The following is a 72,089-nucleotide window of genomic DNA, read 5'->3' as shown; positions in this document are numbered from 1 at the left end:
TTTTATTGAACGAGACTTCAACACGGAACAGCTGCAAGAAACGATGGTCGACAATAATGAACACACGAACAATGTTAATAGAACAACACACAACCACATAACATCCCGAACCCATTAACCCCACTTAATCCTAACAACAAAACAAGTTAACAAAAGCCCCATTTGTCAACTGAGAACCCCAATTCCCAGAATCCCCCGCGGCTCCGGAACACGGCGTAGCTTATATTAATCTTTATTATCTGAATGGGAAATGCAATATTTTAGGACAGATACACCATTAAACGCGTTTCTAATGACCTTTCTAGCGAGAAATGTACATTTTCCTTACATAATCTTCAGTCAGTGAATGTGTATGATCTTTATTAATCTTTATTATCTGAATGGGAATTGCAATATTTTAGAACCGATTCACCGTTAAACGTGTTTCTAATAACATTTCTAGCAAGAAATATACTTTTTACTTGCATAATCTTCAGTCAGTGATTGTGTCTGATCTTTAGTTTTATAGTTATTAGGATTTGATCGGCTCGCTCGCATGTTTCAACGACGTCAGGTTGCTTTCGCTAAACTAGCAGCTCACGTGATTCCTGCGTTTGTGTTATTAAACTGTTACTTCATGTAACTTTTAATGATATCATCTTGTTAGAAACACGTATATCTGAGAGCCAACCCAGTCGCCAAAAGCATACCTACGTTGACAGTGTACGTTTCGTGAACACTGGATTACGTCGCATTTCAACATAAAATAGCGTGTTATACACTAGGGATGTGAAGAATGTGTCGACTCAACGGTCGATTCTCGACTCGTGCTCTAAACGACTCTAAAAATAGAAATCGATTAATCGTTTTTTTTTTTACTTTTTACCCATTTCTGCAAAATAACCAATTACAAATGATCAAAATACAATAAATCCTTCTCTTTTTTTTCAAATGGGAGACGTAGCTGTGTTGTTTTTCTAACGGTCACTTCTGTTCTGCTACACCGCTACGTCTCCCAAGAGCGATCTCTTCCTTTGTCCTTTCATGACAATGGCATCTTCACTTAAAGGTCCCATGACATGAAAATCTCACTTTGTGAGGTTTTCTAACATAAATATGAGTTCCCCTAGCCTGCCTATGGTCCCCCAGTGGCTAAAACTTGCGTTTGGTGTAAAACGAGCACTAGCTGTTCTGCTCGCCTTTGAAAAAACGGAGGCTCAAGCGCGCTGATTTGGAATGTCTGTGCTCATGACGTCATGAGGAATCTCTCCTCCCCTTACTTTCCTGGCCCGCCCAGAGACGTTGGCCCGCCAATGAGACTCGACCGTGCGAGCGCCACATGTGTGTGTGTGAATACACACACTGTAACGCAAGTGTTTCTTGTCGGTTCTTTGACGTGTCTTGTATTTCCACAACGAGACTGTCGTGGGGGTTATCTGAGCCATGTTTGAGAAGGAATTGGGGGAAAGGAACTTTGGTTTGACTCGCTGAAGTACATGAACTGCGACATGCCGCCGGTTGCCGCGAGGCACCATCGCCCGGCAGCGGGCAGCTGGCAGCAGGCAGCGTGCGGTTCAGTCGACTTCAGGTTGATGTGAAAGTGGAAGAACCAGAGACGTCGCAGAACCCGACAAAGTCGTTTGTGATTCATATCGTCTGGAGGCGCACACAATATATTATATGATATAGATATCTATGTATTATATGATATTATTTAGATATAGAGCTCCAGGACTGTAACGCAAGTGTTGTACACTTCCTTGTTATTTGGCGCTTAACGCGTCGGACTCTCGTCTCTGGTATTTCTACAACGAGACTCGTATTGGGGGTTATCTCAGCCAAGGTTGAGAATGAATTGGGGGGAAAGAACTTTGGCTTCGACTCCCTCAAGTCAAGAACATGAACCACGACAAGGAGGAGAAAGGGATCTTTGCCGGGCAGCGCTTAGGCACCTCCGCCTCCGGCGGTGGTCCCTCAGCGGGGCTCAAGCGGGAGACATTCGCCGCCAACAATCCCTTTCTCCCCCATGTCGTGGTTCATGTTCTTGAGGGAGTCAAAGTTCCTTCCCCCCAATTCATTCTCAACTTTGGCTGAGATAACCCCCAATACGAGTCTCGTTGTAGAAATACCAGAGACGAGAGTCCGACGCGTTATGCGCCATCACACCAACAGCAGAACGGTTATCCAAATAACAAGGAAGTGTACAACACTTGCGTTACAGTCCTGGAGCTCTATATCTAAATAATATCATATAATACATAGATATCTATATCATATAACATATTGTGTGCGCCTCCAGACGATATTATGAATCACAAACGACTTTGACGGGTTCTGCGACGTCTCTGGTTCTTCCACTTTCACATCAACCTGAAGTCGACTGAACTGCGCGCTGCCTGCTGCCGGCTGCCCGCTGCCGGGCGATGGTGCCTCGCGGCATGTCGCAGTTCATGTAGCCTACTTCAGCGAGTCAAACCAAAGTTCCTTTCCCCCAATTCCTTCTCAACCATGGCTCAGATAACCCCCACGACAGTCTCGTTGTGGAAATACAAGGACACGTCAAAGAACCGACAAGAAAACACTTGCGTTACAGTGTGTGTATTCACATTGATGTGGACGTTGAAGAACCAGGAACGTCGGAATATCGGCTCACACAGCTTTTGGCCGTGATAATATGTATTATATGATATAGATATCTGTGTAGGCTATATGATAATATTTAGATATAGAGCTCCAGGACTCCCGTGTGTTCTAGAATATTTACAGAACACGGCTAAAGGCTGTGTGCGCCTCGCCATTGCGATACATCCACTGTAAACAGAGCGCATGGTACCGTCCCTGGCTGCAAGCTGCTCAGGGCACACCCCCCCCCTCCTCCTTGACACGCCCACCGAAACAGCGCATTTGGGGGAAGCTCAATGTGCGACTGGCTCGGAGTGGCTGTAACTCTGCACCACGGCTGAATTTGAGGAACGTCTTTGGAATAATGGTGTTAGTTGCCCACTAATACCTATATTAAAGAATACATAAAATAGCATGTCATGGGACCTTTAAAAGTCCGGTGTGGGATAGTTTCATGAAGATTGATGACAGAACAGTTCAGTGTAAATTATGCCTCATTTTGCGTACCATTCGTCCACAACCGTGATGTTGAATCACCTGGCAAGGAGGCATCCCAAGCCTTCCAGCCAGCAAGGCAGCATCGCAAACTTTACGGTGAGATCCTGTGATAGCCGCCGGGCTGAAAGAATCAGCGGGTTGCTAGCTAAGATGATAGCCGGAGATATGCTGCCCATGAGCGTAGTAGAGGGGACTGGGTTACGCAATCTGATTTCATTTCTCGAGCCAACCTACACAGTGCCATGTCGCCAAACGATGACTGTGAGGCTGGAGAAAATGTACCGCGAAGCAGCCTCCCTCCGCGAGATCCTGTCCTCAGCTGCCAAAGTTGCTATTACCACTGGACAGCTTTGACGACTGAGTCGTACGTGAATTTTCGTTTACAAATATTTATTTAAAAACGAAAATATCTGTTTAGTGGGTGTAGCCTCTGTTAAATTAAATGGTTTTATGTCCGACTTAAACAATTTCGTTGCAAAGAGGAGGCGCGCATCATCAACTGCCGTTCCTAATTAAAACAACGCCGACACATTTTGCCTATTGGGTATTTACAGGTTCACAATCCTGCTCTTTGATATTTTGTTTATCATCATTTTTATATCAACTTAACTTCATAAAAAAAATGCATTATTGGTGTGCTCCTGATAGCAACCTTTGAAATAGGACGGGTGGGCCAACTGGGCCGCTGTCTTAAAGGAATGCGCAGATCCTTTGAGCTCTGCAACTGCTGCAGCCGCGGGCCGAAAAAAAGAGAATAAATCGATCGATTTTTCGATTTATGCCTCCTACACGTCGACTCACAGAAAACGAGTCGTTTAACATCCCTATTATACACACACACACACGCACAGACACACACACACAAGCACACACAAGCACACACATGCACGCACAGACACACACACACACACACACACACACACACACACACACACATACACGGTGCATTTCGCTGCTAAAACAACAACAAAAAAATATTCCCTCAAATATTATTACTTTCAAAACGTTGGCCAAAATGGCCAATAATATCATTTTTTATTTGGGATGCTTCTAGGACATTTTGGGTGAATTTTGAACGGTATGTGGGGGGCACGTTTTTTGCAGGACCTGGCAACCCTGCGCTGTTGCCCGAGATCTGGATCGGCGTGGTGCCGTCTCCTTTTGACCTTTTGACCCCAGACTTCTGGGGGAATAGCTGAATCAATTCATTAGTCAATCAGAAGCATGTAAATATCTTCCCGGTGGCGTAAGAGGACGAATAAGGTGTCTTTCAACATCTACGCTTCCAGGCGATTGCAACGGTGCCACACATGAGCATATTCGAACATGTTTAATGGTAGTAATTAGCTGTCGAAATTGGAGACCTTAATCAATACTGAGCAGCTATTGATTTGCTTCCCGATAAAGATTTGTCACAAATGACATGTTATTTAGCATCTACACGTTGAGCTGAGTCCAATGACACCAAGAACGACACTCTAGCTTATGGTAACATGTATTTTACATGGTACACCTAGGTCTAGGACATGATCTCGGTGTAGCAAGAGGCCGAGCTTGATCTCATTGGACTCAGCTTAACGTGTAGACGCTAATTAACATGTAATTTGTCAAAAATCTCCATCGGGAAGCAAATCTATAGCTGGTCATTATTGATAAAGGCCTCCAAAATCGACAGCTAATTACTACCCCGAAACATATTCAAATACGATCATGTGTGGCACTGTTGCAATCGTCTCGAAACGTAGATGTCAAAGGACACCTTGTTTGCTCTGTTGCACCACCGGGAAGATATTTTCATACTTCTAATGGATTGATTCATATTTTAAGGTCCTCGGAGTGAGACTTTAAGTGGCTGCAGCAGAAGTGTTGAGACGAAAGATGATATCAAGAGATTTATAGAATATTCCCATTCACAATATGATTCTTCGTCGTAACATCCGACCAAACATCCTTTACATTCACAGAGCGAAGATTATGAAAGTCCAGGCTCAGCAAGTGCTCCATCTCGTTGCACCTGCACCCAGCGGCTCGCTTGCAAGATTTTGGCCTAAAGTTCTTCCAGACCTATACCCCTAAACAGTCCAATATGCATATCTGAGAATCAGGCCTCTCTTCAATAATGACAAAATGTAATGAGAGAAATACAGATTCACTTTTTGTTATCTCATAAGCGGCGTGGTGCCGGCTCCTTTTGACCTTTTGACCCCAGACTTCAAAGACGTGGCCACAGGCCAGCGGTGTCTACACACATTAAGCCACAAATGTACACCTCCATCCCGCAAAAAATGGGGCCTAGAAACTAACCTCTGTCTTATGTACATTGACTGTACTGTTGGAGGTCACGCCCCTTTTCCAGCCTTTTCGAGATAGCTAAAATGTTGACACACATTTCCCGGGGCCCCGAGAACGACATATGCAAGATTTGTAGTTCTAGCCCATAGAGAAAAAAAGTTTTCCCAAATGGACTGTCATTTGGACAAAGCCCCTTCAGAAGTGTTGCCTGCGAGACCTAATGGTTCAGAATGTGGTGGAAAAAAAGATTGTTGAGATAGGAAGGTCCTACCGCCCTGAAATTTGAATACCATATTCTAGGGCCTAACTGGGACCCCCGCACCGAAACTTGGCCCGGTCGGACCCCGAGTGCAGGAAGGGGGGGCCTGGACTTTCATAATCTTCGCTCTGTGAATGTAAAGGATGTTTGGTCGGATGTTACGACGAAGAATCATAATGTGAATGGGAATATTCTATAAATCTCTTGATATCATCTTTCGTCTCAACACTTCTGCTGCAGCCACTTAAAGTCTCACTCCGAGAACCTTAAAATATGAATCAATCCATTAGAAGTATGAAAATATCTTCCCGGTGGTGCAACAGAGCAAACAAGGTGTCCTTTGACATCTACGTTTCGAGACGATTGCAACAGTGCCACACATGATCGTATTTGAATATGTTTCGGGGTAGTAATTAGCTGTCGATTTTGGAGGCCTTTATCAATAATGACCAGCTATAGTTTTGCTTCCCGATGGAGATTTTTGACAAATTACATGTTAATTAGCGTCTACACGTTAAGCTGAGTCCAATGAGATCAAGCTCGGCCTCTTGCTACACCGAGATCATGTCCTAGACCTAGGTGTACCATGTAAAATACATGTTACCATAAGCTAGAGTGTCGTTCTTGGTGTCATTGGACTCAGCTCAACGTGTAGATGCTAAATAACATGTCATTTGTGACAAATCTTTATCGGGAAGCAAATCAATAGCTGCTCAGTATTGATTAAGGCCTCCAATTTCGACAGCTAATTACTACCATTAAACATGTTCGAATATGCTCATGTGTGGCACCGTTGCAATCGCCTGGAAGCGTAGATGTTGAAGGACACCTTGTTCGTCCTCTTACGCCACCGGGGAGATATTTACATGCTTCTGATTGACTAATGAATTGATTCAGCTATTCCCCCAGAAGTCTGGGGTCAAAAGGTCAAAAGGAGACGGCACCACGCCGATCCAGATCTCGGGCAACAGCGCAGGGTTGCCAGGTCCTGCAAAAAACGTGCCCCCCACATACCGTTCAAAATCCACCCAAAATGTCCTAGAAGCATCCCAAATAAAAAATGATATTATTGGCCATTTTGGCCAACGTTTTGAAAGTAATAATATTTGAGGGAATATTTTTTTGTTGTTGTTTTAGCAGCGAAATGCACCGTGTATATGTGTGTGTGTGTGTGTGTGTGTGTGTGTGTCTGTGCGTGCATGTGTGTGCTTGTGTGTGCTTGTGTGTGTGTGTCTGTGCGTGTGTGTGTGTGTATAACACGCTATTTTATGTTGAAATGCGACGTAATCCAGTGTTCACGAAACGTACACTGTCAACGTAGGTATGCTTTTGGCGACTGGGTTGGCTCTCAGATATACGTGTTTCTAACAAGATGATATCATTAAAAGTTACATGAAGTAACAGTTTAATAACACAAACGCAGGAAGCACGTGAGCTGCTAGTTTAGCGAAAGCAACCTGACGTCGTTGAAACATGCGAGCGAGCCGATCAAATCCTAATAACTATAAAACTAAAGATCAGACACAATCACTGACTGAAGATTATGCAAGTAAAAAGTATATTTCTTGCTAGAAATGTTATTAGAAACACGTTTAAACGGTGAATCGGTTCTAAAATATTGCAATTCCCATTCAGATAATAAAGATTAATAAAGATCATACACATTCACTGACTGAAGATTATGTAAGGAAAATGTACATTTCTCGCTAGAAATTGTCATTAGAAACGCGTTTAATGGTGTATCTGTCCTAAAATATTGCATTTCCCATTCAGATAATAAAGATTAATATAAGCTACGCCGTGTTCCGGAGCCGCGGGGGATTCTGGGAATTGGGGTTCTCAGTTGACAAATGGGGCTTTTGTTAACTTGTTTTGTTGTTAGGAATTAAGTGGGGTTAATGGGTTCGGGATGTTATGTGGTTGTGTGTTGTTCTATTAACATTGTTCGTGTGTTCATTATTGTCGACCATCGTTTCTTGCAGCTGTTCCGTGTTGAAGTCTCGTTCAATAAAAACCAACTCTCGTTGTCGAGCGTTCAATAAAAACCAACTCTCGTTGTCGAGTGGCCCCCCCCCTACAAACGTGTCTCCCCCCCCCCTCAACAAACGTGTCTCCCCCCCCTACAATCGTGTGTCCCCCCCCCCCCTCAACAAACGTGTCTCCCCCCACCCCCCCCCCCCCTCCCCGGTCACAACAGTCTCCCCCCCCCCCCCTACAATCATGTGTCCCCCCCCCCCCCCCTCAACAAACCGTGTCTCCCCCCCCCCCCCTCCCCGGTCAACAACAGTCCCCCCCCCCCCCCCCCCCCTAAACAATCGTGTCCACAATTTGCCGCGAAAGCCGTGAAACCCAAACCCCGAAACCCGCCTCCACAGCGGCACACGTGGATACTGTAGGTATAACACGCTATTTTTTACGTTGAAATGCTACGTATCCAGTGTTCATGGAAACGTACACCGTATACGTTTTTTCTTGGCGACTGGGTTGCTTGATCACAGTACACATAATCATGTCTTTCCTTTATCTCTTACAACAGGCTTTTTACAATGTATAATGTACCTCACAACTAAATTGCCCAAACAAGTTCTAGCTTTTGTGAGGGAAAATAACCTTGAAATGACGGGTACATGAATTGATCCTGGCAAAAACATCAAATGGCACCCAAGCAAAATACACAAATAAGGTAAAACAAACATGAACCTTGACGTTTCAGTTTCTGGGGAGCCTCGAGCGCCAGGTTCAAGAGCAGTTGACTGCTCGAGCAATACACTGCTCCTGAACCAGGCGCACGAGCCTCCCCAGGGAAGATGCTCATCTTCCGTTGATGTAGTTGCAACTACGGTCATACTGACATTTACAGCAATAAGCTAATAATTATTTCATATTATATACAACTCTTGGTAAGTAGACTAACACGAATAGCGATCATGTTTGACTGTCGGTCTGTTAGCAACTTTAGTTAGACCATATTCGTTCATAGATGACTAACTAGATATACTACTAACGTTAGCTTTATCATCAATGACATTCAGCTAAAGTCTGTGCCAAATTGCTAATGGCTACTGCTATGCCAGGATAGTTATTGCGGTTATCACAGCTGTGTATATTTACTTCACATTAATTGTAGTCTATGTTATATGAGGCTACGTTCATATATGAGTAACATTAAGAAACATTGCTCATATGGCCAACTTAAAATGTCAAAATTGCCAAAGAATAGCAGCTAAATGTCCGTTATATCAGAGACATCTATTGCGCTCGAGACATCGTTTGATTTGATTATCAAAGTTCATGACAGGGTTCTAGAAGGACATTGATAAAATATTAACGATTTCTTGTTTACAAAATTGTTCGTTTGCTGTACTACAAGTAATGGAATTTTTATACCAATAATACTATGAATACATTATATTCGTTTTAGTCCCATTTCCCAAGAAATAACGTTGTCACGGTCACCGCAGCTGGGTCCCTGACAGAGGTGGAGAAGAGTACTAAAATATTTTACTCAAGTACAAGTACTGTTACTCTGTTGAAATTGTACTCAAGTACGAGTAATTTACCGGTCAAAAAATCTACTCAAGTAAAAGTAAAAAGTAAATAATTTAAAATGTAAAAGTAAAAGTAAAAAGTTACTTTTTTACAATCAGATGTTTTTCTGCCTCTACTGTGATGTGCAAAAGCCCACCTGGGAAATCGAAAGCCCACCTGGCAAATTCCTTCATTCCTCCCACCTTCATTTAACATTTAGCATTTAACTATTTATTATATGCAGACATGTTTTCTGAATCTGTACACACTATATATTTTGTGCATCTGAATGAACATTTTGGTCACAAAACCTGCAACATGTCTCGCACATCGCTAATCATCAGTGTGCTGTGTTTAACGGATGTCAAATGGCAGAGTGGAGTAGCAAACTAGCGCGGGATCACCTCTGTCATAGTATGCTTCAGCTCAAATCTGTTGCCGAATGTAATAGGGAAATGTCCCCTCCTCCAATACAGCCTTGAAATATGACCCAATACACAGATTACCATGCTTTCTACAGCGCCCTGACTTTACAAAGCATTATACAAGAAATATGAAAGTCAAATGTAGCGCCGAAATCTCGTAGCTTGCCTGATTGCCCCAACAGTTCATGAACACATGAAAATGCTAAGCCCAATGTCACTGCGAGAAAGACGGTTGGTTTCACCACCGAAATCGTAGTTGGCATTGGCAATGGCAGTTGACAGTTGACCGTTTACATATCTGCGGCTGTCAATTGAAACATTGGGCTTATTTGTTTTGTTTAATATGCTTTCTGGCCTGATGGATGCATTTGGTAGGACGGATAACGGCAGGTTAGCAAGCTAACGTGCTTATACTATTATTAGCCAACTGAATAAGCACATTAGTGGGCATAGTTCTAAGCTAACTGCCGTCACAGTGCCAACAGGTTGCCACTTCAATATTGTATTACAGTATTAGCAGTACCATACACAGTTTTCGGGATATGGATAGCTTGTTTCAGTTTAAAACCTGGAAAGGCACGAGAAACATGACTTACCTCAACGTGCTTTCGGAGATTCGATGTCGAATTCTTGTAAGCTGATATGTTGGACTTCTTCGGCACACATAGTTTACATTGCATGATATAGCTTTCTCCACGTTTCTCCACGAAGCTGAACATGTTTTCAAGATAGGGCCAGGGGTGCACTAGGTTAGAGGATGAACGGCTCGTGTTGGTCTCCTCTGAAGTAGCAGGTGAATCTCCATCGTCTGCCTCCATGTCAGCCATCATCGTTTGAGTGAGAGACAGGTCGTACGCGCCAACACTCTTTATAAAAGAACTAGGTTCTAGGCTAGAATTCTAGAGCTGCCGGCGCGCAGGGGCTCAACGTTCAGTTTATTACATCCCATAATTCATTACCAGTTTCAGTGAGATTTTTTTTTACTCAGTAACGCTTGTGCTGTAAAATGTACCGAAGTACATTACTCCAAAGAAAATGTACTTAAGTAAAAGTAAAATTACACATTTTAAAAAGTAGTTAAAAAAGTACAAGTACACAAAAAAAGCTACTCAATTACAGTAACGTGAGTAATAGTAATTCGTTACTTTCCACCTCTAGCAGCTAAATCCCGCGAAACCGTCGCGGGGAAATCCAAATCATTAAAATGATAAATTTACTACGGGAAATCGACCCGTGGACACGTCGGCCCATCTACATATTGTACCATAATACTAAATAAAACCAAATATTAATGACCCCCTTCACCCAAGCCTCCACAAGGGCAAGAAAAAAATCTAATATATGAAGTAACGCGCTCACACTAACTAGACTGTCTTTATATAACTTAACTGCGTGCTGAATCCAACGTATCGTAATATTATTTCCTGAAAGAAAGGACAGCACTGTTGCATTCACAACTTTTAATCGCCAACAACGGACGTTTCCCTTTTTCAGCGTGTAATGGCCGTGAAGAAGCCATTACACGCTGAAGGGCGCGCGGCCCGAAACGTCCGTTGTTGGCGATTCAAAGTTTCGAAAGCAACTGAGTGCTGTCCTTGCTTTCATGAAACCATAATACTACAACTCCATTTCTAAATTACGCTTAATTGGGAAACAATTCTGCTGCTTACCTTGCTATGCCACATGTAAATTCATTGGCTGTCGGGTGCAGCCTGCTGGCAACGACGACTAATGTGCACACAGCACAGAAGTGTGCCCCCTCATTACAAATGCATTGAACCGGAACTGAAATCACACGCAGCCTCTATTTTTTTAACCAATCTGATCGCAGTTGATTTAGTACGTCAGGTGTGGCCATAATAAGAATGCATGTGCTTTTTCAACTTGAAGGGACTTGGGCAATACCATTTCAAATTATTACATAACTAAAAACGAAATGTTATTAAATGTTAACATTCAAATACACATTCACACAGAATGCACGGTTTTAATCCTGTCAGATAAGCACACTGCAAGCCATCTCATAAATAGTATATCTTAGTTTTTTTACAGCTGCCTGTAGGACCTTCTACACTTCAAAGTGAATGTATTTGTATATTTATCCTGAAATAGGTCCTTAATAGGCTATACATTATTAGAAGGGGGATTCTTCACTTGCATGTGAAAGGGTTAAATGCAACTATTCATTGTTGTCACACTATGCCATCAAAACTAACTTTGTGTTTTTTTTCTTCTTCATTTGCATATTTATGGGACACTGAAGACCATTCAAAGCTCACGGCAGAAAAGGTATCAAACTTGCATTTCATAATTGTATCCGATACACACAGAGATGGCCTCTTATTGGAGTAAAAGGAGGCGAGTCGTGTCCAAAGCAAGGGAGACAGAGAACGAGATTTTGCAGCAATTACATTTAATCAGGCTGAAAATGCCCCCCCTAGCTTACCAGATCTAGCACTGTGTGGGACAACTTCAGAATTCGAGAACAGTCCTTGCCAAAACACTACAGACAGTGATGCCAGTGAAAGAGAGGATTTTAGTGGGTTATCCAGCTCTGATGAAAGTGAGCCTGAGGAAATGAGTTTACAAGCTAAAACTAATGCAATGGGCATCAACTTTTGGCATTACTCTTGTTGCAGTTACCGCTCTTCTGTCAATATTGAGAGTACACCACTCTGAGCTGCCTAAAGATGCCAGGACACTTCTTGGCACTCAAAAGAAAATAGCTGTGCATGCATTAGGTGGTGGTGAATATCACCATTTTGGATTGGCTAAGGGAATTTTATCAAAATTGAATTCAATCCATTTGCCTATAGCTGCCTTCAGACAATTCGGTTACAATTCAACATCGACGGTTTACCCATTTCTAAGAGTTCAAAAGTTCAGTTTTGGCCAATTCTGGCGATGCTTGATTGTGATTACACAAAAAAACGCTTTTATTATTGGTTTGTTTTGTGGAACTGGAAAACCATCTAGTGTGTATGACTACCTCAAAGAATTTGTCAATGACCTTACCCAGCTACTGAGGAATGGAGTGACCTTCAGAGGTAAACCTCTAAAGGTGATGGTGTGCTCCTTCATTTGTGATGCTCCAGCACGTGCTTTTGTCAAACAGATGAAGTCCCACAATGGCTACTCTGGGGTGTGACAAGTGCAATCAAGTTGGCGTGTGGCAAAATAAAATGACATATCCTGAAATAAATGCCAGGCTTAGATCAGACGAAGACTTTGCTTTAATGTCAGACACAGATCACCACCTGCGACCTAGTCCCCTTACTGGCATTGTTCAGATGGTAACCCAGTTTCCATCTGAAATGTTGCGAAAGCCTCAACTACCATTACAACATGTAGTCTAGAGACTGTCAGAGGTGCATCAAACTGTTACTCCACCTCCAAGTAAGCAACCCCTTTTGTACGACATACACCAGGATGGTCCTTTGCCTCTGCAATTCAGTACTGCCAAACAGTACAGAAAGGTAGCAACAACAGATTTTCAACAAAGGACTGGGAACAACTGCATAGCAGTAGGACAGGATATTGGACTGGTCCAAAACATTGTGCTATCCTCTGGTCAGTCTTCATCATCTACAGACGATTTGGGTACAAGGAATCCCATTTCACATATCCCTGCCCCTCCTCGAATAGGCTGTTTTCAGGTCCATACGTTGGTAGATGATCTTGAGGTTGAGCTCCTTGGGGATGTCAGCAGAAAATGTGTGCTTTTTCCAGACCAAGACCATTATGTTGCCATCCCTCTTCTTCACCAATCCTAATTCCTTGTCTTCTGCAATCCAAAAAAGAAAGAAAAAAAAGATTTTTTGTTATTGAACTTTTCTTTATATAAAATACACCAGTCCTAAAATCGAATTGATGAACGAATAGCCAAAAAAATATATATCTGAGTGGTGACAAACTGCTGTAAATCAGCTGTGAATGATCTGAGTAGTTAGAGTGCTTCAGCTGAGTAGCATTGTATACTCTGCTTTTTTTTTTCTTTCTATTTTTTTTGTCTTTGTGAAGCTAATTCTGGGGAGGGGGCATTTGCCTCGAGCCCGGCAAGCCTTTGAAGATAGTTAGGTTGTAGATAGTTAGGCTTAGATAGTAGTTAGAGACGACAGGTTTCAGAGTACGTCTTCACACAAGTTAAGCTGGTGTATGCAGTTCTCTCACCACTTATGATAGTGATTCAATTTTCAATTAAATTGTATTTGTATAGCCCTTAATCACCATTACAGTCTCAAAGGGCTTAACAGGCCAAATATTTCTGAGACTGATCAACTGTGATCACTGTTGATCTTGCAACATACACACTATGTTATATATAACAACAACGACTGATATATAGGCCAAATATATTTCTACAGCTTATTTTTCACACTCAAAACACAGCGATTTTTTATTTTCTTTCATTCACCTCATTGACAGATGGCACAGGTGTGGAAGGTCGTCGAATTCAAAGATAGGAGCACTACCATAGTGCCAAGCAGCTGGTTGGAGGAGGCAGGGGAGTCATGGAATTGTTTCTGGCCTCCTAGTTCTTATGATCATATCCGCCTCCAGAAGGCAGTCGCGCACCACCTTCCTCCAGGTGCAGCGTGGGACGTGCACGGTGACGTGAGGGTCTTGGTTAGCTGTGGTAAGGAAAAATGCTGCATATGAAAACGTTTCTATAAGATTCAACTTGCTCAATTTCACTAATGCATGCCATTCCCTTTCAGCAACATATGTTAAGGCAAAGGACTACCTGAAAAAGTCCTTACAGTGCTTAACATCAGACAAGACCCTATCAGAAGGAAAAGAAGGTAAAAAACAAAAAATGTTCTCCTCTCCAGAGGTGAATGGGGCCACACATTCCCGCTATCCATCAGACCCTCCCAACCCTCTAAGCCCCTTCCTTGGATAAACGACTCCCTTCCAGTGGCGTTTCTACATTAGGGGCAGGTGGGGCAGTGCCCCACCAGACCCACGAGATGGCGCTGTTGAGCAGAAGGCGCAATCCATTCTACTTCGTGGCAAACTATATATATATTTTTATATGCAAAGTAGCGTACATATTTGTGTGAATAAACTTGACTCACAAGCATTATAGCCTTGTTTTGGAGTAATTTGATTCGTGTGTTCTACTGCCTGTGTGCTTGCTTGAATGAACGTTGTCTATATTTACGTTTCCTGTTTCCGGAGGGGCAAAGACCCACGCTGCCCCACCGTTACCATAGAAACAGCAATGAGCGCGAACCACCACCGGCCAAAGTTAACATTGAGGCTAGGGGCAATTTCAAATTTGCCCCTAGACGTTAACTGCGTAATCTACGTATTCTACGTAATGTAGACTTGGATAATGCGAAACCCGCGAAAACTCTACCCTGAGACTAAGCAAAAAAGAAATACAGTGAGAGTGAGATCAGGAGTTACAGGAGATTTACAGAAGAGTTCGCTATCGGTAGTTTTTTAATGAATGAATAACAATGAATAACGTAGATTATTTGCTGAGGGTGCAATTCAGCACATTGCCGCCGGAAGAAAAATTAGAAATAAAACGTTTGGGACCACACAGACCAGACGACTTCATTCTGAACCAGCCTGGTGAGAAAACCAACCGAAATCTCAAGATGGAGTGGTTTGAAAGAAAGACATGGCTAACTGCGAGCACAACAAAAAGAGCACTGTTTTGCTTTCCATGCCTTCTTTTTGGAAATACCACAAGAACGGTAAAGCATGAAAGTAGCAAAGCTCATATCAATTGCGCCATGAAATTGGGACTATTGGGACGGGTCAACATCATGGCACAGCTGGACAGTGCTTATCAGCGGAGCATTTTAGAGCACAACAAGCAGGCGGAGGAAAACCGATATGTACTGGGGAGACTGATATCGTGCCTAAAGCTGTGTGGGAAGTGTGAACTGGGTCTGCGTGGTCACGATGAGTCGGCCGACTCTGTAAACCCAGGCATTTTTAGGTACATTTTTTAAACGATGTGCGAGGGCGACACCAGGCTGAGACGTCACTACGATTCGGAGCCTACGTTCAAGGGGACATCAAGCACCATTCAGAACGAACTCCTGGATTGCATGTTTGAGGTCTACAGGTGTGAGGTGGCCAAGCATTTGCGGGACACCCAGTTTGTAGCTGTCCAGGCGGATGAGACCACTGATGCCTCATGCAAATCGCAAATGGTCATAGTCCTGAGATACATGGTGGACAGCAGCGTCACAGAGCGGTTTCTTGAGTTCATTGAAGTGAAGGACAAAACTGCCATTGGCCTTTCTACTGCTATGAAACATGTCCTCGACCCACTGGGACTGAATGACAAGCTCATAGCCCAAACCTATGACGGGGCAGCGGTTATGCGTGGCAGTGTAGGCGGCGTGCAAGTACTTATTAAGGAAAGCTACAAAAAACGCAATATTTGTACATTGCTACGCACACCAGCTGAACCTAACTCTGCAGCAAGTATGTGCATCCAGGATCAGTGAGCTGAAGGTGTTCTTTGCTGATCTGTCTGGATTTGCCACGTTCTTCTCCACCTCACCGAAACGAACGGCGGCTCTGGCAGAGACATCGGACAGGCGGATCCCGCTGCCACCCGGCACCCGATGGAATTTTAAAAGCAGGACCGTGAATGTGGTATGGGAAACTCGCGAAGATATACTGGAGTGTCTGGATAACATTCGCACTAAACCAGGATGGGACAAGGTGTCCATCAGCGAGGCATTCGGCCTCTCCATTCACCTGCGGGATCGTACGTTTCTCCAGCTGCTGGAGTTCTTTGCCAGAGTTATGCCAGAAGTGGTTGTTTTGTATGGCATACTACAGAAAAGAGAGATTGACGCATCTGGGGTGAATCGTGCAGTGGAGAATTTCAAAGTGCACGTGAAAGAAATCAGAGAGAAAGCAGATGAGATTGGTAACCAAGCCAGTGAGGAGCCGGGCACATCAAAGCGCAGGAAAACAAATACGCCTGCCGTGATGAAGGAGGCCTGTGATACGATGATTGCGCAAGTGGAAGACCGGTTCTCACAGAGTGACCATCTTATTGCCGCACAACTGGTGGACTGGGAAATCTGCACTGTGGCTGTTCAAAGCCATTCACGGACAACAACCTGCAAGAGGCCTTGTCTGAAACCTGCACTCTACTCAGCATCATCATCACAACCCCCATGACGTCTGCGGAGTCTGAGAGGAACTTTTCAACGCTGAAAAGGATAAAGACTTTCACTAGGAACACGATGGACAGAAGAGACTGAACGCCCTCTCCATGCTTTCTATTGAAAAAACCTTCATTAATGGACTGATGGATTTTAACGACAAAGTAATCGAGAGGTTTGCTCAAGCAAAGAACCGTCGAGCCAACTTCCTTTTTAAGTGATCGGCATTGGTGAGTCAAAACCTTTTTTTTTTTTTGGAGCTGAAGGAGATCGTCTTTTTTGTTTAATAAATTATTGAAGTTATTGAATCTATGTGTCTGTCTAATTGTTTTACTTTAATCAATGCTATTGTAGCGACCATGGGACAGTTACATAGTTTGTGTGTTATGTGTTACATTATATTTCGTTGTCCGTTATGCCAGTTGTTCTATGTGCATGTATTGTAATGTTCTTCTTGTCATTCAGCGTGGGGGCGAATCATTAGGTCAGCTGGGGGAGGGCTTGGAAGAACCTGAGGGTGGGGGCCTGCACGCGAGTGAGACCGTGTTGGGGGTTGCCGGGGTAACCGGGGTTTGTTTTGGTCCGGTTTTCAGCTGTTGGTGACAATGTTGACAATGTTGTTACAACGTTACGGGTTTCAGTGACCTGGTTTTTGGTTCATTAAAACTACCTTCAACTACTAATGACTCGACATGATTATGTCACCGGCGAGGTCGTTACACTATATTATAGTGCGTACCATGTTGGCGCTCTGAGATTCTTTGGAACGTTTGCGTTTAAAATATAATGCAATATTATTATTATAATTTTTATTATTATTATTATAGGCAACATCTTTGTGTCGTACTGAGCGCTAAAGCATGTGAAATGTATTTATATAGGATGTCTGCCCCCTGCTGGCACTCAAAATGCAGCCCATAGTATACCTGACTGGTCTATATACGTAGGCCTACTGTTATAATAATCAGCTACCTCTATTTTTCTGACGTAATATGACGTCATATCAATTTGCCCCATCAGAAATTTCAGGCTAAAATCGCCACTGCTCCCTTCAATCGATGCGCTCTAACCTCATGGGCTGCTGAGAGAGAATGGCAATAAAACTAACAACCTATCAGATTTAACGGAATACCAGTAACTATTATCATCTTTTGCTTACAATGTCACAGCAGCGAAAAGGTCTTGTTACAATGACAAGATTCACAATACAACTGACACCCGGAAACTGTTCTCTACTTTCAAATATCTACTAAACCTTTCCCCTCTTGCTACAAACCTCACAGCAGACCCTTATGCTTCATTCTTTACTGACAAAGTGGCTGCTAATAGCAGGCAGTTCTCTGAAACCATCCACAGGCAACTTATCATCCCTCACTACCTTCGAAAAGCTCCTGAAAACTCAGCTCTTCCTAGAATGACTCTTGTCCTAACACTTTTAACTTTCAATGCACTCTCTTCCATCTTTCTATTGCACTTAAACTTCAGACAGTGTTCGGGTGACTAGTGACACTTTTTGGCACTCTTAGCAAGGTTTTAAATAGTGTTGTAGCTTAAATGTTAGTCCTCTTGTAAATCGCTTCAGCTCAAAGCATCTGCTAAATGCATAAATGTATATGTTCTCTGTTAAAGGTTGTATAGGTGATTTGCTTTTTTGGCCATTTTTGCAAAATTACTTGAAATCCTTATCATAACCCGCTTACAGCCACTGAGTTAGAAGTACTGGCATGAAAATTAAACAAGTCAATCATCTGTGGAAACGGGCAGGGCTCGAAAAACTCCAGCCAATCATTTCCATTGCCACCGAGTTGCATTGGACAGTAAGTACGTCAATCAAACGGTCGTACTGCACTCCCCCTCCCCCGCGCCCCGCGCGCGACCCCTTCGTGCAGTACTCGTGACCCAGAGCTCGTGACCCAGAGCAAGCTCCTGTTTGTTGTTATCCTGGCGGTAGCTACTGGAACTAGTTAATCCACATTTGGACCTAGCAGTAGAAGACAATTTCCATGGCAGACAAGACGCCACCATCCCCACCACCACCACCACCACCAGCAAAGAGAAGGAAAACTCTTTTTCAGAGAGTAATTGATAATAAAAACGCTGAAAGAGAAAAACTGAAATCAAGAATAATCCTAGGCGCTGCTTTCGAACGTTGGCGGCAACTGAAGGACGAGAAGGGTCTAAAAACCGATGCTTGTGTGGCGGTTGACCTAGTTTCAAAGTTTATACCGTTTATACTCGGTAATACCGGTGTGGAGACGAGTGTATTACTCGGTGTGAAAATGTCCACACCGCGGCAACCCTAGTGAAAACCAGGACTTCCAATACAATTATATGAAACAAACATAATTTTTCTAAAAATAGTAATGATTTATGTGACCGTTTAATGTTTATAACATCTGGTCCAACCATTGCAGCGAGAACGTATTCTCAGCAGGGGGTGCTGGGAAAAAAAAAACTCAGCCTGCACTAGACTCGCAACTCGTTACATTGATAAAAAAAGATGTATAGCAGCGCAGCTCAATTACACCAGTGCATGCGCGGACAGTTGAAAATCGATCGTTCACATCCAGCTGCTCACAGAACAAGTTTAGCGCACCACCGCTACCCTCACACTTTTTCATATAACCTTTTTTCAGCACTAGGTCATATGAGCATTAAATAAATGCTGCGTCTCAAAATGCCTTGGACAGCAGCGAGGATGACTCGCTTTGCCACGGGCCGAAACAGTTCGGAGCGACCACAGCCAGAGCGAACACAGCGGGGCAGAGGAGTGTCAGGAATAGTCTTTGGTGTACACATCAGTACGGCCTATTTGCACTACTGTTTAGTGGCAATGCAGTGTTTTATTCGATGCCTTTTTATTTTCGTATATTATTTCAATGAATACAATTTATTTATTCATAAAAAACGGATCTGGTCTTCAAATCTTTTTTCCAAATATAGGTCGTCTTACAATGGGGTTTGTGGTTATATTCGGACCAATACGGTACAGCGGGCGCTCACATGACGTTAAGCATTTCCTGGTGCATAATGTGACGCTTCAGAACCTAAAATCCCGTATCTCCCCGTTGACACGACAACACATAACCGGCGTTTTCAGAAATCTCCACTTTGGCCGGAGTTTTTAGAAATGATCGTTTTCTGTGATAAGACAGGGCCTCGGACAGGGGGTGTTGCAGCACCCCCAGCACTCCTACTTCCCGCGGTACTGGGTGCAACTTACAGCTGAATGTAGTGCCATGTTGTTAAACGAAAACCTACGCTAGCCTGGCTCGCTCTCGCGCATCTCTGTTCGCGCTCGTGCATGATTGCGCGTCCAGGTACTTGGAATGGGTGGAGTCAGAGTCAGCGTTGAAGGAGAGGGGGTAGGACCATTTGAGTTGTGTATTTTCAAAATCTGCTGGCGTTTCGCAAATCACCTACCCAACCTTTAATATTTCTGGTGTTACCCACTGACTGCCATGACTGTCCTTGCTTTGTTCCAAAGGCCAAACTCACGCTACCTGCAGGAGCCAGCTGGAAGAGTCCAGACCACTAGGGGCCCGCCGCAACACTTTTTTGAAGGTGCAGACCTTTAGAGTTAAACTGAACAGCAATGAAACATTTTAGAAATTAAAATATAAATATTTCAGAAACGGCTGTTTGACTGCCCATTTAGTCTGAAATTAAACTGGCGCTTACTATGCTTCAAGGTGTGGACACTGATGACGAGGCACCACCCCCCCTAAGGAAAACAGCCCGACAATCTGTAGATGTAGGGCCAGGTAGGAGGGGCTAAAAAATATGTTGTATGTGTTTACTGGTTAATGCCAGTACAAATGGTACTTTGAAGCACCATTTGAAACAACAGCATGTTTAACACAAATGTTAGAAATACCATTTGGCTCTCTTATTCAGTTTTGAAGTGTTTAATTTTTTCAGACATCAATAGTGAGTGGCTATTTGGGCCATCGACCACCCAAAGAGGTAATTTTACTTATCAATAATTGTTCCTCATACATAGTTTTCCCCATCTGCCCCGTTGATCATTGCTTCACCAACACGTTTTTTGACACATTTCATTGTTGGTCTGAATGGTTGAAGGACTACCCAACTGCATACAAAGCCATTCCTCTTGTGCAGTAAAGAATACACCACACACACACACACACACACACACACACACACACACACACACACACACACACACACACACACACACACACACACACCTCTGTTGTTGGCATCCCAGGACCAAGCCGAACTTCCTCGATATGAGGCTAACTGATGGTTGAACAAGTAAAACTTAAAATATTGTAACTTACACACAATTACATGAAATTATTATTTTTGTATTCCAGCTCAATCAAATGGCAGCCAGAGACTTGAGCTACTACATCTAGGTAAGCGTCAGTAGAACACCTAATTTCAACATGTATTTATTGAAAATGTATTTATATTAATTTCTTACAAGGTAAATCTTACAAACTCTTCCTTAAATACACTACTTTGAAAAAAATACTTGACACTTGACACTAATCAATGACTTTTAAATATAGATACAGTCCAACCAAGCCACCAGCTATTGCATGTTAAGTCGAGGAGACAAACATTCTAACCATTTTTTCATCATTATCATACACATTATAATTAAGATGAAATGGGAAAGTACACCAAAGTACACCAAACCCCAGAAAACATTTCTAATAAGTAACTTACATGAACAGATATGGGAATATCTAAAGTCGTGGAGCTGCTTTCCAAAGTACTGGAAGAAAATACATTGATGAAAGCGGAAATTACCAACCTGGGGAGTGAAGTGAGGGCGCTTAGGACGCTTTTCAATTAGCAGAGGCTGTTATGAGAGAAACCCCCTGCGAAAAACCAAAGATGGTAGGTACAAATCTGCACTACCCAAAAGCTAGTCAAAGTATATGTGTAAATGAATAAAACCATACCTCTTTTTTCCAGCCATCCACTACATCACCCAGTATTTGTAGGAATTATCTTTCAAAACAAAATTAACACATTACTCATTATGTGAAACAGTGAGGAGTTCACCTAACCTAAATTGGTACATACAGTATCTCACAAAACCCTATGCCATTTTTTCAAATGTTTTATTGTATCTTCTCATGGGATAACTCCATAGACATGAAACTTTGATGTAACTTAAAGAACTCAGTGTAGAGTTTGTAGATTACGATAGATTTATTGTCACTATGGGCGCAATGGTCATGTTCATAATTAAGTGTACTCAGTTATGTGGCCAGCTGTTTAGTTGTTAATGGATGTGTTTTTAGTCATATTCTGAGGACAATAAATCTATAGTTCTCTACAATACGTATAATGACTAGTTTAAGTTATAATAAAGTTTCATGCCAAGGGTTATCCTATGAAAAGATACAATAAAATATTTGCAAAAATGGGAGGGGTGTAGGCCTATTCACTTTTGGGAGATATTGTAATTATACATGTTACAATTATCAATGTTTCACTTGTTTGTTTGTTGGTTTATTATGTCTTGTCAGATCTTAAAGGTCCCATGACATGCTATTTTATGTATTCTTTAATATAGGTATTAGTGGGCAACTAACACAGTATTCAAAGACGTTCCCGAAATTCAGCCGCGGTGCAGAGTTACAGCCACTCCGAGCCAGTCGCACATTGAGCTTCCCCCAAATGCGCTGTTTCGGTGGGCGTGTCAAGGAGGAGGGTGGGGGTGTGGCCCTGAGCAGCTTGCAGCCACGGTACCGTGCGCTCTGTTTACAGTGGATGTATCGCAATGGCGAGGCGCACTCAGCCTTTAGCCGTGTTCTGTAAATATTCTAGAACACACGGGAGTCCTGGAGCTCTATATCTAAATATTATCATCTAGCCTACACAGATATCTATATCATATAATATATATTATCACGGCCAAAAGCTGTGTGAGCCGATATTATGAATCTCAAACGACCGCGTTGGATTCTCCGACGTTCCTGGTTCTTCAACGTCCACATCAATGTGAATACACACACTGTAACGCAAGTGTTTCTTGTCGGTTCTTTGACGTGTCTTGTATTTCCACAACGAGACTGTCGTGGGGGTTATCTGAGCCATGGTTGAGAAGGAATTGGGGGAAAGGAACTTAGGTTTGACTCGCTGAAGTACATGAACTGCGACATGCCGCCGGTTGCCGCGAGGCACCATCGCCCGGCAGCGGGCAGCCGGCAGCAGGCAGCGCGCGGTTCAGTCGACTTCAGGTTGATGTGAAAGTGGAAGAACCAGAGACGTCGCAGAAACCGACAAAGTCGTTTGTGATTCATAATATCGTCTGGAGGCGCACACAATATGTTATATGATATAGATATCTATGTATTATATGATATTATTTAGATATAGAGCTCCAGGACTGTAACGCAAGTGTTGTACACTTCCTTGTTATTTGGATAACCGTTCTGCTGTTGGTGTGATGGCGCATGGAGGAGAAAGGGATTGTTGGCGGCGAATGTCTCCCGCTTGAGCCCCGCTGAGGGACCACCGCCGGAGGCGGAGGTGCATAAGCGCTGCCCGGCAAAGATCCCTTTCTCCTCCTTGTCGTGGTTCATGTTCTTGAACCACGTCAAAGCCAAAGTTCCTTCCCCCCAATTCATTCTCAATCTTGGCTGAGATAACCCCCAATACGAGTCTCGTTGTAGAAATACCAGAGACGAGAGTCCGACGTGTTATGCGCCATCACACCAAGAGCAGAACGGTTATCCAAATAACAAGGAAGTGTACACCACTTGCGTTACAGTCCTGGAGCTCTATATCTAAATAATATCATATAATACATAGATATCTATATCATATAACAGATTGTGTGCGCCAGTCCAGACGATATTATGAATCACAAACGCAGGGCCGACGGACTGCGGGGACAAAGGGGACAGTTGTGGGGGGGCCCACGGCAGAGGGGGGGAGCCCATGAAAAAAAAAAAAAAATACTTATCGGTCATGTCCCCCCCCCCCGTCAACAATCGCTCCATACCCCCCCCCCCCCCCCCATCAACAATCGCTCCATGCCCCCGTCAACGTAGTACCTATAGTATAGGGGCCCAGGATTTGGTGCTACGGCCCTGCACAAACGACTTTGTCGGGTTCTGCGACGTCTCTGGTTCTTCCACTTTCACATCAACCTGAAGTCGACTGAACCGCGCGCTGCCTGCTGCTGGCTGCCCGCTGCCGGGCGATGGTGCCTCGCGGCAACCGGCGGCATGTCGCAGTTCATGTAGGCTACTTCAGCGAGTCAAACCAAAGTTCCTTTCCCCCAATTCCTTCTCAACCATGGCTCAGATAACCCCCACGACAGTCTCGTTGTGGAAATACAAGACACATCAAAGAACCGACAAGAAACACTTGCGTACAGTGTGTGTATTCACACACACACACATGTGGCGCTCGCACGGTCGAGTCTCATTGGCGGGCCAACATCTCTGGGCGGGCCAGGCAGAGTAAGGGGAGGAGCTGAGATTCATGATGACGTCATGAGAACAGACATTCCAAATCAGCGCGCTTGAGCCTCCGCTTTTTCAAAGGCGAGCAGAACAGCTAGTGCTAGTTTTACACCAAACGCAAGTTTTAGCCACTGGGGGACCATAGGCAGGCTAGGGGAACTCATATTTGTGTTAGAAAACCTCACAAAGTGAGATTTTCATGTCATGGGACCTTTAACATTCAGTCTAATTGGAGGGCACACTGCAAAAAGAGGCCGTAAGAAGGATGTTGCAGAGTGGCCTAACAAATAACCTGGCGTGTCGCTTCAACTGGGCAGGGAAAGGCTTCAAGGAAGCCTTTAAAAGCACTGTCCTCAGTGATGTACTGTTCGGTATGTTTGCCAAAACTCAGTCACACCACACAAGCATCAGACACAGATACCACTGATTAAAATAAATGCTTTTAAAACAGCAAGTCCATTTTTTAATATGCACTATGGGTAGTCTTCTGAGCTATTCTTATTTCATGTAAAATCAGAAAAAGTAAATTTATAGGCTACTATGCGATCTCAGTTTTGTGTCCAGATGCAGCAATTCTTTTAACACTGACAATATGTTTGGTAGCAAGTGACTGCTACGCTAAACCCCCACTAGCTAGCGAGCTAGCCATCAAGAAACCAAGCTAAACACATACAGGGCTCACAATAAAACGGTCGCGTCAACACATTGTTTAACAGACTATCAAACCACATTACAAAGACGAAGTACACCCAAGGGTAGGCTACTTACAATTTCAACAGCAACAAAGCAAAGTCGGCGTCCGTTTTGAAGTCTTCGGATTCCCTTACTTGACGCCATTCCGCAAAAGCTCGCCCTAGGTTCACTCGTGTCTGGTCTATTCTCTGGTCCAACTTCTTCTTATTCTCCTTCTGTTCCACCGACAGTCGCCTCTTGGGTCCCTTATCGGTCGATGGATCCATGATGAATGCAACAATTGCCTCGCAACTGGCTTTTATATACAACCGGTGCCATGTTTGGGGGTGTGTCTGTGCCGTAAAGCATTTTCGAAACTACAATCTGACTACATTTTCGAGGCGCGATTGGATACTTATGCTGCATCACATCCGGATTGTGTCTGTCCGAACAGAGCAAGTTGCATATTCGCTTTTTCCTTGGAGAAGCAACTTGGGGCAATGACACACCCACCAAACGACCCAGCAATGGTTGTAGAACCATCAGAATAACTCTCAACCTGCATAATTAATGTAATTTTGGCTAAAAAAGTTGCATAGTGGGCCTTTAAAACAACAAGCGCATCTTGCAGGCAGGGAAAGGTGAAAGGTCACGTTGATAGCCTATGACGTCACCCAGTGGCAGCAGCGCACTGAGCGCCGGTAAAAGAGGCTACAAAGTACAAACTTTGCTTCTATATTATTACTTTTAGACATTTTACTCTCGAATAATTGATTCACATGTTAATGTTTAATTGTTCATGTGTAAATTTACAAAGCATTGAAAATTTAAATTACCACTCAAAAGGGCACTTTGGTCCTTCAGAGAGAAAAGGGCAGGGGCTCGGGCACCCATAGCCCCCCCCCTCTGCACGTGCCTGCCGTAGGGTGTGAATGGGCCTTACGCCTCGTTTCCACATACGTATGTTTTTCGTGTCCGTGCTTCCGTAAATTTACGGAAGGAGTCGCTAGTGTTTTACGTACGGGCATGAATTTATTTACGGACAAAAGATGTTAGGAGAAATCAGCGGATTGTTTACTCCGGGTAGGAAATGAGTGCCCAAATGAAGGAGTTCAAGTACCTCGGGGTCTTGTTCGCGAGTGAGGGTACTATGGAGCGTGAGATTGGCCGGAGAATCGGAGCAGCGGGGGTGGTAATGCGTTTGCTTTACCGCACCGTTGTGACGAAAAGAGAGCTGAGCCGCAAGGCAAAGCTCTCGATCTACCGGTCGATCTTCGTTCCTATCCTCACCTATGGTCATGAGGGCTGGGTGATGACCGAAAGGACGAGATCGCGGGTACAAGCGGCCGAGATGAGTTTTCTCAGAAGGGTGGCTGGCGTCTCCCTAACTCGGATTAGAGCCGCTGCTCCTTTAAAGGAGTCAGCTGAGGTGGTTCGGGTATCTGGTAAGGATGCCCACTGGGCGCCTTCCTTGGGAGGTGTTTCAGGCACGTCCAGTGGGGAGGAGACCTCGGGGAAGACCCAGGACTAGTTGGAGAGATTATATCTCAACACTGGCCTGGGAACGCCTCGGGATCCCCCCGTCAGAGTTGGTCAATGTGGCCCGGGAAAGGGAAGTCTGGGGCCCCCTGCATGAGCTGCTCCCCCCGCGACCCGACCCCGGATAAGCGGATAGGAGACCGGTACTTTGGAACATGAGGATCGACATATACAGAGATAAAAACAAAACCAACAGGCTTGGAAAGAGATCGCTGAGGAGTTTGGCCTGACATACGTACATTCTCGTATGCGATCCAACCGTCTCCGACCGAAAGTCCATTCATTCCTATGTGATTCTCCGTAATGTCCGTTTTTCCTCCGAGACTCCTCCCCTCCGTAAAATTTCTGTCCGGTATGTCCGTAATACACGTTCAAAAAATGTAACTTTCGCCGTCGTTTTACGGAGATACCGTATGGAAGTTTTTATGTTTTTCACAAAACATGTAAGTACCTGGCAGGCAAACTCCTCGCCGATCTCTTTCCAAGCCTGGTTGGTTTTGTTTTTATCTTATGTCGATCCTCATGTTCCAAAGTACCGGTCTCCTAAAAACGGCCATTATCATACGTTCCCCAATCTTTTTGGCTGACCGTAAATAAATTCATGTCCGTACGTAAAACACTAGCGCCCCCTTCCGTAAATTTACGGAAGCACGGATACGAAAAACATACGTATGTGGAAACGAGGCGTTAAAGGGACACTGTGTAAAAATTACTCCCATCTAGTGGTAAAATTGTACATTGCATTCAAACTAATAGTGCTTGCTTGTTCAAAAACTACGGTGGGCAGTATGTGCCAAGAAGCTGTGTCATGACATCCAATACTACCTCATTCGAGTGATGATGAGGTTCATTATTTCAAACAGATTTCAAACTGCATTGAATCATTAGTGTAAGCTAATGATGTATGAGTAATTACTCCTCGAGCAAGATAGTGAATTATTTCAGTCATCATTCACGCTGGCTCAGAGTGAAAACGTGTTTGCATTTCCTGTACCACGTAGTGCTTTTTGTCCCTCTCGGCAGTTCATAGACTCGGCAGTTCATAGATCAGAAGAACATGGGAGCCTCCATGAAGCCTCCTCCTATGCAATCCCCCAGGAACACTGCATACTTCCGCAATCCACCAGTGCTCAGCGGCCAAGCCTGGTATTGCAGCTGTTCAAGCGGGCTGTGGACGGGTCCCTCAAATCATGGGACCCAGAAGTAGATATCTCTGTTCACTTCAATGCAAGTGGGGAACAGGAATGTGTCTCCGCAAAAAATTTCTGGATATCAATCAAAGGCTCATAATTACCTTCATGCCATGTCCTAAAAAAAATTATGTTTTTTCTTTTGAAAACGCCACCTCAAGCGTTTTATTAGCTGGGGTGTGCAGCTGAAAGGAGACGTAGTGAAACAAATGGCATCCGAGAGGGCCTAGTTCAGTGCTCCGTTAACGTGTCCGATTTTTGGACTGGTTCATCTGCTGCTCAATAACTCTCACAGGTCCTCTGCTTGCGATCATTGTGATTCATCATGTATTGATCCATTTATTCAAAAGATCCAAAGACAAAGAACAGGTGCATTACGGTATCATTTTATATTGTTGTTGGACCGGAGTGGGGGGATGGGCATGCGTTCTATATTTCTGCATCCGGTACGTCATGAAATAGGGCGTAGCCATAGACCCATGATGGGGTAGCATATCGCTCCTTGATGTTACCCTGCGCCACTGAGCAGTTTACAAAGGAATGAATAGGCGCCATTTTGGAATCCGTTGTCCGAGATATCCGAGATTATTTAATCTAACCCGATCTAAACTCTATCACCCAAACACGGCGGCGTTTGGGTTTCCTACCTCGGACTCCAGCGCAGCCACGGCCGACAACTTTCTTTATTCTGGGTGGAAATAGTAACATAGTTACGCCATTAAATGCTTTTATGGAAACATTTTTAGCGAGAAATGTGCATTTTATTTTCATAATGTTCGCTCGGTGAATGTGAAGGATGTTTGGTTTGATAGTTATGACGAAGAGGGAACGCTCCGTTCACTTGCATGGACAGTCTCTGGTTACTAAGCAACCTCAACGTCTTGGCGGACTATATATCTGCTGATCAACGCTACGAATGCTGGAAACACACCAGACACACCATGTGAAGTTATTTAACCCGATTATTGTTATTTATATCCGAGATTATTTAATCTAACCCGATCTAAACTCTATCACCCAAACACGGCGGCGTTTGGGTTTCCTACCTCGGACTCCAGCGCAGCCACGGCCGACAACATTCTTTATTCTGGGTGGAAATAGTTACATAGTTACGCCATTAAATGCTTTTATGGAAACATTTTTAGCGAGAAATGTGCATTTTACTTTCATAATGTTCGCTCGGTGAATGTGAAGGATGTTTGGTTTGATAGTTATGACGAAGAGGGAACGCTCCGTTCACTTGCATGGACATGGACTCATCTAGGCGAGTGACGTAGGCGCGTATGGCGCGTATTGCGCGTATGCGACCATTTTTGACACAAAATGGTCAAGCAACATTTTACGCACGTATCTCGCGTAAAAATTACGCGAGATACGCGTCTGGTGTGGCCGCACCTTGAGACACACGCAATTCAACCAATGCACACGCTCAAACCTGGTCTCACGAAAATACGTGACTCTGTCACGTTATTTAATCGATTGAAACGTGATCAGGGACACGTAGGCCTATTTTCTAAATTTTGTATTTCAATTGGAAGTAGGCTATTTGTCGTGTCACTAAGCACGACTTCCAAATTAAGGTTCTGTCCGGGAGCGTTCTCCCTAATGTCCCTTATGGAGCTCCGTACAGATCATTCATTGTTGAAAATTGTCTGTGATAACTAACAAATGACAGCTTTTGGCCACCCGTTTCTACTTAACATTGTCTGTGATAACTAACAATATGACAGCTTTTGGCCACCCGTTTCTACTTTCACCTTTGATACTGAGAAATTGTGACAATACACGGATATATTAAATGCAGGTGCGCTGCTCTGTAGGCAAACCGCGAAGGAAAAAAGGGTAGCTGCTTCATCTGTTCTTTTTAGAATTGTATGTCTTGATGTTTATTTTATCTAGCCATCTATTCTCTTGTTTTTGGCTATGTGAATGAACGTCCGCGTCGATGCCTCGATCGCAAGTCCAGTGTCGCGAGCGGACGTTGCCATGACATCTAGAAATCCCACCGTATTTAATGGGTTGTAGTGAGTGTAACATAATTCACCTACAGTATTTTGTTATGTGTTGTTCTTTCAATTGTGTTAGGCATGTCGTTTACTGTCTTGGTGGTTCAGGGATCGCTGTCCCTTTAAGGATTACGAGCGTCTCATGACGTCAGAGCCCATGCGGGATTTGTTTACTTTCAGCACGTTTTGATTTCCTGTTTCTCTCTTACTAAATAAACGAGTCACACAACTGTGAGCTCAACGTGCGAAATTGTATCTCTCTCTTATTGCAATTTACACAGGGTTAACATTAATATTGATGTGTAGGGGTTGATTATAACTCGTGAATAATATTGTTTAGACCACGGACTGGGGGAATACTCGTATTCTGATTGGCTGCAGTGCGTGCATTAACTCCTGATATAGCCCTACAGACACCTGCTAAGTAGTTCCAGTCAGTGTTTAGATTCTCTGCCCGAGCCCGAGCCCGACGCGGGCCGGGTCGGGCCAACCCGGAAGTGAGCGTCGCCCTGGATTCCCTCGACAAAAAGCCAACGGGTTTTGCCATTGGATTTTGGATTATTGCAGAAACATTTGCATCTTTGAAGCACCTCCTGAAAAACTAAAATATATAATAAATATATAAATATATATATAAATATATAAATAAATATATAAATATATATATAAATAAATAAATATATAAAAATAACCGTGCTCCAAAGAAAGAAATGTAAACCAATGCATTCTGAATGGGAGTGTTTCTCCGATTTTTCCATGCTACACAGAACGAATTCTAAACCCATGCAAATAAAGACTACATGGTCATAATAATTTAAATATCATTAATATCCTGAGTGTGTAGGGTGGTATTCTATTTTTTTCAACGGGGCTGCATCCAGTCACTTGACCGTTATGGTTGCTATGGTGGTTGCTATCGACCGCCCCCTCTAATCCTTACATGGCTCTAAAAACCACGCGGCAAAGGAGCTGCCGTCAATTGTGTTGTTTTTGTCGTAAACTAGGGTCCGATGGTTAGAAAATAGGCAGATATTCCAAGGTATCCTTAAAAGGCAGCTTGGATGTTTTTATTTTCTGCAGTTTAGACTTCTACTATAACCTATTTTGGAAAGCAAAACACCAAGCTCATTGATTTAACGAGGCAGGGTTATTTGAAACAATTTATTAAATAAATACTTGTGAGATGTCATTACTTCTCCTGAGTTTGCTTCCTATTTATGTTGAGTATACACCCCTACTGTCCACAAGCATCCCCCCCCCTCCCCATATGGATTTGGAGAATTGTTGCCACGTCCCAGTGGTGGAGGTATCATATATATGAAAGAGGGCATTCAATTATACTATAATGATCAATTAGGAGGCCGAAGCCCTAAAGGAAGTGATGCAATAGGTGACTGAGGGTCAACATTTGAGACCCCCTTTTATCAAAGGGGGTCTCAAAGGACGCATACGCTTCAACCTGTGGCTCCAGCCCTACAGGAAATGACTCAGCAAGTGCTCCATCTCGTTGCACCTGCACCCAGCGGCTCGCTTGCAAGATTTTGGCCTGAAGTTCTTCCCAGACCTACACCCTAGCCATCCAACATGCATATCTGAGAAACAGGCCTCTCTTTAATAATGACAAAAAGTTATGAGAGAAATAAACATGAACTTTTTGTTATCCCATAAGCGGCGTGGTGCTGGCTCCTTTTGACCTTTTGACCCCAGACTTCAAAAACGTGGCCACAGGCCAGCTGTGTCTACACACCTTAAGCCACAAATGTACACCTCCATCCCACAAAAAATGGGGACTAGAAACTAATCTCTGTCTTATCTACATTTACTGTACTGTTGGAGGTCACGCCCCTTTTCCGGCCTTTTCGAGATAGCCAGGGATACTTAAATTTTTACACATATTTCCCGGGGCCCCAAGAACGACATATCCGAGATTTGGAGTTCTAGCCCTTAGAGAAAAAAAGGTTTTCCCAAATGGACTGTCATTTGGACAAAGCCCCTCAGAGGTGTTGCCTGCAAGACCTAATGGTTCAGAATGTGGTGGAAAAACAGTTAGCTGAAACACAGTGTCCATCCTCACGGGAAGGCATGATAATCATGTGACATGGTTATCAAAATGTTCTTTCTTTGGACGGTTTTGGACGGCATCGACTCATTTGAGCCTGGGGGCATGCAGGACAGCTGTACATATGATCTCTGTCAGGTCTCCCAACACAACCCTCGTGGCACCACCTTCCACAGGTGTCACACTGGATCTGAAACACAACAATTCCCCTCAGGATTAATAAAGTAAATCTTATTTATGTTATCTTAAACCGAGGTCATATTGAATGGGAAAAAAGTTCAGTCTAAATATCTGCGTAAAATGTGTGTCTTCTCCTGTACCAGACTGAATGAATGATTGATCTTTATTTGTCAAAGTACAGGTACAGGTACCTCGAAATTTGGGAGAGCTCCCCATGGTGCTTAAAGAAAAATAGGACAAGGAACTTACATAAACCATATATATACAGTATGATAAAAAACGAACATACTGTGTATATATATATCTAACTAAAACTGATACATCTAATATAAATCTAACATCTAATATAAATCTAACTAAAACTGACACATCTAATATAAATCTAACTAAAACGGATGCATCTAATGTAAATGTAACTCAGGTAAAGTGCAGTTGAAGTCCTTAGAAAGTCAGTGAGGCAGGTAGATAAATAGATGGTTCGTAGGGAATTGCACAGTTCCCTAGACAGGTTGGCATAAAGAGCAGAATAAAGAATAAATATATTGTTGATTTATACCATGGTTTATTATTTTTTTGTTCATTTAATGCATTTATCTACTTAATATAAACTAAGACTGTTTTAACATACGCAGTCATGCAAAGACACAGGCAAGGTTTGTATATATGTGTCATAACAACGTCAGCTGGAGAGGACGCTGGCGCTGTCTGTTTGCCGCTTCTCCAAGCAATTTTTGGGCCAATTCTGGCCAATTTTATTTTAAAAAGTGATTTTTTGTGGACATATAATCTCTACTTGGTTCCCTGCAAGCAACATCAGCGACGAAAAGCAAGCTTATGGACTGTCTTTAGTTGTTCCAGTGTTATTATGAAGAGCCGTGTAGCTCACTTGCTATTTTGGCGTCCCTAGCAACGGCTAAACCAAATGTTTTCAGGTCATTTGTCATCATATCTGTATTTGGACACAATTATTCATGTCTGCGACAGTGGTTACATGGGGCCGGGGAACGGCCCCATTTAAGTTTTAAATTAATTAATTTGCCTTGTAGAATTCAGCAAGATTAAAAGTGCAAATACATCAACAAAATTCATATAAATTGGCAACCTTGTGTGGTTGTTCAAGACACACTGAAGGCATTTTGCCACCATAGGTTTGCAGAGAACTATATACAATATGCACACTGAAGGCATGATGCCACCATAGGTTTGCAGAGAACTATATACAATATGCACACTGAAGGCATGATGCCACCATAGGTTTGCAGAGAACTTTATACAATATGCACACTGAAGGCATGATGTCACCATAGGTTTGCAGAGAACTATATACAATACAACTGTATACAATATGCACAGTTGAAAGGGGTGGGGTGGTGGTGGGGGTTGTGAGGGCCGCTGAAACCCCAGTGTCCATCCTTACGGGAAGGGGGGGGTTGTGATGAGGGTTGTGAGGGTCGCTGAAACACAGTGTCCATCCTCACAGGAAGGGGGTGGTGGGGGTTGTGAGGGCCGCTGAAACCCCAGTGTCCATCCTCACGGGAAGGGGGGGGGGGGGGGGGGGGGGGGGTGGTGATGAGGGTTGTGAGGGTCGCTGATACACAGTGTCCATCCTCACGGGAAGGCGTGATAATCATGTGACATGGTTATCAAAATTTTCTTTTTTTGGACGGTTTTGGACGGCATCGACTCATTTGAGCCTGGGGGCATGCAGGACAGCTGTACATATGATCTCTGTCAGGTCTACCAACACAACCCTCGTGGCACCACCTTCCACAGGTGTCACACTGGATCTGAAACACAACAATTCCCCTCAGGATTAATAAAGTAAATCTTATTTATGTTATCTTAAACCGAGGTCATATTGAATGGGAAAAAAGTTCAGTCTAAATATCTGCGTAAAATGTGTGTCTTCTCCTGTACCAGACTGAATGAATGATTGATCTTTATTTGTCAAAGTACAGGTACAGGTACCTCAAAATTTGGGAGAGCTCCCCCCTGGTGCTTAAAGAAAAATAGGACAAGGAACATACATAAACAATATATATACAGTATGATAAAAAACGAACATACTATATATATATCTAACTAAAACTGATACATCTAATATAAATCTAACATCTAATATAAATCTAACTAAAACTGACACATCTAATATAAATCTAACTAAAACTGATGCATCTAATGTAAATGTAACCGAGGTAAAGTGCAGTTGAAGTCCTTAGAAAGTCAGTGAGGCAGGTAGATAAATAGATGGTTCGTAGGGAATTGCACAGTTCCCTAGACAGGTTGGCATAAAGAGCAGAATAAAGAATAAATATATTGTTGATTTATACCATGATTTATTATTTTTTTGTTCATTTAATGCATTTATCTACTTAATATAAACTAAGACTGTTTTAACATACGGAGTCATGCAAAGACACAGGCAAGGTTTGTATATATGTGTCATAACAACGTCAGCTTGAGAGGACGCTGGCGCTGTCTGTTCACCGCTTCTCCAAGCAATTTTTGGGCCAATTTTGGCCAATTTTATTTTAAAAAGTGATTTTTTGTGGACATATAATCTTTACTTGGTTCCCTGCAAGCTACATCAGCGACGAAAAGCAAGCTTATGGACTGTCTTTAGTTGTTCCAGTGTTATTGTGAAGAGCCGTGTAGCTCACTTGCTATTTTGGCGTCCCTAGCAACGGCTAAAAACAAGTAGCCGATGTGACATTTTCCTGGTCACTGCTGGCGTTTTTTTCGGTGATCCTGGTGAGGAATATGCCCTGGTCAACCTGCTAAGCTGTCTCTACTGTCTCGTGGATTTTCTGCACTGCCTCCCAGCTCTTCCCCAGATGCTTCGGGTCCGTACCTAGCTGCTAACAGGCTAACATCACTCTGGCTGGTTCGATGTTGACGTACTTCGCCCCACAGCGGCTGAAGTACAACAATTGCTCCATCCCACCCTGTATTTCCACCATTAAGCAGCTAGGACTATTGCGTAGACCTCGATATATTCACAGAGGCTCAGGGAGAAACTTTATTTATGGTCAGCCTGCCGGCTTCATCACATCCATCAGGTCCGCTGAGACGGCTGAGGGCAAAAGACACAACATCGCGAGATCCCCGCACTCCCGGTTGGATAGATTTCATGGAGTGGATTCCAACCTGCGCGGAGTGGATTTTAAGGCTCTACGACCTGTACAGAGAATAACCCCACAGTCACTGGTCAAATTTGAACTTTTCAACACTCAATCCATAAATAATAAATCCAGCTTGATTGAAGAGCATATCAGGGAAAAAGGACTTGACTTCATGTGTCTAACAGAAACCAGGCACCAGCCAGAGGTTTACTCTGCCCTAAACGAAGCCTGTCCCCCAGGCTACAGTTACTTGGAGGCAGCCCGCAGAACTGGACGCGGTGGTGGCCTAGCTGTCATCCACAAACAGGACCTGGAGTTGTCCCCCATGGTGCTGCCTACAACTTCCTCCTGTGAATATCTTGCATTCACATGCAAGCCCCCCCATCCCATGACTGTTCTACTCATATACAGGCCCCCAAAACCCAACTCTGCTTTCATCCCGGAAATGTCTGATCTCCTCACAGCACTCTGTACTACCTCTGCCAATACCATCATTCTGGGTGATTTAAATATTCATGTTGACACCCCCTCATGCCAGCCCGCTGCTGATTTTCTTCAGCTGCTAGACTCCCTCAACCTACAACAACATGTTGATGCCCCCATACACTCCAGAGGACACACAATTGACCTGGTCATCTCAAACTCCGCCCCCATCAGCAACCTACAGGTCTATGATCTTGGCGTCTCGGATCACAGAGTTGTGTGAATGGAGCTCCCTTTTCCTTCCTCCCACACCAAACCAAAGCGGCAGATCCATTTCAGGAATGTGAAAAATATCAACATGGATGCCCTGGCCCTGGACCTTCAACATCTCTCCTCTGGCTCAACTGACTCCCTCTCTGTTGCTGACTCAGTGGACTTATACAACCAGTCCCTGAGCAGTCTCCTGGATCTCCAGGCCCCCTTAACATCGAGGTCAGTCTCCTTCTCGCGCTCCGCACCCTGGTACACCAGTGAACTACGTACAATGAAGGCGGCTGGGCGTGTCCTTGAGCGGCGACTCAAGGCCTCTGGTCTGACCGTTTACAAACAGGCATACAGGGAACACAGGAGGGCATATGCTGAAGCCCTGAATAATGCACGGTCCAGGTTCTATTCCACAATAATCAACAATAGCCCTGGTAACTCCAAACAGCTCTTTTCAACTATCAATCACCTTCTCAAACCCCCTTTACCATCCCAATCTGATGTCACCACGGAGAGGTGCAACATGCACATCAACTTTTTTAAACAAAAAGTGAATAACATCCGCTCACACCTCTCCACCACTACTGTCCTGCCCCTTCCAACTGCTGACCCACCGATTGACTCTGTCCAGACCCTCTGCTCCTTCTCCAGCATCACAAAGGAAGAGGTGGAGGACGTCATCAGGAAAATGAAGCCATCCACCTGTGCACTAGACCCCTTCCCTACAGCTCTGCTGAAGGCCAACATCTCTGCTGTCTCTCCACTCATCACCAAAATCATTAACCACTCCCTCCTGGCCGGCCATATAATAATAATAATAATAATACATTTAATTTAGAGGCGCCTTTCAAGACACCCAAGGTCACCTTACAGAGCATATAGTCATAATTCAAAACTATGTAAAACAGACTAGGAATAAAAGGAAAACAGAGGTTAAACATGAAGAATAATAATTATTAATAACACTCAAAGACGCCTAAAGTGAAGGGGGGACCTCACTAACCACCACCAATATGTAGCACCCACTTGGGTGATGCACGGCAGCCAATCGGTGCCAGAACGCTCACTACACACCAGCTTGAGGTGGAGAGTTAGGGATGAGGTGGAGAGTGTGGGAAAAGAACATTTAAACACTATCGACCATATTTAAACACTATCGATCACATTTAAACAATATCGACCACATGTAAACACTCTCGACCACATTTAAACACTATGGACCACATGTAAACCCTATCGACCACATGTAAACACTATCGCCCACATTTAAACACTATCACCCACATTTAAACACTATGGACCACACGTAAACCCTATCGACCACATTTAAACACTATCGCCCACATTTAAACACTATGGACCACATTTAAACAATATGGACCACATTTAAACCCTATCGACCACATGTAAACCCTATCGACTGTCTACCTATATCCCATCTGCATTAAAAACTGCTGTCATCAGACCAACATTAAAAAAACCTACCCTTGATCCAGAAGTCCTCTCCAACTACAGGCCCATCTCAAATCTCCCATTTCTGTCAAAAGTTCTGGAAAAAACAGTTGCAGCACAACTCCAGGATCACCTCATACAACATCACTTGTTTGAAAAATTCCAGTCGGGTTTCCGCTATGGTCACAGTACAGAAACAGCCTTGGTCAGGGTCACAAATGACCTCCGGATGGCAGCAGACACCGGCTCCCCATCTCTCCTAATCCTCCTGGACTTAACATCTGCTTTTGATACGGTTGACCACAATATTCTCCTTTACCGCCTGCAATACACCATTGGACTATCAGGAAATGTAAAGAACTGGTTCACCTCGTACCTCACTGACAGAACTGAGCATGTCGCCCTGGGCAAAGCAAAATCACACACCTACAACGTCACCTGCGGTGTCCCCCAGGGCTCGGTGTTGGGCCCCACACTGTTCTCACTGTACATGCTCCCCCTGGGTAGTGTCATTAGCAGGCATGGCTTATCTTACCACTGCTATGCTGATGATACACAGCTCTACATCAGGATAACCCCCACTTCTTCTGCCCCTCTGCCAACATCCACACTGACCACCTGCCTGGAGGAGAAAGAGGCGTGGATGAAGCTCAACTTCCTACAACTTAACAGCCATAAAATGGAAGCCATCCTTGTTGGCACGCCACATCAGCTCCGCTCCCCCACCATCACCAATATCACCTTCTCTGGCCAAAACATCCCCCTTTCCACATCCGTCACCAACCTCGGTGTTAAAATGGACCCACAACTTAAATTTGACACCCACATCAAACACCTCTGTAAGACAGCATTATACCACCTCAGGAACATCGCCAAACTCCGCCAATCACTCACCCTGGCTGATGCAGAGAAGCTCGTCCATGCCTTTGTCTCCTCCAGGTTGGACTACTGCAATGCACTCCTCATTGGGATCCCTGGCAAGAGCATCCAGAGGCTCCAATACATTCAAAACAGTGCTGCCAGGGTCCTGATGAGGGTGCGCAAGCATGACCACATCACCCCCATCCTGAAATCACTGCACTGGCTCCCTGTCCCACTCAGAATTTAGTACAATGTCTCCCTCCTCACCCACCAGTGCCTTCACGGACTTGCCCCCCTCTACCTTCAGGAACTCCTCACCCCCCCGACAACCTCACGTACACTCCGTTCAGGATCCACTCACACCCTCCAAACCCGACATACGAAGATGTGCACCATGGGTGATCGGGCCTTTTCTGCTGCTGCCCCTAGACTATGGAACGCCCTCCCTGACCATCTGAGGGCTCCACAGATTACAGCTCTTTTTAAACTGAACCTCAAAACCCATCTCTTTAAAAGAGCATTTAGCTAAACTTTCTTTGAGGTTCCCCCTTTTAATAGTTTTTTTTTCTCTGAAGCACTTTGAGATTCTTGAATATAAAGTGCATTATAAATAAAATGTATTATTATTATTATTATTATTATTATTATTATTATTATTATTATTATTATATGTCAATAAGACATGGTTTAAGACATAGTTATATTGACATCCATGTTACATGTACATGTACAGCTGCTGTTTAACATTCAGACCCTAATTCACATGAATTTAGGCAGATCTCCCTGGTACTTGTTTACATCATGCCTTCTGCAAACAACCTGAGCCAAGAACTCGAAAGCGGTGGTGTTATAACAATAACTTACCCAGTCAGTGGCATCAGGTCTGTCTTGAGACCCCCCTCGCGCTTCTTCTCCCTCTCCACAGTAGTGGCACAGCTCACTGAGATCATCTGGTTAAGATATGGTATTGATTACATATAATATTTTCTTCTTATTTCCATGGGAAAATACACCATGAGTGATACATACTAACTTTCGAGACTTTTTTATATTAATTTAATTAATGATATTGAAATCCTCATGGTGTTAATAGAAGTTTGAAAATGGTTAACATACCAGTCTCATTGAGAAGTGCTACAGCAATTTCCCTCCTGTATTTAACCACTGCCTCTTGAGAGTTTGGGAAAGTAGGAGACTCCTCGGCCAGGACTTTCTCAGCATACTAAGAACATGTTTGAATAAATGAATATTCAAAACATACTGGCCCAGTTTAACTTAATCAAAATTCATCAACTTTATGTCTCTCTAGGAGTTTAAATGTTGAAAAAGGAGACCTTTTCAAAATCGGCTTCATGTTTCCGTAAAGAAATATGCAATTCAAAAACTTACTTTGATGGCAAATATTCCACATGATGTGGAATCCTGTTGTAGGCTATGTGGCACAGTGTTGGCTTTCCACCTGGACACCGTACAGCCCCTCGCTCTGATGAATGCTCTGAAAAGTAGACAAAAAGCAGCAAATTATTATGCAATTCTGAAACATCCAGTCCAGCACAATGGACAGGTCCCAGTCACCAGAGCAAGAGGTGCACTCATGCACCACCATGGACAGTACCACAGTTCTCACGCACCTGCACAGCATCATCCCATCAGTCAAGGTCATTCCCTTCACCTGTTTCACCCATACTCCAATGGTTAAATAGCAGCATTCCGCCTGCCGGGCCAGGCCATAGAACCCAACTGTTACCTTGTGCTCTCCAGACATCTTTTGATCTTGGAGGCATCGTTGCCGAGTGGATCCAACACAAGGCTCCGCTGTTCTGAGGGGAAAATGACCTAGAGAAATTTGGATAAGCACATTGTGCATGTGTCACATTCACATATCCTAATAAAATCATGGATGTGCCTTGGAAATTTAAATATGAATACATAGCGTAAGATAATGTTTAACTTACGGTGAGTATCCAATGATTTGGCTCATTCACTACCCCCAGAATGACTCCATACAATGATGGATCACACTTCTAAAATAACACACAATTTACTGTTAAAAAAACAACCACAATATACAGTAAATCGTAAACAGTAAAACAGTAAAAACCTGTGCCTACCCTTAGAATTGCAGTCTTCCTGTTCCAAATTTTTGTCATGGCATATGTATCAATGCAAAGTGCCTTTTTCCCCCCTTGGCAATTGGGCTTCTGGACCATTCTGAGCAGGGTGGCATTGATCACCTGGGGAAAGCAAATCCATTTGAAAATGAAGTCAGTTAACTTATGGTGTACTAGCATTTGGAGATTTCTTTGTTATATGAGTTAACTAAAGGAGAATAAAATACTGAAGCTTACCTCACTCTTAAGTTCCTGACCCGGAGTTGTCCAACAGATGTCCCAATAAAACAGCTTGTATGGTCCGATTCTGGACAGCAGAACATGAACATTTTTGCCGTCCCAAGCCTCTGTAACATCTTACATGAAGAAAAGAAAATGTTATAATTATCAAATCGATTCAATATCTTCTCTCCTGAACAGCTGTTTTGTTTGAGTTACCTGAACTTTTAAGGTTGAACATTTACATAAAAGTTTAGAATATCAGAGTGAGCTTCATAGCGTTACATACATTTCTCTTAAGTGGAGGTGGCAGCAGGTGGAGTGGAGGTGGCAGCAGGTGGAGTGGAGGTGGCAGCAGGTGGAGTGGAGGTGGCAGGTGGAGTGGAGGTGGCAGGTGGAGTGGAGGTGGCAGCAGGTGGAGTGGAGGTGGCAGCAGGTGGAGTGGAGGTGGCAGCAGGTGGAGTGGAGGTGGCAGCAGGTGGAGTGGAGGTGGCAGCAGGTGGAGTGGAGGTGGCAGCAGGTGGAGTGGCGGTGGCAGGTGGAGTGGAGGTGGCAGCAGGTGGAGTGGAGGTGGCAGGTGGAGTGGAGGTGGCAGCAGGTGGAGTGGAGGTGGCAGCAGGTGGAGTGGAGGTGGCAGGTGGAGTGGAGGTGGCAGGTGGAGTGGAGGTGGCAGCAGGTGGAGTGGAGGTGGCAGCAGGTGGAGTGGAGGTGGCAGGTGGAATGGAGGTGGCAGCAGGTGGAGTGGAGGTGGCAGCAGGTGGAGTGGAGGTGGCAGCAGGTGGAGTGGAGGTGGCAGCAGGTGGAGTGGAGGTGGCAGGTGGAGTGGAGGTGGTGTTGGGAAAAATAACCTGCTGAGTACATCACATGTACATTACAAATATAGCTAACTCCTACCCTAGCCTGATGAGCACATCACAGGGCAGTCACATTACAATATAGTCAACTTTTAACACATAACGCAAACATGATAATATAGTCAGGTCAAGGCCAGAGCCAAGGCCCCATTTCCCAAGCAGGCAAATGGTAGACACTCAGACAATGCACCAGTCATCCTCAAGAACGGGAGAGCCACATTAAATTATCACACAGGAGACACTTCGGGGGGGCGCTCCCCCGTTTTAATTTATCACACAGGAGACATTTAGAAGCTCTCCTAGGGCCTGGGAGCCAAGGCCAAGCAAAAACACACAGAACCACAGACACCTCAAACGCACACACCTCATCGAGAGGAGGATACAGCATAAAACTGTATCACACAGGGACTTTTCACCTTCTTCTGAAGCAGACCTTCCACGGAGGCGAAGCTCTGGACGAACCATCAGCGCTGATTAGGGACTTAGACATATTCGATTTCTCACGCTTTATGACTCTGTATAACCGTTGCCACTTTACTTAATAAATCCAAGGTCCTCGTGCCGACAGACTTTATTACCTCTCCGTCTCATTTCATCTGGTCCAGTAGCTAGACAGACCGTTTTTCCCCTCAGTGGCAGGTGGAGTGGAGGTGGCAGCAGGTGGAGTGGAGGTAATGGAAGAGACTGGGGGAATTTTCAACCTCCGAGGAATTCTTGGGGTTGGGGTAGTGTGCAGCTTCAGGTGATCAGTGTTGACCTTGTGGATAGATTTTCCTGAACTATCCACAAGGTCAACACTTTTCTCTTCAATGTTCACCACTGTGAACGGCCCAAGAAACTCCGGATCCAGCTTTCCCCCTTTCCGCTGCAGGCTACGGATGTTCTTCCTCCACACCATGTCCCCCACCTTAAAGCTCGCTCTCTTTTTCAGGGATTGCAGTCTCCCTCTGGTTCTCTCCTGAACCTTCTCCACATTTTGCTGGACAATGCTGACAATTTTGTCCTGTCGCTCGATGTCCATTGCCACCTCCTCTTCATTTAACTGCTCCTCAAAGGACCCATCGACATGTAAAAAACAAAATTGCTTATTTAATTTGATTACAGTTCATAACTATGTAACGTCATTCACTAATTGTTCAAAATAGTTTTTTGAAGAACAAGAGAATATATATAAACATTCCAACTAACCTTATAGTTTTCCTGCACCTGAGATGGATACCTTGCTTGCCTCCCAAACATCAGGTAAAATGGAGAGAAGCGGGTTGTGAGCTGCTTTTTGGTGCGCAAACCAAACATCACAGCGTCCAGGTATCTATCCCATGTGTTGGGTTTTTCTCTTGTGAGCTTCCCCAGAGCTCTAGATAGTTGAAAAAAGTTTAATGTTACCCTTTTATTTGAGTATGTTAAATGCTGTTTCTTCGATTTTTAACAAGGTAATTTTGTCAATTGATGTAGTTGTAAAATGCATCTCTTAACCTCTGTATAGTGCCATTTAATCTCTCCACCAACCCATTCGTCTGGGGGTGGTATGGGGCACAGAGACTCCTCCTTATCCCCAAAATTTGGCACACTTCGGCGTTGATCTCTATGAATGGTGCAGAGAACAAATTAACCCCACTGTAACATTGAATAAATAAAAGTCATTTGAAAGTTCAAATATTTGCTAAAATATTGATAAAAATACATACTTGGTTGACAAATTCTCTGCCTTGGTCAGTAAGTATTCTCTGCGGTACCTCAAATTGGTAGACAAATTTGAGAATTCACTGTGTGACCTCGGCTGCAGATTTGGATTTGATGGCATAGGCCTGTGACCATCGAGTGAAGTAGTCCACCATCACACAGATGTACTGATTTCCCTGATCAGTCATTACAAGTTTGCCAACCAGTGCCCTATACCACGAAGCTCGCTGAACATACCCAGGCTTTCTTAGGAAAACCTGGCTCGACAGAGCCGCAACTCGCAATCAGAGTCCTACCACGAAGCTCACTTTAGATTCAATTAGTTGAACCAGGTTTTCCGCTTTAGGTTCAGTGCGCGTTCACGTGAAAGGGGCGTTTTTTTGCATAATTTTTCTCACCTTTACGATAGATCAAGCAGTCTATATGAGTATAAGTGAAAAGATTCTGCATATTGTCTGTAAAATAACTATGCCAAATGCAGAATTGTTCGCCATTAATCCAAATAGAATGATGATGATTTAAAAATGCATAAGCAACGTCCATCCTGCCTTATTCTATCATTTAGGGAATTCACTTTAAATACACCCTATTTAAGAAATGTATCGCATGTTTTCGACCGCTGAGAGGTAGCGGCTGTAGCCTAGTGGATTAGTATAAGACCCGAACGCCAGCGACCGGGGTTCAAATTCGCCGGTCTATCATCATGCATTTTACCCCCATAGATGTGGTGCCAGCACGGCCTTGAAAATATGGGTTCAAGTTCGAAATAAGCACAAAAATATAATTCCATAAGCTTTAGTGAATAAGTATTCCATATGCATGAGAATTAGGACTTTTTAAGCTTCACATAAATTCGCGTCACTAGGGAGTCTAACCCCCCGCGCAGTAATTCAAGACTGACGCGCTACCTCCACTCTAGCACTCTGTCACTGAGACACAATGCGCAACAGTAATCATTGTCTACATAAGGTCCAAAAGGACGATCAAATAACGAACACCCTCTGATGAGAATCTGTATCTCTCATGAAGAACCCCAATTTCGTTGTTTGCACAATGACAATAAAGTCTGAAATCTGAATATCGTCAGACAATGCCAAGGGATCGGTTCTGTCCCGTAAAACCCTTGTCTCCGGAGAGACGCCTGTACGAGAAGTGCGCCGGGGTCCAAGGTAACACCCACAAATGGTGACGCCATTGTCAGAGGAGGGGCTAGGAAGCTGCGCACGCCGATTTAAGTAGCCGATCTCCGGTGCCGAAAAACTGCTCCCGACCAGGTTTGGTTGCGAGCATAAGTCACCATGGTGATATTGCAACCCGGTCTCACGAAAAGTCGTGACGCTGTCACGTTATTTAATCTATTGAAACGTGATCAGGATCACGTATTTTCAAATTTTTCGTGTTTTAAAGCACAAATTTCAAACCCATGTATTTCAATTGGAAGTATTTGTCGTGTCACCAGCACGACTTCCAAACTAAGGTTCTGTGCGGGAGCGTTCTCCCTAATGTCCCTTAAGGAGCTCCGTACAGTACATTTATTGTTAAAAATTGTGAACAATATGACAGCTTTAGGCCACCCGTTTCTACTTTCACCTTTGATTCTGAGAAATTGTGACAATTCACGGATATAGGCTATTAAATGCAGGTGCGCTGCTCAGGCAAACCGCGAAAGAAAAAAGGGTAGCAGCTTAATCTGTTCTTTTTAGAATTGTATGTCTTGATGTTTTGATCTAGCCATAGATCTATTGTCTTGTTTTTGGCTATGTGAATGGAAGTCCGCGTCGATGGCTCGCAAGTCCAGTGTCGCGAGCGGACGTGACATCTAGAAGTCATACCGTATAATAATGGGTTATCATTAATATTGATGCGTAGGGGTTGATTATAACTCTTGTTTATTGTTTATACCACAGTCTGGGGGAATACTCGTATTCTGATTGGCTGCAGGGTGTGTATTATCTCCTGATATAGGCCTACAGACACCTGCTAAGTAGTTCCAGTCAGTGTTTAGATTCTCTGCCCGAGCCCGAGCCATCATATCATAAATTAGCCTAATCTGAGGAGAAATCTATGCCATAAACAGAAATATTATGTGTCTTTATTACACGGGTCTTCTCAATGCCGTGGAACGCTCCGTTCACTTGCATGGGTCCGGGGATATCTCGGGATTGGTTTCTTTATTAATCGAATGGGAAATGCAATAGGCCTATTTTAGGACCGAATCACCGTTGAACTTGTTTCTAATAACATTTCTAGCGAGAAATATACTTTTTACTTGCATAATCTTTAGTCAGTGATTACGTCTGATCTTTAGTTTTATAGTCATTAGGAAGATTTTATCGGCTCGCTCGCATGTTTCAATGACGTCAGGTTGCTAAGGACGCTGCTTTCGCTAAACTAGCAGCTCACACACACACACACACACACACACACACACACACACACACACACACACACACACACACACACACACAATGCATTTCGCTGCAGATATTCCCTCAATTATTATTACTTTCAAAACGTTGGCCAAGGTGGAATATCCTTTTTATTTGGGCTGCTTCTAGGACATTTTGGGTGGATTTTGAACGGTATGTGGGCGGGACGTTTTTTGCAGGACCTGGCAACCCTGCGCTGTTGCCCGGGGTGCTGAAATGCTCCGGAACAGATCTGGATCCACTATGGCCAAAAGACTTGTATGCCCCCCCCCCCCCCCCTTAAATAAATTATATGGCAGAATAAAGAATAAATTCATGCATTATCATTCAACTTGAACATGTGTTTTTACAGTATAGCGTGGTGGAGGGCTGACGTATGTTGCCCAACCCGGAAGTGAGCGTCGCCCTGGTTTCCCTTGACAAAAAGCCAACGGGTTTTTCCATTGGATTTTGGATTATTGCAGAAAAATTAGCATCTTTGAAGCACCTCCTCAAAAACTGAAAATAAATAAATAAATAAAAATATACGTGCTCCAAAGAACGAAATGTAAACCAATGCATTCTGAATAATAATAATAATAATAATAATACATTTAATTTAGAGGCGCCTTTCAAGACACCCAAGGTCACTTTACAGAGCATATAGTCATCATTCAAAACTATGTAAAACAGACTAGGAATAAAAGAAAAACAGAGGTTAAACATGAAGAATAATAATAATTAATAACACTCAAAGACGCCTACAGTGAAGGGGGGACCTCACTAACCACCACCAATGAGTAGCACCCACTTGGGTGATGAATGGGAGTGTTTCTCCGATTTTTCCATGCTACACAGAACGAAATGTAAACCCATGCAAATAAAGACTTCATGTTCATAATCATTTAAATATCATTAATCTCCTGAGTGTGTCGAGTGGTATTCTATTTTTTTCAACGGGGCTGCATCCAGTCACTTGACCGTCATTGTTGCTATGGTGGTTGCTATCGACCGCCCCCTCTAATCCTTACATGGTTCTAAAAACCACGCGGCAAAGGAGCTGCCGTCCATTGTGTTGTTTTTGTCGTAAACTAGGGTCAGATGGTTAAAAAATAGACAGATATTCCAAGGTATTCTTAAAAGGCAGCTTGGATGTTTTTATTTTGTGCAGTTTAGACTTCTTCAATAACCTATTTTTGAAAGCAAAACACCAAGCTCATTGATTTAACGAGGCAGGGTTATTTGAAACAATTTATTGAATAAATATTTATGAGAGGTCATTCCTTCTCCTGAGTTTGCTTCCTATTTATGTCTAGTGTACACCCCTACTGTCAACAAGCATCACCCCCCCCCTCCCCATATGGATTTGGAGAATTGCTGCCACGTCCCGGTGGTGGAGGTATCATATATATGAAAGAGGGCATTCAATTATACTACAATGATCAATTAGGAGGCCGAAGCCCTAAAGGAAGTGATGCAATAGGTGACTGAGTCGACAACATTTAAGTAAGCCTTGGGGTCTCTTATATATCAAAGGGGGTCTCAAAGGACGCATATACGCTTCAACCTGTGGCTTACAGGAAATGACTCAGCAAGTGCTCCATCTTGTTGCACCCACCCAGCGGCTCGCTTGCAAGATTTTGGCCTGAAGTTCTTCCCAGACCTACACCGTAGCCATCCAACCTGCATATCGGAGAATCAGGCCTCTCTTTAATAATGACAAAAAGCTATGAGAGGAATACACATAAACTTTTGTTGTCTCATAAGCGGCGTGGTGTCGGCTGCTTTTGACCTTTTGACCCCAGACTTCTGAGGGAATAGCTGAATCAATTCATTAGTCAATCAGAAGTATGTAAATATATTCCCGGTGTCGTAAGAGGGCGAACAAGGTGTCCTTCAACATCTACGCTTCCAGGCGATTGCAATGGTGCCACACATGAGCATATTCGAACATGTTTAATGGTAGTAATTAGCTGTCGAAATTGGAGGCCTTAATCAATGATGAGCAGCTATTGATTTACTTTCCGATAGAAATTTGTGACAAATGACATATTATTTAGCATCTACACGTTGAGCTGAGTCCAATGACACCAAGCATGACACTCTAGCAAATGTATTTTACATGGTACATATGGTCTAGGACACGATCTCGGTGTGGCAAGAGGGCAAGCTTGATCTCATTGGACTCAGCTTAACGTGTAGATGCTAAATAACATGTAATTTGTCAAGAATCTCCATCGGGAAGCATGGAGATTCCCAAGTGACGCGAGCATGTGTGGCACTGTTGCAATCGCCTCGAAACGTAGATGTCAAAGGACACCTTGTTTGCCCCCTTACGCCTCCGGGAAGATATTTTCATACTTCTAATGGATTGATTCATATTTTAAGGTTCTCGGAGTGAGACTTTAGGCGGCTGCAGCAGAAGTGTTGAGACGAAAGATGATATCAAGACATTTATAGAATATTCCGATTCACATTATGATTCTTCGTCATAACTATAACTATTTCTCGCTAGAAATGTTATTAGAAACAAGTTCAACGGTGATTCGGTCCTAAAATAGGCCTATTGCATTTCCCATTCGATTAATAAAGAAACCAATCCCGAGATATCCCCGGACCCATGCAAGTGAACGGAGCGTTCCACGGCATTGAGAAGACCCGTGTAATAAAGACACATAATATTTCTGTTTATGGCATAGATTTCTCCTCAGATTAGGCTAATTTATGATATGATGGCTCGGGCTCGGGCAGAGAATCTAAACACTGACTGGAACTACTTAGCAGGTGTCTGTAGGCCTATATCAGGAGATAATACACACCCTGCAGCCAATCAGAATACGAGTATTCCCCCAGACTGTGGTATAAACAATAAACAAGAGTTATAATCAACCCCTACGCATCAATATTAATGATAACCCATTATTATACGGTATGACTTCTAGATGTCACGTCCGCTCGCGACACTGGACTTGCGAGCCATCGACGCGGACTTCCATTCACATAGCCAAAAACAAGACAATAGATCTATGGCTAGATCAAAACATCAAGACATACAATTCTAAAAAGAACAGATTAAGCAGCTACCCTTTTTTCTTTCGCGGTTTGCCTGAGCAGCGCACCTGCATTTAATAGCCTATATCCGTGAATTGTCACAATTTCTCAGAATCAAAGGTGAAAGTAGAAACGGGTGGCCTAAAGCTGTCATATTGTTCACAATTTTTAACAATAAATGTACTGTACGGAGCTCCTTAAGGGACATTAGGGAGAACGCTCCCGCACAGAACCTTAGTTTGGAAGTCGTGCTGGTGACACGACAAATACTTCCAATTGAAATACATGGGTTTGAAATTTGTGCTTTAAAACACGAAAAATTTGAAAATACGTGATCCTGATCACGTTCCAATAGATTAAATAACGTGACAGTGTCACGACTTTTCGTGAGACCGGGTTGGATATAGCGACGCTAAAAGAGATCGACTTTCGTGGTACAACTAACCCAGGCTTGGAGCTCAACATACCTCGCTAACCCTCTAAGCGAGCTTCGTGGTACAGGGCTCAGGTCCATGCCTATAAGTTCAAAAGGAACTTTGGTCTGTTTGAAAACAAAGAGAGAAAGACAGAGAAAGAGGTAATTGCTATGTTATTCACACATGAAATATGTTGAAAATATGATGAATGTTCCTCCCATCGTCATAGGAACATTAGTGGGGTCGGATGAATGTGTAATTTTTCTCAGTCATTTCAAATTGGTGTTAAAGTTTGGTTTTCACTTCTAAGTTGAAGTTTAGGGTCTATAGAAAGATTTGAGTCCGAGATAAAAAAGGGCCTCTAGGGGGCGCCACAAAATATGTAAACTGCTACAACTTTTGATTAGATTAACCAAATTTAACAAATGAGGTATGTATGGATTCAGAATTAAAGGAGAAACTGGTATGCTAAGCATTTGGTGACCATATAAAAATAAATACACTTTTAGCCCAAAATATTACATGGACACAAGCGAAATTATGCTTTTTTAAAGATAAAGTCTGAAAATATCCTCACAGTTGCTAAGGAATTTTACTTTTTAATGTTATTTCACAAGTCAAGACTGTGTGGTGATTAAACTGAAATTGAAATGCTCCTCACTCTTCTATTCTATGCCCTAGGAGGCGCCGCAAAATGTAGTAACAGCCATGAACTTTCTATGTATTGATTTAGGATCAGGTGTCTCAACTTTTTTCAGTCAGTCAATCAATCAATCAATCAATCAATCAATCAATCAATCAATCAATCAAGCCAACAAGCCAACAAGCCATCATTTTATTCACAAGAAATTTTCACAAAATAACTTTATATCTGGAAGAAAGTAAATCAATAACAATAAGAAGATAAACAATAGTTTTTCTGGCATTCAAAAAATGAACAGAGGATAGGGCTAACATTTATTCTGAGAACTTCACTCTACAATGATAACTATAATTTACTTCTTTGATTTATTCTATGTCAGTCTTAGAAGTTCTGACATTCGCACTTGCACAGACGTGTGCACTTTAACTTCGCCTTCATGCACTTGCACCGAGAACTGGCAGGTCGACTTGTACAAGTACTTGTACAACCACACTTCACATCTAGTTGGAATACGTCTTTGGCAAGTGGTAGCGTAGTCCAAATGGGAAGAAGTTTGCTGTCTTCTTCTTTCCACCCATGGTCAGTGGGGTTGTTATCAGGCATTATAGACCTAAATGAATGAATACATAAATGCATGTTTTTTTTGTGATTATATAGTACTCAAATCCATACAGGTGCATACTTACATGTGGGCTGTTGTCCACTGAATTCACTAGCCCAGCTTCTTTCAGGGCTTCAGGCCATCCTGATCCACGCAGAAGATCTCCCATGGTACTCCACAAAGCCATTTCAATGTGGAGCCCACCTAACATCACCACAAACTTGTCTTCTCCGAAGATGTCAGGGAAGGTCCACTGCATTTTTTTTGCAAGGTCATACAGGGGTTGGTCCACTACCATTGCAGGGACTTGTTGTGGGTTGAGGTGCTCAGTGTTTTTCTTCACCAGGTTCATTCCATGGTGAATCATTTCTGGGGTTGCTGCTTTGTCATGAAAAAGTGGCAGGAGGGCCTCAATGCTTTTTTTCCGGCTGTCCAACAACATCGATCGAGCAGCATGGAATGAAGACCACATTGTTGGAGTGCCACTTTCTAAATCAGAATTGACATAGAGGATGTCATTTACTGCCTTCATCCATGCCTCCTCATGCTGTCTCTCTGCATCAAATGAACCTCTCACCACTGGCTGCACAACTTTAACTGGAGGTTGGGTAACAAGATTCCGGCCCACAGGTGGTACAGATGTATACGAATGAGGCAGGATGGGTCCTACTATGCTGCTTTCTCCTGATTTCTTTGAGTTGATTTTCAGACATTCTTGGTGCAACCCAGGCTTCTCTGATGTAGGAAACTGAAATAGTGAAATCCCAGTTCCATGGAAGGATGAGCTGGCAGTGCGTGATGTGGGATTATGATCCAAGTTATCAAGGGCTGCAACTGTGAAAATTTGCCGACGCAAATTTGTAGGACAGACTATATCTGCATTCTTCCTGGTCTGTTGTGCAATGGCCTGTGCAAAGCAAACTTCCATGCTGAGGACCTTCTCATATGATACTGTGAGTTTATATTTGTGTAGCAGATTGACTAACTTCTTGCTTCTTGTTTCCGAATGCAAATCAAGGGCAAGGAACACTGCAAGTGGAGGCTCACATTTCAAGTTTGTTGAAAGAGAGGTCATATTTAGCATGGCCACCTGACTCACAGACAGAGTCTGTCTGGAATTATCTTGATCTGTTGAGGATTTGGGTCCTATGAGGAGATGGCGGAAGAAATACTTCATTTTCTGGGGAACAGACGTCTCTTCACAACCACTGGGAAATGAGCCATCAAATTTAAATGGAGTTTCATGATTGAAAAAACTGCTTTTCTGAGGATTGAAGCTGCCATTAGTAATGTGTGCGCTTCTTCATCTGGTGTTTGTGATGTGTCTGATATGATCTTCCTAGCAGTTTTCGAACACATAATGAAAACTCTGTCCCTGATACCTTTCTCCTCTGTCAAATCAGGGAAGTTCTTGAGGACTGTTTCCTTTAGGCGTGTCCGGTTCACGATTTTCTGGATACCATATTGTTCCAGTCTCTCAGTCATCATCTCTGTTAGATCTTGCAAAGCAAAGACTCTACTACCCCGGCTAATTTCTTCTTTTATGAATTGTAGCAATTCATTTTCTGCTGTGATTTCAAGGTTTTCACTCACTGTGGTTTGTTTACAAATCACATTGTAACGGCGGTTAAACATTGTGTAGCATTTCAGATGATACTTTGCTTCAATAGCAACCAGATCTCCTTCTGCAAGGAGTGCCAGAATACGATCTTCTCCTAGTTTAACTGCCTTGTCATGTATCTCTTGGGTAAGTGATAATTTCTGGAAAGAATGGTCTACTGCATCTGTTTCTTTAGCACAGAAGAGACATAGATTGCGGTTAACAGGTTCTCCAGTCCGACAAGAACTTCTATTTACACCAGGCAATCCCTCACGGGCAGTGCGTTTTTTTGCGTGTTCAAATGCTGAGGATCTGTAAAGCTGACGACATGATTTGTGCCAGGATGCACGATTCTGCTGCATCAATTCTTCATCTGGAAGATCTACATCTGGGTGGGGAGCCGCACCAATAGCTCTAAACTGACTCACAAGGTTGATGATTTCTTTGTAGGCTCCCACTCTACGACTGGCAACTGGATTCGCAAGAGGGCAAACAAGTTGTTCCTCAGTTTCTTTTTGGCACAGAATGCACAATTCCCATTTTCTTGCCTCAGCCATCTCATAAAAACAGAATTCAAGCAGCCCATACCCTGCTTGAACTCCTGTATTTTGTCAACAGGAAAGATAAAATATAATAGTATTGTATTTACCTTTTTGTAACCAAATCAAACTTAAGTATGTTATGTAAAATAAACAGCTAAAAACCTAAAATTTACACAAGTGCAAGACCCAGTAGACTTATTCATTCCATCCTGCTGCCAGCATTAAAGTTAGCTTTAACTGGTGCTAGCAAAATGACTAATGTTAATGCTAGCTACTGTTTGGATTTATTCGCTACTAGCTGTGGTTGATATTTCACAATTTATCACACATTATTTGTCGTACAAGTTCATTAAAAACATAACTTAGCATCCAAACATGTTCATTGTTGTTTTCTTACCTTCAACATACCAATAATGCCAGAGAGAAATTAGCACAGATGCTTGATTGTCAAATGAAGGGAAATGTGTCTGCTAGTCTGCCCTCTTGTGGCAGTAGATGGCATAACTCTACTATAACCTTATTTTTCATGGATGAAAGCAGCAAAATAATTAAAAAGTGCAACAATAACAAAAGGCCTGCAAGTTGGGTGCTACATATCACTATATGCAGCCATATTTGTGTACGGGTATCCTACACTGTAAAAAATGATCTGATCAATAAGTTATGATAACTTATTTATTTCAACAACTCTAACTTAAAATAATGTTTTATGACCTTTCAATTCAAATGTATGAGTTTTCAATCTTCCAATTTAGGTTCATAAGTTACTTCAATGAATCACAAATTCCTGGTGCTTGAATGAACTTGCCATTTTAAATTGAGTGCAGTGCAACTGGCGTGTGCGTAGGCCAGCTCTTTGCGCATGTGCGAGTCCAGCCTCGAGACGTTGAGATTGAATTTGGAGTTGGCGCCTCTCGCCAGCCACCTGCAAGCAGTCGAGACGGCTTTTGGTAAGTGTTCGTGTTTTTCTTTTTATATTTAGAATGTGCGTCGATGAAGCAAATAACTTGATTAACGTTAGCTATCGTTCGATATGTGCAATACTTGTGATATCATTTTAGCGAGGTACATTCCGAGTTGGCTGGCTAACGTTACCTTGTTAGCTAACGTAGCTAACGCTAGCAAGGCAGACATGTGCACTTGCCCTTCTACTGTCTATGCACTTGCCCTTCGGCCCTGAGTAATGTTAGCTGCCTGTCGATCATGGCGGCGTGGCCGCTAGCTAACGTTAGCTGGCGGCGTGGCCGCTAGCTAACTTTAGCAGTCCATTGTTCGTAGCTTGGTTGTGCAAGTTCATTACTGTTTGTTTTACTGAACATCGATCGCATTAGCTACACGGATAGCCAGATAGACCCACTTGTCGTGTGTGATTATTTTAAAATGAATGAATTAAATGAGAACTGACTTATTTTAGATTGTCTAAACAAGATAAACTACTTTAAAGACATTCTTTGATGAAAATAACTGCTGAAACCTCTAACAAGGACTGGTGAATAGTACTGCGGCCACTATCGACTAATCTAAACGCCTAATTATAGTGTATATATACGTATATATAGTACATTTTTAAATACGTAATATAACGCAGGTGCGCAAGGCAGCCACATGAGACGCCAACATTGTTTTCAACCGCTCGGTACCGTGCCGTATTAATTCCCAAGTTTTGAAAAGAAGTATTTTAAGCGATGCGGTTTTTGATTTGTTTATTTGGTTTTGAACGAATAGTTTTGGATGCATGCATCGGCTTTGAGTTGGTTTGTTACTTTGAAATCGCATACGCTCGCCACACACGCACGCGCGTCATATCAAAGCAGTGAAGGCGGGGGGAGGGGGAAGAAAGAGGATAGCCGATTAACCAGAAGGGTGCGCAGAGGCACATATTTGTGTGGAGGTGAATTACAGTGAGCCGTTTGAGACGGGAGAACAAAAATAAATAGGCGGTCAATAGTAAAAACGATTCGTTGACAAAAAAAATTTACGTCAACTAATCGCGGCAGCACTAGTGAACAGAACACATGTTAATAAGTTCACTGTATTTTGAACTTGCATAGCAATGAATCATGTCATGGTGACACTACATTACAAAGAACAATCCAAAGCTTAATTAGTAAAAATAATGAAGTGAAGCAATTCATAAATCCAATTTGTTAGTTAGACTTAACTAGAAATGTGCTCTTGTTCACTTTTGCAATTCACATCACTTAAAGCGTTTCTTCTGTTTTGTGTATTTCAGGTGCTTTGTGAATTACCAGGCTTGGCTACACGTTAGATGAAGTGGACTTGTAAGTTTTGCAATTTTGCCTCATGCAAGCAAAAGGCTATAGTAAATCATTACAAGGACAAGCATGGACGTGGAATAACTGGTTTTAGTTGTATTTACCCTAATTGTTTTACTGTCTTTCAATCCCATGTGGAACTTGTACAACATTTGAAGTGCCACAAACAAGGAACGAGTCCCATTGCTAGACTTCGATGTGAACTTTGTAGTTTTTCAGCGCCAAGCAACATCAAACATTATTTTCTTCATTTAAAGAGACATTTGATAAATAGAGAGACTGTGAATTGCCCGTTTGTGGGGTGCTCTTTTAAATCTAGAGTAGCCTCAACTTTTACTGCTCGCAGAAGCCGGCATCATCAGGCTTCTACATTCAATCATTTCAAACCTGAACTTATTCTTCATTGTCCCAGTCAAGATTCTGTCAATGATGAAGAGGATAACTTTGATTTAGAGTCACCAGATGTTTCAGTGACTGAACCTGACTCTCAGCCTACACAGAAGTCAGTTGAGCGCCGAATTGCATCCCTTTTCCTTCGACTGCAAGCCGTCCTTCATGTGTCAAAGTCTGCGATTCAAGAACTTGTGGATGATTTGTTCGATATTGGAGAACGTGCTGGACAAATAACTAGGGAGTCAATTGAGAATGTTTTGAAGGAGCATAATTACTCATCTGAGGAATGTTTGACATCGTTGACTGAAGCATTTCAAAGTGCTAACCCACTTAATTTGCTTTCAAGGGAAGGATCTCTAGGCACCGACTACTAAAGACAGTCATATTACAAAAATAACTTTAGTGTCATTGAGCATGTCGAATATCTTTTGAACAGACAAGAAAAGTCTCATACTGTTGTCTATATCCCTATTCTAAAGTTACTTTCCAATCTTCTTAAAAGAGAAGAGGTACTGCAAGCATTAGCGAAAAACAAACCAGTTGAACAGTCTGGCCACTACAAGTCTTTTCTGGATGGTGACTTCTATAAATCGAATGGAATTCTCTCAGGTCAAGAACTAAGTGTAGCTATTACTTTGTATATTGACGACTTTGAAATCTGCAATCCGTTGGGCACATCAAAAAAGAAACATAAAGTCTGTGGTGTGTATTGGGCTATTGGGAATTTACCCTCTAGGTACAAGTCAGCATTGTCATCAATCTACCTTGCTTTACTGTGCAAGGTTGAGCATGTCAGGATTTATGGTTATGATAGTGTTTTGAAGCCACTGATTGACGATATTAAATGTCTTGAAACAGTTGGTGTGTTTGTAGACAAACTAGGGTGTAATGTTAAAGGCACCATCTTGTTTGTTGCTGCTGACAACTTAGCTGCACATTCCTTAGGTGGTTTCCAAGAGTCGTTCAATGTTGAGAAGTTTTGTAGGTTTTGTCTAGTTAGTCGTAAAGACATACAGACGTGTGATGTTAGAACTGGGAACTTTGTTTTAAGGTCACCAGAGTCATTTGATGAAGCTGTAAATGTGTTGAAGCAGAGTGACGTTGCATCTGTTGATGGTGTGAAATGAGACTGCCCTCTCAACAGCCTGACCGGATTTCACACATGCACAGGCTTTCCACCTGATTTCTTGCATGATGTGTTGGAATGGATTGTACCTGTAGAACTAAGTCTGTGCCTTGCAGATTTGATTTCAAAGAAGTATTTCAAATTAGAAGAGCTCAATAGTGAAATACAGAGCTTTCCTTTTAAATTCTCTGATAAGACAAACTGTCCCCAGAAAATTCCTTCAACTTTTCGAAAGACTGGAACTGTAGGTGGTAATGGCCACGAAAATTGGAGTCTTGTGCGATTCCTTCCCCTTATCATCGGCCACCGTGTTCCAGAAGGAGATCAAACATGGGAAATAGTCCTTGAACTGAAAGACTTGGTTGAGCTCTTGGCAACTCCATCTTACACTTTAGACTCACTTTGTTATTTGCAGTCCAAAATATCGGATCATAGACAGTTACTACTGACAGTTTTCCCAGATTACAAGTTACGCCCCAAACATCACTTCATTGAGCATTATCCATGCCTAATTCAAAGGTTTGGACCCTTAATAGAGTGTTGGACAATCAGGTTTGAGGCTAAACATTCTTTCTTTAAAAAGGTAGTGCGTGATGCCAATAACTTTAAAAACATTCTGCTTACCCTGGCCTCAAGACACCAACTTATGCTTGCATATTATCTTGAAATGCCTAGCATTTTCAAGCCTGAGACTGAGACGGCAAAAGTGACTGATGTCTGCCTGGAATTCTTAGATGGTTGTGTTAGACTAGCAATCTTGAATAGATTCAGTGACGTTGACACAGTTGGACTGACCCCTAGTATCTTCTTAAATGGAACGCAGTATTCAAAGGGAATGATACTCTCTGTTGGAAGTACAAGTGGACTACCAGACTTCGGAAGGATTTTGGAAATATGCATTGTGCTGGCTGGTCATGTTTGTTTCTTCATTGAGCGTTTTACGACTTTCTACGTGGAGCATTTGAGGAGTTACCATCTCGTGAAAAAAAGCCCTGCTGAGTGTCTCTTGGTGAAACCAGAGGATCTCAATGACTACATGCCACTTGTGTCATACTTCATCCAGGGGCGCCTGTTAGCCACTCCCAGAACCTTCTTGCTTTAAGGCTGCGGTAAGTTTGAGTGTGGGGGTATCTGGGTATAAGTCGTCACTGTTATCCTGCATAATTAACCCTCTTGCAATGTTTCCAAACCTCTCTAGCAGCAATCCAGGTGTTGGATGTCCTGCAAAATAACATTTAACAGCCTGATCCAAAATAATTAACCCTCTTGTGTTTTACAAATCTTTCTAGGAGTAACCATTATTTTTGTATGTATACAGGGGATGAAACCTTTTTCCTTCTCCAATTTCAGGTTGAAGTGATCCACGATGCTGCTGCGAGTTGTCCTCTGTGAAACGGATATCAGACGCCTTTCCATCTAAAACACCCCCCAGAGTGTTGAGGAACTGTGCGAGGTGTTGCGTGCAAACCTTTCCCTGAGAGGTGGGTTTATTTTACAATTTGAGGACCCTGCGTTCAAGGATCAGCTGACCAACCTGACCGACATCCGAGACCTTCCTGAGGAACGAGCAACATTGAAAGTGTTGTTCACAGCTGATGCAGCTCTCTCAGTTTCCACATTGGATACAGCCAGCCTTCCATCTCTCAGTAGTGGGGAATCTGACTCCCAGCAATGGCCTGATCCCTTCCCGATTCCACAGTTCTCACATGACGTTGAACTCACGCTGCAAGAAGCAAATAGAAGATATGCAAAAGATGGATCTGTGATGGTGATTCCTAAAGGTATGAAAACCGATATCCTGGACACACTTGCAGACAGCATGTCAAAGATTAGTCCTTATCCTGAGAGGCAACACTACGAGAATGTTGCAAAGGCGCTTGTGGAGAAGCATCCCAGTCTCAAAGAGCCAGGTTCTGGAAAGGGTTGGTACGGCTGGTTCCACAGCCTGAAGTTTAAGCTCGGAAACTATCGGCAGAAGTTAAGTGCAGCTGGATGCCCAGAGGTGAGAGTCAACAAAAGAATAGGAGAAGATGCCAAGGGATCACGTGTGAAGAAGTCAAAGAAGGGCGAGGTCCACTACTGTCCAGATCCCCCTGAAGGACTGAGTGCTGAAGACATGGAAGGGAAGCGGAGGATGATTGAGGTACATCATATACACGCATACACATCATACCTACACTTTGGTTTTGTGTTTGTGAAGCCTACTATTTTGTCTTAGTATGTGTCCTTGTGCTTGTGCAATCCAATCCAGGTGGAAATGCTGAAAAAGGACCTGGATCATCAACGGATAGAGGAGCTGATGTCTGCCACATTCTCCAAGCGCAGAAAGGAGATCGTAGGGGATCAACCTCTCATCGGGGATGTCATGACCAGATGGCCGGCCATGTTCTGTGAGAGACAGGTATCACAATAAACAACTCGCCTGAGATTAGTCACTTAATCCATGTTTGACCGGAAATCAATGTGTGAGCTTCCCTCCAGGAAGAGCTGGATTACATTTTTGCATTGAGTCTTGCAGTTAGTATAACTGAGTGGATGAAAGCCTTTGACAAGACAACCTTAGCTTACCAAATGGTGAAGCTCTTAACCTTTTTGTCTTTTTCTCAGGTTCGGGCGGAGTTCAAAAGAATCGTAAGCACAGACCTTCTTGAGTCATTCCTCAACGGACTTGATGACCTGGTACCAAGACTGCTTGAAGTGTACGAAGCTGTGACCAAGTCGGGGAAGAAGCCTGCACTGAAAGCCATTTTAGACTGTGTGAAGAAAGATGTGAGTAGACGAGCTGAGAATTCTAAAATTGGGCACCAGGTGTTATGTTTGCAATAAAATCTCATCACTGCTTATATTTGTCTTGTAGAACACAAACGAAAGGAGAAGGACTGCTGCTCTACTGGGTCTGCCACACTACCTATCCGAAGACCCATCCGACATCATTAGGATGTGTGATGTAAGATCTTTTTCTGTCATGCATAATAGCACACATACACACAATCTTTAACACGGATTGTATTAGATCCACTCATGGGGGGTGATAAAGTCTGTGGCAGCCGAATAGTGGTGATGTGGGGAAGAGTGAGGGGCAGAATGGTAGTGATTGGGAGGAGGAGGGATGGGTAGAATAGTGGTGATTAGAAGATTAGCAGTAACCTCTCAGCATTGCACATAGAATGCACTTGCACTCTCACAACGGAAATCCCAAGGAGACTCTTATTAGCCCGAAAGCATGTCAAGGTTTATGATGACAGACTTAAGTAGCTTTGCAGCGCATGTACTTCTAGACCCAAAAATTACCACCATTTTTTTGTTTTTCAAGGCCCATGGTGAGAATCTGGCTGCAGCCATGAAGGGGATGCAACTTGGCCTACTGATAGGCTATGAAGGTGACAACCAGGATGCCTTTCCAGAGGTCTTCGATGTGGCAGTTGTGGTTGAAGAAAACATTGTGCTACACAACTTCAAGGATGTGCCATCCAGCTTCACCATGCTTCTGGGGATCATCTACTGCGTTAACCTTGAGTATCCACGAGCCATGAAGTATTCCTTTGAGTTCCTGCAGAAGGTAGTGATGAAGATCAAACCAGATGAGGCCTCTGCCAGAGTCCACGGTGTCCGAAACAAGCTCCTGAGGTATAAACTGTAAAGCATGCCCCACTCGGGAATGGAATGGTAATGCAAAAAAAATGACGTGATTTTGTGTTTTTGTTGTTTTACTGTTGTAGTGTACGTTCATGCACGCAAATGCCCAGAGTGGGAAACTATTGTTGTAGTGTACGTTCATGTTGTTTTACTGTTGCAGTGTACGTTCATGCACGCAAATGCCCAGAGTGGGAAACTACTGTTGTACTGTACATTCACAAGCTTAACATTGGTTTTAATAAAAAAAAAAAATTGTACTCAAATTTGTGTTTTTGTAGCTAATTGTTAAGTGAAAACAAGACATTATTTCAGATAATCTTAACTTGATAAGCTGATTCAAAGAAATTACTTAATTTAAATTACAAGGTTGAACCCACTAAAGAGGATAAGTGTACGGAATGCATATTGATGAATAAAACACATTCTTAAATTTAAATTACAAGTTGAAGCCACTAATGGGGTTAAGTAAACAGAATACACATAAGTTAGTTCACTTTATTTTGAACTTGCATAGCAAAGTTGAAACGACAATAACTGTTCAGTCATGTTGACTCACAGAAGGTAATTCAAAGCTTAACTAGACTCAAAATAATGAGTTGTTTTTACTTGAAATTTTAAGGCAGCTGGGAAACTTATAATTTTAAGTAGAACCAAGTAGATATTTTTTACAGTGTAGCTATGTTTGTGCTATAGGGATATTCTGAACACCAATCTTAAATCCAGTCGAGTCATTACACAGCCTTTATTTACAATAACTTTAAAAATCATGTTTCATAGCAACTTTGAGGACATTTCCAGACTTTATCTCCAAAAAAAGCATAATTTCGCTTGTGTCCATGTAATATTTTGGGATAAAAATGTATTTATTTTTATCTGGTCACCAAATGCTTGGTATACCTGTTTCTCCTTTTAATTCTGAATCCATACATACCTCATATGTTAAAATTGGATAATCTAATCAAAAGTTGTAGCAGTTTACATATTTTGCGGCGCCCCCTAGAGGCCTTTTTTCATCTGTGTGTTTGACACTCGGACTCAAATTTTTCTGTAGACCCTAAACTTCAACTTGGAAGTGAAAACCAAACTTTAACACGAATTTGAAATGACTGAGCCTTATACGACCCCGCTACATGGGTTAAGACACAAAAATGACATGTTTACCTTTATTGGTATATACTCTGTGCCAAGCTTGAGGTCATGTCGACTTTGCTGACACACAGTGCATTGTGATACCTATGGAAGACATTTTCATGTGATTTGCCGTTTTTTTTGTGCTGAATAAAGTAGAAAATTATTAAATATGAAAGCAATAACAAACCCAATTCTCAATGTCGGTGGACATGCCAGGCCAGTAGAACCTCTGTGAGATCACGCTCCTGGTACGAACTTGGCCGCAGTGTGCACCAATGTCACTACAATGAAATTCTTTAAATAAGGCGTCGGCCTCAGCTGCCCCACAGACCACTTTCACCTTTTCCTCCTTGTCCGAGCCCCAACGTCTGACATAAAACAATTCGCCGTCTAGAAGATAGGATGCCAATTATTGAGTAGGCTACCCTTTAAGCCTAGTTTAATTCGGCCTACACCTCACATGAATTGCAAAGCATAACTGCATAATTTAACGATAAATTATTTATTGCAATAATATATTAAATATCTAGTTTTGGCCTACCATCGATCAAAAAGGTTGAGGCTCGTCGTCGAAATGTCCAGCGCTGTTTCTTGTCCATTTCATTGGGAAACTCTTCATTGATGAGAAACTCCCTCAATTCATCAAACATTCGTTTCTCCATAATATAGCCAATATACAAATAATATATATTGGCTATATATAAGTGGGCGTGGCCCAGTGGGCGTGGCCGGGGTGCCGTAATGGCTTCGGCTTCTTCATATATTTAAAAGGCACTGCCATCTGTGGCTGGAGCAGCCTCTAATAAGGTCTTGCTCCCCTTGTGGCTATTGTTGCATATTCTCGAAGAAAGTTGTCCAATCCCGGGTTGCTTTAACTCACTTCATTTATTATAAAGTCGTCGGCATGTTTCGGTATGGTAACTGAAGCTATACGGAGGGAATTGTATCTAACACGAGTGAGAGATAATAACTCTGGCTACTACGGGACATGGGCAAAGGCCCATGTCCCCTCGCGGGTGTCGCTGAAAATCTCTGGGGCGTTCACTCGACGTCCTCCGTACAGGACGTCAAGTGGGTGTGGCCTATGCAGTCGGCTTCTTCACTTAATTAAAGGTGAAGAGGGAGCAGCCTTCAATAACGTCATGCTCCCCTTGTGGCTATGTGAGGGTAACGCAGCTTATATGTTTGGTCCTACTTCCTAGTGGACAAGTGAGGGAAGCTTAGATTCTTAAAATACGTAACAATCCCTCCTTGGTCATCTTAGATGACCATACAATAATATTTTAAATCATAAACACCATTTACCACACCGAAAACATAGTCAAATTAGGATCAATCATCAACACCATCAACCGGAGTGGAAACAACTCTTGAAGAGAGAAAAACCACTACGCGTCCCCATAACACTGAAACGGTAATCACATTGTGGGTCTCATTAGAAATACAGGTCATTATTTAACAATACAACAACGAACATAAATCTTGTTATCATACAATCACATGGCCAAACAGCACACAAACAAAACTATTCATAGAAATCCTGAGCTAATACTTTTGGTCATGTGCTACAAGGTCATACAATTTTCATCATGTGCAAAAGTAAAGTAAAAATTGGTAGTCATAATACAATTTTAAAAAATTCAAGATTATTGATAGCCTAGCATGGATTCGGGTGGTTCAGGTGATCTTCGTGCATTGGTTCGCTGTTGCATGTGGGTGGTTTGGGCATGGATTCTGTCGCCGTCGGGCCTTTAGTTCATGAACCCAAGACTCGTCCCTCCTTGTCAAGGGCTCAACTCAGAGAGGTTACTCCTACATCATGGGAGCCTCCAAACAGGTTCTCCGTCGTCGTCGTGTCAGCAACAGGTGGCCTGTAAACAACCGTCTCAAAGATCGACAGTACCATTATCAATGCAGCGATTCAGAAATAACGGGTTGCACTCGCAACCAAGCAATGCTACCAAATAATAAACATAGTCTGGTATGGTTGTTTTAAAATGTGTTATTCAAGTAAATCCGGGATATTGATTATCTTAAATACAGTCGATTCTACTAGAATAGTATAGGTGTTGACTATTCTACATATTACAGCTGGATAGGGTCGGGCCCCTCAGGTAATGTAAGCCTGAATGGCACTTGGCACTTCTGTAGCGCCCACTGCTGTGGTGATCAGCAGATGCAGTAGCCCTCGTGCGCAGGGAATACAACGGCAGCCGGTGACAATTAACACGGTCTCTGCATTTATTCCCGCGACGGGCACTTACTGGATTCTGCTCCATCCATCCTGTGAAAGGGTCATTAATGCCGGAGTTCTCTGCCAATTCTAACCTGAGGGATTGTAATCATACCAGCGCCCTGGCCACCAACCCATCCGGTGCGATTCAAATCCTGCTGTTATTTGATCTCCTCATGTGACTGTTAGTCCTTGCTCGGCGGTGGTAGTTTGTAGGCTCCGGGTGTGTCTGCATCTGGTTCTGGAACTTTTTGCTTCTATTGCAGAAATACAAACTCATGTACAGCAGTTAGTTGTTCAAAAACATATTTCCATGAATTCTAATTTTAATTGTTTTACAGTATCTACTTTGGTTTAATTTCACACTACATCCCTCCTTGCGCATTGCTTCAGCCATGTGCATTGAATGACAACCAAAGCTAACAACACCGTAGTGTAACCAAGTTGCTATAACCAAAAAGATGTAAAAGGGAAATAACAATGTTAAAATTTGCATGTTCAATATCACTTCTGTGTTAACCGTATCTCATAATAACAGTTACCTTCATCATACTACCTGATTGTCCTACACTAACTATGTATATTGGATGACCTAATCTTCATTTATTCTACCTATTGCTCGCATTTGATGTTGTCCACACTTTGATTCACTCCTATGTACATCGCATACCACATCAAACGTGAATACGCCTTATTCTCTGCACAATATCCTATTGCGCCACTTTCTGCATACCACATCAAACGTGAATATGTCTTAGCAAAGTGAAGTAAAGTAAAACTCAGTTTTATCTTTACTTATTTTATAGCTACACATGTCCCGGACACGTTCATTACTATTTCCAAAACAGTTTTTTTAGCTACGGAGGTCCCAGACCTAACTATACCATCACATGAACAGTATTTATTATTATAATTATCTAGTTTTTTGTTGGTCAACATCAAATCGATACATTAATTCAACCTTCTGACTTACTGTACGTCCACACCAGGAGCGACCATAGCGTCAGACGCTTTGGTCGCTCACAAAGTTTCGCTGCGAATTTTTCTGTTCGCTTTGGTCGCTCAAGTCGCTCATGAAGTACAATTCAATTATGCAGACGCATTTAAAGGAGCCGTATGCGTTTAGTAGGCCCTACAGACAGCCATATCAAATAGTGAACTCTCCCATACACCTTGGCCATATTGCCGAGACGGTTTTGCTTGTTCGATAAAGTGCTTCGACAACAAGTAGGACAGTGATTCCCCCCAATATACAAAAAATCCTAAAATGTAGGCTAATTACAACCGAGAACAAAAAACCCTGCGTGCTGTAGTAGTTAAAATATGTTTCACTGATCTGGATCTGCAAATCATGATCTGCACTCATTCGTCACATTCAAAACAAATAGACATTAGCGCACATGGCTAATTTGCATAGGCCTACGTGCACAGGACTGGTTGGCTCCGCAAGGCAAATAATGGAACATATCTATCTATCTAGGCCTTTCTGTCTATCTATCTATCAACGCGTGTCTAGTTTTAATGTGTATTGTGTGTATGTCCAGTCAGACTTGTTCTGTGTGGTCTTGTAGGCTACTGTCCTGTGTGGGACGAACCACCTAAATGGATTCCCGACGATTTGTGTCGTTTGGTATTAATAAAGACTTGACTATCTATCTATCTAGACTATTTAATTAAAAATTATTCACCTCAGGCTCCGTGAATAGTGGGGAATAGAGGGATAAATGACAAGGGATATATCTCTTGTCTTTTATCCCTCTGTTCCCCACTATTCACGGAGCCTGAGGTGTGAGCCTCGTCTTGTCGATTAGTTTGTTTATGTGACGATTTCAAAAACTTTTTTGGTTTTGTTTAAAGCATGCTACACGCGATTGGTTGGTTAGATTGGTGGCATGTAGAGCAAATTATAATGATTCCCGCTTAAATACGAACGTTCTAGATGTAGCCTATAAATACTCCCGCTTATCATCACTTGATATCCAAACCACTATGGCGTTTCGATCTCTGAACTGAAAAAGGCTGGGTTCGTACAACACCGGGTGCCCAGTTACAGCCGCGATTAATACTTCAGCCGACATTTTGTTCAGTGAGTGAATAAAGGTAGGTAGGAACCAAAGTGCCTGCCGATGTTCCCTGGGATCCAAGCAAGCGAAGAGCGTCTACATTCCGATTGGCTGTCAGTGTTTGGTCGCTGAAGCGAATAATAGTCATTTGCATAAAGTTAAAAAATTTTCAACTTCTTTTTGACGCTCTGGTCGCTCAACTTTGGCCGCTGGTAGCGTTGGTCGCTTTGGTCGCTTTGGTCGCTCTTGCCCATAGAAAGTGAATGACTTCCGGCGATTTGGTCGCTCAATTCGCTTCTGGTGTGGACGGACAGTTACCGACCTACCCGATTTCTCCCCGTGTGAGCCCGCGAATGACAACTCTCCCGGGGCCTCCCCATGAGCCCCATCGTTACCACCTCAGAACACTGCAGGAACGATTAGTCGATTAACGTGTGGCTTGGAGGAGGCTCCCAGGAAGTGCCACAATCCTGCGTCTGACACCCGGTGAATCTTGAGCTAGGTCAATCAAAACCGTCTAAACTAGGCAGAACAAAGTCATCCAAACCTACAACAATTATGCACATCTGGGTATCAAATATATGGTGATATTCTATAAACAAAACAAAAACTGAACCTAAAAGAAAAATTCAGAAGTTATCGGATGAAACAAATGTTATTGTAATTGAACTACAGCAGTTGAGCTAACTCCCGCCTTGGGCACCGGTTAAAACCATGAATGCCGGGCATCCATCACTGCTTGGGTTGGAAAGGCCTGAAGAGGAAGAACAAATTCAGTACAAATGTGAACATTTACAGATCGTTTAAACTATTAATGTTGGTGAATCAAAAAACATTGATTACAACCCACACAAACATTTGCGTGTTTTGCCGATATCAACTAGGGAGTGGCTCTCTGTATTTCAGCACCTAGACACACAGACCCTCAAATATACAAACACTAAATGTACATCCTGCCTCCAACACATGGCTAGGTGTGAGGGTGGGAGGGGGCAAGGGGAAGAAAGAACTTCCCCCTGCCCCCTCAACCCAACCAAGAACCTCAACCCAACCAACAACAGCGAGGCCACTTGCCTCTCTATTGTTAGTTAAATCGAAGCCCCCGTCCCACCGTTCCCGATGTTCTTTAAGCAATATGAATAAGGAAGGGTAGGGGAAGAGAATGTTTGCAGGGACAAAGGGTGGGGAGGGGAGGATCCGACGACTGGACCTGTGGACAGGGGGATGGGGGGGGGGGGGTCTGACTACTGGACCTGTGAAGACTGGGACAAAGGGAGTGGGGGGGTTTCACGTTAGGATCTTCTAGGGAGAGGGGGGGGGGGGGGAGAGGGGGGGAGGGAGAGGGGGGGGGGGGGGGAGGAGGGGGAGAGAGAGGGGGGGGGAGGAGGAGGGAGAGAGAGGGGGGGGGGAGGAGAGAGAGGGAGGGTGGGAGAGAATGTAACACTGTAGTTAGGCTCCCCGCTGCTCTTGGTCTCTGCAAGACCCAAGATGGCGGACGTCTGGACAAAGGAAACCCACGTCACGAAGACGCGCCGTCTCTTTAACACCACGTGGTTACACTCTACGGCTGCGTTGTATACTAATCAAAATTGCACATTAGATTTGAAATGAACCGGGAGGAATCAATCCAATTTGAACTCCTTGGCCAAGCCTCCGTTTTAATATGCAACTAAGCTAGATTAACGTTAAAAACCTGACCTTTCCTCCCCCCACCGTAAAGAGTTTGGAAGTTTGTGGCCGGTAATAAATAAACCTTATAGTGGCCCGGCTTAACTTCGGCGCTTTCACTATTTACCTTATGATGGTCTCGGCTTAACTTCGAGACATTCACCAATTACCTTATGATGGTCTCGGCTTAACTTCGAGACATTCATCATATAAAACAAAAAACACAGGTACTACTTCTCCTACGTATTACCTGAGGTACAGACAGACAGAGACAGAGACAGAGACAGACAGACATAACACACCGGGGGTCCCTTTGTGCAGGCTACCATTGCCTTATCAAACAGCCAGGAGCGCCCAGGTAAACAAAGGGATGGGGAGAGGGGGGGGGGGGTAGAAGAGGGAGAGAGAGAGGGGGGGGCGGTGGGGGGGGGGGGGGAGACTTCACGTGTCTAGGGGGTCAGGGGGTATTTTACCTTAATAATTCATCGTCTTTAATAACAAAATACCAATAGACTTGAATGTAAAATGAAGCATGCAGTCTTGGGTGGCATTTAGCGGATCGGCAGATAAGATAGTATACACTCCGAACGTCCGCTATGGTGGACGCAGACCGTGCCGGCCTCAGCGGAGAAGTTAAAGATAACTCTTGTTAATATACTATTTTGACCCGATCTATACAGAGACCGATAGTGGAGGGCTTCACCTCTCAACCAGTAGCCTACCAAGAATGATCGTTACCGACGAGTACTCAAATGTTATGAAGGGGGGAGGTTGGGTTTTCAGAGTTCCCTGCAACCGTTGATCTACACGTGCTGTTATGCTAGGCCTCTGCAGCAGCATCTTTGGTGGCTAAAACAAACTTACACCCAAGTGTTCTTATAACCAATCCTATTTCAGATTTAATCTTTAAAACAATGATTTATACTTACCTCAGACGTGTGTGGCCTGTTGAAGTTGTTTTAGCGTCGCGCCCGCCGGGATTCTAGGGACTTCCTTCCAAACGTCAGGGTCACCATCTATGTTGCATATTCTCGAAGAAAGTTGTCCAATCCCGGGTTGCTTTAACTCACTTCATTTATTATAAAGTCGTCGGCATGTTTCGGTATGGTAACTGAAGCTATACGGAGGGAATTGTTTCTAACGCGAGTGAGAGGAAAATACCGTGATCTACTTCAAGCCCTCCGGGCTAAGGCCCGGCCGGGTGGCTTGCTGCGCCGTCTACCTATTGAACTCTGGGATTCTATGGGCCACGGGCAGAGGCCCGTGATCCTTCGCGGGTGTCGCTGAAAATCTCTCTCTGGCGATCCCCACCTCGTGTCCTCAGGTAGAGACCGCCAAGTGGGCGTGGCCGGGGTGACGTTATGGCTTCGGCTTCTTCACTTAATTAAAGGTGAAGAGGGAGCAGCCTTCAATAACGTCATGCTCCCCTTGTGGCTATGTGAGGGTAACGCAGCTTATATGTTTGGTCCTACTTCCTAGTGGACAAGTGAGGGAAGCTTAGATTCTTAAAATACGTAACACTATGTATAGTATTTACGGCTTATATGTTTGGTCCTGCTTCATTTTGGTCTATGTGTGGGTAGCTTAGATTCTTAAAATACGTAACAATCCCTCCTTGGTCATCTTAGATGACCATACAATAATATTTTAAATCATAAACACCATTTACCACACCGAAAACATAGTCAAATTAGGATCAATCATCAACACCATCAACCGGAGTGGAAACAACTCTATCGAATAGAGAAAAACCACTACGCGTCCCCATAATACTGAGACAGCATTCACCTTGTGGGTCTCATTGGAAATACAGGTCATTATTTAACAATACAACAATGAACATGAATATTGTTATCATACAATCACATGGCCAAACAGCACACAAACAAAACCATCAATAGAAATCCTGAGCTAATACTTTTGGTCATGTGCTACAAGGTCATACAATTTTCATCATGTGCAAAAGTAAAGTAAAAATTGGTAGTCATAATACAATTTTTAAAGAATTCAAGATTATTGATAGCCTAGCATGGATTCAGGTGGTTCAGGTGATCTTCGTGCATTGGTTCGCTGTTGCATGTGGGTGGTTTTGGGCGTTGTTATTATCGTAGCCATTGTTTCTTCTGTCGCCGTCGGGCCTGTAATTCATGAACCCAAGACTCGTCCCTCCTTGTCAAGGGCTCAACTCAGAGAGGTTACTCCAACATCATGGGAGCCTCCAAACAGGTTCTCTGTCGTCGTCGTGTCAGTAACAGGTGGCCTGTAAAACAACAGTCTCAAAGATCAACTGTATGCAGCGATTCAGAACAAACATAGTCTGATATGGTTGTTTTAAAATTTGTTTCTAATGGTGGACAACCAAAACAGAACCGATTCAAATCCTGCTGTTATTTGATCTCCTCATGTGACTGTTAGTCCTTGCTCGGCGGTGGTAGTTTATAGGCTCCGGGTGTGTCTGCATCTGGTTCTGGAACTTTTGTTTCTATTGCAGAAATACAAACTCATGTAGGCCTACAGCAGTTAGTTGTTCAAAAACATATTTCCATTAATTCTATTAATTAATTGTTTTACAGTATCTACTTTGAATTAATTTCACACTACATCCCTCCTTGCGCATTGCTTCAGCCATGTGCATTAAATGACAACCAAAGTTAACAACACCGTAGTTCAACCAAGTTGCTATAACCAAAAAGATGTAAAAGGGAATTAACAATGTTAAAATTTGCATGTTCAATATCACTTCTGTGTTAACCGTATCTCATAATAACAGTTACCTTCATCATACTACCCGATTGTCCTACACTAACTATGTATATTGGATGACCTAATCTTCATTTATTCTACCTATTGCTCGCATTTGATGTTGTCCACACTTTGATTCACTCCTATGTACATCGCATACCATATCAAACGTGAATACGCCTTATTCTCTGCACAACATCCTATCGCGCCACTTTCTGCATACCACATCAAACGTGAATATGTCTTAGCAAAGTGAAGTAAAGTAAAACCCAGTTTTATCTTTACTTATTTTATAGCTATACATGTCCCGGACACGTTCATTACTATTTCCAAAACAGTTTTTTTAGCTACGCAGGTCCCAGACCTAACTATACCATTACATGAACAGTATTTATTATTATAATTATCTAGTTTTTTGTTGGTCAACATCAAATCGATACATTAATTCAACCTTCTGACTTACTGACCTACCCGATTTCTCCCCGTGTGAGCCCGCGAATGACAACTCTCCCGGGGCCTCCCCATGAGCCCAACCGTTACCACCTCAGAACACTGCAGGAACGATTAGTCGATTAACGTGTGGCTCGGAGGCTCCCAGGAAGTGCCGCAATCCTACGGCTGACACCCGGTGAATTTTGAGCTAGGTCAATCAAAACCATCTAAACTAGGTAGAATAAAGAGTCATCCAAACCTACAACAATTATGCACATCTGGGTATTAAATATATGTTGATATTCTACAAACAAAACAAAAAACTGAACCTAAAAGAAAAATTCAGAAGTTATCGGATGAAACAAATGTTATTGTTATTGAACTACAGCAGTTGAGCTAACTCCCGCCTTGGGCACCGGTTAAAACCATGAATGCCGGGCATCCATCACTGTTTGGGTTGCAAAGGCCTGAAGAGGAAGAACAAATTTAGTACAAATGTGAACATTTACAGATCGTTTAAACTATCAATGTTGATGAATCAAAAAACATTGATTACAACCTACAGATATTTGCGTGTTTTGCCGATATCAACTAGGGCCATGCTTTCTGTATTTCAGACACACAGACCCTGAAATATACAAACACTTAACCAAATTTACATACTCTAGTTAGGCTCCCCGCTGCTCTTGGTCTCTGCAAGACCCAAGATGGCGGACGTCTGGACAAAGGAAACACACGTCACGAAGACGCGCCGTCTCTTTAACACCACGTGGTTACACTCTACGGCTGCGTTGTATACTAATCAAAATTGCACATTAGATTTGAAATGAACCGGGAGGAATCAATCCAATTTGAACTCCTTGGCCAAGCCTCCGTTTTAATATGCAACTAAGCTAGAAAAACCTGACCTTTCCTCCCCCCACCGTAAAGAGTTTGGAAGTTTGTGGCCGGTAATAAATAAACCTTAGAGTGGCCCGGCTTAACTTCGGCGCTTTCACTATTTACCTTATGATGGTCTCGGCTTAACTTCGAGACATTCATCATATAACACAAAAAACACAGGTAATACTCTCCCACGTATTACCTGAGGTACAGACAGACACAGAGACAGAGACAGACAGAGACAGAGACAGACAGAGACAGAGACAGACAGACGTAACACACCGGGGGTCCCTTTGTGCAGGCTACCATTGCCTTATCAAACAGCCAGGAGTGCCCAGGTAAACAAAGGGATGGGGAGAGGGGGGGGGGGGGGGGGTAGAAGAGGGAGAGAGAGGGTGGGGGGGGGTGGGGACTTCACGTGTCTAGGGGGTCAGGGGTCTTTTACCTTAATAATTCATCGTCTTTAATAACAAAATACCAATAGACTTGAATGTAAAATGAAGCATGCAGTCTTGGGTGGCATTTAGCGGATCGGCAGATAAGATAGTATACACTCCGAACGTCCGCTATGGTGGACGCAGACCGTGCCGGCCTCAGCGGAGAAGTTAAAGATAACTCTTGTTAATATACTATTTTGGCCCGATCTATACAGAGACCGATAGTGAAGGGCTTCACCTCTCAACCAGTAGCCTACCAAGAATGATCGTTAACGACGAGTACTCAAAACAACTCAAGTGTTATGAAGGGGGGAGGTTGGGTTTTCAGAGTTCCTTGCAACCGTTGATCTACACGTGTTGTTATGCTAGGCCTCTGCAGCAGCACGATCGGACGGTGGCTAAAACAAACTTACACCTAAGTGTTCTTATAACCAATCCTATTTCAGATTTAATCTTTAAAACAATGATTTATACTTACCTCAGACGTGTGTGGCCTGTTGAAGTTGTTTTAGCGTCGCGCCGGCCGGGATTCTCGGGACTTCCTTCCAAACGACGGGGTCACCATCTGTTGCATATTCTCGAAGAAAGTTGTCCAATCCCGGGTTGCTTTACTTTAACTCACTTCATTTATTATAAAGTCGTCGGCATGGTAAGTGAAGCTATACGGAGGGAATTGTTTCTAACGCGAGTGAGAGGAAAATACCGTGATCTACTTCAAGCCCCCCGGGCTAAGGCCCGGGTGGCTTGCTGCGCCGTCTACCTATTGAACTCTGGGATTCGAAGGGTCACGGGCAGAGTGAAGCGGGACCAAACATATAAGCCGTAAATACTATACATAGCCACAAGGGGAGCAAGACCTTATTAGAGGCTGCTCCAGCCACAGATGGCAGCGCCTTTTAAATATATGAAGAAGCCGAAGCCATTACGGCAACCCGGCCACGCCCACTAGGCCACGCCCACTTGGCGGTC

General features: G+C 43.2%; 1 protein-coding gene and 3 long non-coding RNA genes across 4 annotated transcripts; 2 read left to right on the top strand and 2 right to left on the bottom strand.

Annotated features, from left to right (window-relative positions):
• The first annotated feature begins 11,642 nt into the window (after window positions 1–11,642).
• LOC115559480 (uncharacterized) lies at window positions 11,643–21,322 on the top strand. Its single transcript, XR_003979589.1, has 7 exons — window positions 11,643–11,892; window positions 14,029–14,239; window positions 20,236–20,312; window positions 20,441–20,512; window positions 20,670–20,714; window positions 21,089–21,130; window positions 21,287–21,322. It is a non-coding gene; the product is annotated as an uncharacterized LOC115559480 (long non-coding RNA).
• On the bottom strand, window positions 12,819–20,516 carry LOC115559481 (uncharacterized). The gene is made up of 3 exons (XR_003979590.1): window positions 20,430–20,516; window positions 14,018–14,234; window positions 12,819–13,387 (listed from the first exon to the last, which is right to left on the bottom strand). It is a non-coding gene; the product is annotated as an uncharacterized LOC115559481 (long non-coding RNA).
• A 10,410-nt stretch (window positions 21,323–31,732) lies between the features above and the next one.
• On the bottom strand, window positions 31,733–34,966 carry LOC115560041 (uncharacterized). Its single transcript, XR_003979669.1, has 2 exons — window positions 34,703–34,966; window positions 31,733–31,861 (listed from the first exon to the last, which is right to left on the bottom strand). It is a non-coding gene; the product is annotated as an uncharacterized LOC115560041 (long non-coding RNA).
• Window positions 34,967–57,094: 22,128 nt separating this feature from the next.
• Window positions 57,095–59,536, top strand: LOC115560387 (uncharacterized). The gene is made up of 5 exons (XM_030379792.1): window positions 57,095–58,039; window positions 58,148–58,297; window positions 58,504–58,665; window positions 58,754–58,843; window positions 59,210–59,536. The coding sequence occupies exons 1-5, from the start codon at window positions 57,662–57,664 to the stop codon at window positions 59,534–59,536; spliced, it is 1,107 nt and encodes a 368-aa protein (XP_030235652.1). The 5' UTR covers window positions 57,095–57,661.
• The last annotated feature ends 12,553 nt before the right edge of the window (window positions 59,537–72,089 follow it).

The sequence above is a fragment of the Gadus morhua genome, chromosome 15, assembly GCF_902167405.1.
Source record: "Gadus morhua chromosome 15, gadMor3.0, whole genome shotgun sequence".
Classification (NCBI taxonomy): domain Eukaryota; kingdom Metazoa; phylum Chordata; class Actinopteri; order Gadiformes; family Gadidae; genus Gadus; species Gadus morhua.
Note: the sequence above shows the minus strand (reverse complement) of the source record. Positions and strands in the feature narration are given on the sequence as shown.

Excerpts from the sequence above, each read along its gene's own strand:
- LOC115560387 (XM_030379792.1), top strand. The coding sequence starts at position 57,662 with ATGGTGATTCCTAAAGGTATGAAAACCGATATCCTGGACACACTTGCA. Across the intron at positions 58,298-58,503 it reads CCATGTTCTGTGAGAGACAG|GTTCGGGCGGAGTTCAAAAG; the intron begins GTATCACAATAA and ends TCTTTTTCTCAG. Across the intron at positions 58,666-58,753 it reads TAGACTGTGTGAAGAAAGAT|AACACAAACGAAAGGAGAAG; the intron begins GTGAGTAGACGA and ends TTTGTCTTGTAG.